This window comes from Lucilia cuprina, chromosome 6, assembly GCF_022045245.1.
Source record: "Lucilia cuprina isolate Lc7/37 chromosome 6, ASM2204524v1, whole genome shotgun sequence".
In the NCBI taxonomy this organism is placed as follows: Eukaryota; Metazoa; Arthropoda; class Insecta; order Diptera; family Calliphoridae; genus Lucilia; species Lucilia cuprina.
This window is the reverse complement of record NC_060954.1, coordinates 30,948,150-31,020,238: the sequence shown is the minus strand read 5'-3', so window position 1 is coordinate 31,020,238 and position 72,089 is coordinate 30,948,150. Positions and strand designations below refer to the sequence as shown.

At 28.5% G+C, this 72,089-nt stretch overlaps 2 protein-coding genes across 5 annotated transcripts in view; both read left to right on the top strand.

Moving 5' to 3' along the window:
* Positions 1-15,414: 15,414 nt before the first annotated feature.
* On the top strand, positions 15,415-56,732 carry LOC111683802 (high affinity cAMP-specific and IBMX-insensitive 3',5'-cyclic phosphodiesterase 8). 4 transcript variants are annotated; one of them, XM_046955600.1, is made up of 17 exons: positions 15,415-15,898; positions 27,781-27,884; positions 41,846-41,902; positions 42,006-42,202; positions 42,412-42,471; positions 44,273-44,327; positions 44,417-44,515; positions 44,985-45,095; positions 45,160-45,332; positions 47,246-47,456; positions 48,499-48,666; positions 48,735-48,842; positions 48,913-49,161; positions 49,227-49,446; positions 49,615-49,775; positions 55,381-55,648; positions 55,718-56,732. In XM_046955600.1, exons 1-17 carry the CDS (start codon positions 15,865-15,867, stop codon positions 55,861-55,863), a joined length of 2,421 nt encoding a protein of 806 aa, XP_046811556.1. In that variant the 5' UTR covers positions 15,415-15,864; the 3' UTR covers positions 55,864-56,732. The 4 variants fall into 4 exon arrangements, with proteins under 4 accessions (XP_046811556.1, XP_046811557.1, XP_046811555.1 ...); XM_046955601.1 differs by lacking the exon at positions 15,415-15,898 and adding an exon at positions 24,851-24,884; XM_046955599.1 differs by lacking the exons at positions 15,415-15,898; positions 27,781-27,884 and adding an exon at positions 37,012-38,882.
* Positions 56,733-63,630: 6,898 nt separating this feature from the next.
* Positions 63,631-72,089, top strand: part of LOC111683799 (sulfotransferase 1 family member D1) — a 19,531-nt gene continuing 11,072 nt past the window's right edge. Inside the window, exons 1-2 of the mRNA XM_023445903.2 lie at positions 63,631-64,019; positions 68,952-69,286. Coding sequence (XP_023301671.2) covers positions 68,952-69,286 — 335 coding nt within the window. The 5' untranslated portion in view covers positions 63,631-64,019. The remainder of the gene's footprint in view (positions 64,020-68,951; positions 69,287-72,089) is intronic.

Sequence of the window (72,089 nt, the reverse complement as noted above, 5' to 3'; positions counted from 1 at the left end):
GGTTTGATCCCATGCTGCCTGTCATTCCGCAACGGGGCTACTATGGCAAGAGATTAGATAGCTCGAGTACTTCAACAAAGTACTTGTACATGGACCGGCACAGCCATGTACAAAAATTGCTACCTGAGTTCTTCATTGAAGAATTCAGGGGCGCGGGTAGACCGCCTCTAGTCTATCCTGTGGGTGAAAAAGACCACCGTGAAATTAGGCCGTCAAGGCAGGTGTTCCCGTTAAACTCTCGACTTCATACCCTGCCACTATAGTGGTATATCATTATATCAGTGTTACCAACTCGTCCAAGAACAGAAGCACCATGAGTGTTCTTCGAGTAAAAATTTCCAAAAACGTGGGCACCATTACTTTATTACACCTTTTATAATTTTGAATAATTTTACAAAAACATTGGACGTTCTGCATTACGAATACTCTTTTTTACTAATGACCAATAATACGAATCGCAAAATCTTTTCATTGTCTACTCTGTAGTACGAATAAAGGTAAACTTTTCTATTCGATCGTTCGAATGACGTTATAGGAATTTTTGCTTACGCATGAATGAAGTTTATGTTATATTTCTACTTTAGTTTTGTAAAGTATTCATTACAAGTATTTTGTGTTTTTAACTGTCACATTTTTCAAATATGATGTGGCAATCCCTTTAATACTAAAATATATAATCAATTTATCCATTTTATATAAATCAAATATTTTCATAAAATATAAATTTAATTTTGCTTTAACTTTTGATAAAGAAAGATTGTTTTAATAATAAAATAAACCTCTATAATTTGGTGACCCCGAAATGCCTACAACACGTTCACCTATACGTGAATCTATTGGAGATTCAAGTTCTGGTAGTTCTCAGGAGAGGTCCGTCTTGGATCAACCACGATTTCTCATATTATTAAAGATGATTCTATATATCAGAAACTACTTCAGGAATTTCCTAATGTAGTGACCATTAACTCATCACTTCTAACAGCTAAAAACACTAAAGCGTTTCATTTTATTGAGACAACAGGAAGACCTGTGACGGCAAAAGTCCGACGATTAGATCCTAAACGCTTGTCAATTGCAAAGAGAGAGTTCCAGTTTATGTTAGATCAAGGAATAATACAACCATCGAAAAGTGAATGGTCAAATCCTCTTCACATGGTACCACATGGCTTCCATGTGGAGATTATCGTTTTCTTAATCAAAAAACGGTACCAGATAAGTATTCGATTCCCTTAATAACAGATTTTAAATATAATTTAAAAGGGTGTAAAATTTTTTTCAAACTGGACCTTGTACGTGCTTATCATCAGATAGGAGTTAATCCTGCTGATGTACCAAAAACGGCGATAATTACGCCCTTTGGACTTCAAGTTTCTTAAGATGCCTTTTGGACTCAGAAATGCAGTTCAAACTTTCCAACGCTATATGGATGAAGTGTGCAGAGGATTAAATGTCGTCTTTGTTTACATAGACGATGTTTTAATCGCTTCAAGAAATGAAGAAGAACATCTTTCACATCTTCGTTTATTACTAGAACGTTTTAGTGAACATGGAATACTAATAAATCCTGGAAAATGTACATTTGGTGTAAAAGAGGTTGACTTCATTGGATTTAAAATATCTGCAGATGATATATCGCCAATGAAATCGAAAGTTCAAGCTATAATCGATTTTAAAAAGCGTAGAACTACGAAGATTCTTAGCAATGCTAAATTTCTATAGACAATTTCTACGAAATGGAGCAGAAATTTAAGCAAGACTCAATGACCAAACAAAAGGTGCTGTTAAAAATGATAAAAGTCTCATTCCATGGTCTTCGGAGTTGGAGAACGACTTTAATATGTGCAAAGCCGAATTAGCAAATGCAGCTATATTGGTACACCCGGATTCGAACGCAGAAATTTGTTTGAAAGTAGACGCTTCAGATGTACTTAGCAATGGGGGCAGTACTCGAACTACTAGAAAGAGGTGTTTGGCGACCTTTGGGATTTTTTTCAAAAAAATTATCGATAACTGAACGTAACTACATCACATACGATCGAGAATTGTTGGCTGCATATAATGCTATTAAATCTTTTAGACACATGTTAGAAGGTCCAAAGTTTGTGTTGTTTACTGATCATAAACCTCTTGTTTTTGCTTTCAGTCAAAAACCTGAAAAAGCTAGTCCCCGTCAACTTCGCCATCTTGATTTTATCGGCCAGTTTACAACCGATATACGGCATATCTCAAGTAAACATAATACAGTGATGGATGCATTATCAAGAGTAGAAGAAATTTCGTTTATTAACTACGAAGAAATCGCTAAAGCGCAAAAATTGGATACAGAACTACAAGAAATTTTGAAAAATTCATCAACTGGCCTAAATTTGAAACTCGTGCAAATACCTAATAGTAGTTTTAAACTATATTGTGACCTTTCAACAAATCGAACAATACCATTCATACCTTTGAAATTTAGAAAGACAATATTCAATAATATGGTTTAGCTCATCCCGGTGCTCGAGCAACAAAACGTTTAGTAACTCATAGATATGTTTGGCCTTCAATAAAGAAAGACTTCATACAGTGGGTAAAATTATGCCAAGATTGTCATTCGTCAAAGATTTCCCGACATACAAAAACTGCAGTTCTTAATTTTCCTGTTGAAACCAACGATTTTCAAGTATTCATTTAGATATTGTCGGCCCATTACAACCATCGGAAGGTTATCGTTACTTATTAACAATGATTGATCGGTTCACAAGATGGGTCGAAGTTGTCCCATTGGAGGGAATAACGGCAGAAAAAGTTGCTAGAGCATTTTTTGAAAACTGGATTTGTCGTTTTGGATGTCCGCAATTTATAAATACAAATAGAGGTAGACAGTTTCATTCAAGATTATTTAATGATGTAGCAAAGATGGTCGGTGCAAAATTGCAACAAACAACATCTTTTCATCCACAAGCAAATGGGATGGTGGAAAGATTTCATCGAACATTAAAAGCAGACCTTATTTCACATAAAAATAAACAATGGACAAAAACATTACCAATCGTTCTCCTTGGTCTACGAACAGTGTTTAAAGAAGACATCAAAGCATCACTTGCGGAACTTGTCTATGGCGAAACACTTTTTTACCAGGAGATTTTTTTAAAAAGTCTGAAAAAGATGAAAATTTTTCAAAATTTTTTTTTTCGAATTTCGAACACACAATGGAAACACTACGACCTAAACCAGCTAGCAATCACTCCAAACAAGCACCATTTATTCATAAAGATCTTGATTCATGTACTCATGTTTGGTTAGAATGTGAAATACGAAAACCATTAGATCCGACATGAAAAATATTTTTAAGTTAAAATTGGAGCACGAACAGACAGTGTTTCAAAAGATCGACTCAAACCTGCCTTTGTTAAAACCTCGATTAATGAAAAACTATAAAATTTTATATCGTTTAATATTAATTAAACTAGGAGGGGAGTAATGTGGCAACCTCTTTAATATTAAAATATATAATCAATTTATCCATTTTATATAAATAAAATATTTTCATAAAATATAAATTTAATTTTGCTTTAACTTTTGATAAAGAAAGATTGTTTTAATAATAAAATAAACCTCTATAATGAACATTTTAAAACTACTTTTAGATTTTCTTATTTTATTTGATTGAAATCTTGATGATGCAATAGAAGAAATTGAATTGGATAATAAACCCAATGAGTATTTTATTAATTGCTGATAATAACTCTTTCAAGAACAATATTGAAGTATTAAATTAGTAATTATTGAAAAGGCTGAAGATATGAGTTCAGAAAGTAATAGGGTAATTCCAAAATAAATCAACCAAAAACCCCCCTTCGATTTTCCTCAAATCAGGAGGATATCATTATATGAAATCCAAAAAGCCAAATGTTACAAGAAATTCAAAATCGACTTTCACAAAACCTGCATAATTTTATACTCCTACAATTAAAACAACGTTTATATAAAGAAAATTCTAAAAGCGAAAATATATAAGAAATACTTGTTTAATTTAGGAACATGTGCTGGAATGAAAAAAGGTATACATAACAAGTCAAGAATTAACAGAAAAAAACAAAATCGTAATATACACCCTACACCTATTACAAAAATAAAATGTGATTTAGTTGTCATAATAAAGCGTCAGATATACTTAAGCCATTTATTGTTGATTAAAATTGTGGGCATTTAAGTCAAATTTTGAAGGGGTTCAGTTGTATTGGGACTAGGTAAAATAATGAATCGATGTTTTCAATAGGTGACATAGAAGATCATGTGCCAAATTTTATTGAATAATCTCCAAAGTTGCACACTGTAGTTTGATTACAATGTATACAAGCCCTATTCGGGGGTTCAGTTGTACGGGAGTTAGGTAAAATTCAGAAAATGATTCTGAGCTGATTGGTATACTTTAAGATGGACCAATATTATTGTGGGTTACAAACAGCACAAACCCAATATACAGTCACCACATATTCTAATGTTTCTAATAGGTAGTAAAATATTGCTGAAAGAAATAATAATAAGACATTAACAAGTTGTATAAGAACAAAAATACATTTTCCAAATATAATTTCAACACTCATAACTGGCTTATTATAACGAAATTCAACACAAACATTAACAAAAATCGCTTTGCCAAATTTAGTGACGATCGGCTCATATTTGAACCTACCCCTCATTTTACATCCTCATTACAAAATAACCCTCTCTTAATAATATGTTACACAATAATAGATCGGAACATAATTGACCGTTTTCCTCACATAAGATCTACTTCAGAAAATGACTCTAACGCTCATAGCTGATCTAATAATATCATTGTTGAAAATACCCCCACAGAAATTCGTCTTAAGGAAATGACTTTAAAGCTCAAAACAGGCTTAGTAATACCAGCATAGTGATAAAATTTGCCATAAACAAGTTTATAAGAACACAAATATCTGTACCAAATTTAATAAGGATGGATTCAAAATTGAATCTACCCCACAACAGGCTAAAATAGAAGTATAGTGATGAAAATGGAACCATTAATCAAAGTTACAGAATCTACCCCACAACAGGCTAAAATAGAAGTATAGTGATGAAAATGGAACCATTAATCAAAGTTACAGAGTTGTGTTTATTGTTTTGTTGGTTTTAATACATTGCTCGTTAATTGAATCGTACAAATTTTTAAATATATAAATATTGTTTTTATAAAATAAAATGTGAGTAATGAACTAAAGAGCCACAGCTCCACATCTAAAGTTTACTATTTTTAACCAAAGTATAAGAAGTAGTCCGACTCTCATATATTAGAAATTACTCTCTTACGTGTATGAGTGCCGTGTGCATAAAAAAATATATAGAAGTGTTACTGAGCGTAAGAAATATTACTCTCCCACATGAACAAGTCCTGTCCCAGCAGTTCGACAAAGAGTCAATGCATACGAAAAAGACAGTAATTTCCACTAATAGTTAACCACCTGGATGATCATAATTCGTATGTTTTGGGTCATTCGTCACGAATGTTCCGTATGTAATCGAGAATGAAGACAGTCGTCACTTTGGTTTCCTCTTTGTAAGCGGGAGCGGAGACATTCGATTCTTTACTGCCCTCAAGTAACCTAGAGATTATACTCTTAAAAGTTGTTTTTTTTTTGTACTGCCGAAAGAAGTTATTTTACTCATCTTTTGGGGAAATGCTTATTACTTTCTACTAATATGCCACCATCTGGTGGACTCAAATTTATATCTTTCGGGCCAATCGCCACATTATTGTCCCATAGTATTCTAGAGAGTAGACACTTGAAATTTTTAAATTTTAGTTCCATTAATATCTTACCACCTGGCTGACTCCAATTCGTATGTTTTTGGTCTTTCGTCGAAAATAAACTCTTTGTAAACGAGAATGAAGACAGTCGTCACTTTAGCGTCCCCTTTGTAAGCGAGAGCGGAGGCAATCGTCTCTTTACTGTCTCTTAGTAGGGTGTAGAGTGACGATTGACTTCCTCGTAGGACAAGCCCATGTTAAAATGGTTGGTCACCTGGGTAGTCAGGTGGCTAGGGGCCACCACAAGTGGTAGGTTAAATGGTCAGTTCGGGACTGTCCCGTCGAACTGCTGGGGTGTGTATTTAATACACTTGTTTATATAAAATAACAAAAATATGGAGGTGCAAAATGCATCCGAAAATATTATACCCTACCACATTGCGAGTAAGTTATAATAAGTTATATTCAAAAGATTGATGTTTGGATAATTGATGAATGTACTGCTCAATATATAAATATATAGTCAAATGTTCCTATATATATGTACATTATGTTGAGTGGAATTTTATAGACTATTATTGTTTATATAGCATGTTCCGCTTACAAAATGGACTAATTTCTTATAAAATCGACGAAGTTGTAACAAACTTTAAGACATAATCAAAATATTCTTCCCATTAATGTGATGTAGGATGTCTTTAGACTGCATTGCTAAATGTTTTGTTTTTGTCAAAAAATATTGAAAACATTGTTTTTATTTTTTTAATATATTAAAATGTCAATATTGGTCCAACCCAGCAAACACATAGATTTTTTTTTATAATTGAGAATAATTTTAAATTAATAACTTTCTTATAATGGTCAATTGAAGTTGAATAAAAATTGCTGATTCAAAACAATATAATATTAAACAAAAATATTAAAACTTTTTTAACGATAGAGTTTATGTTTATTGGGTTATATATTATTGAACTAATACATTTTCACGACTTAGGTTTTTAACAGCAGACTAAAGTTCTTAAGAGAAATTTAAACTTGTCACAACACTTAAAAGTTTACCTTACTTTTTTGGCAAATTTAAAGGATCGTACGTGAAATTACGATTAACCACAACAAATCTGTAATTTTTTAAAATAGTTTTTTTTCACACTTTTTAAATAAAATTTTGTTTATTTTTCTTAAACTGGTAAAATATAATTTTTCTAATTATTCATATTTTATTTTGTTGTTGTTGAACTTTAACGGTCACTCGCAATGACATCCCCATGTTGAATTCAACAGTAAATAACATTGCTAGTGAGTGGTTGTTAGTTGATATCGTCCTTGTCGAACTAGTTCTTCGTACTGCAGGGACTTGTTATACTTTGCTTTTAACAATATGTATTTGAAAATTTAAATTTTCCATTTGACATAGAGTATAAAAAAGTATGTTGAAAATTTATATCACTTTTTTCTAAAATGCTTTATAGTCTACGATATTTTCTCTTAACAAAACTTCAAATAAAGTTTACACCTTTTTTACATTTAGTACTCAAACATGTTCATACGTAGATTATATAATAAAAAATAATAGAAATTTTTATAAATATAAATGATTTTTGAAATCCGATTTGCTCGGAAGGTTTTTGTACCGAAATGCCCCGACTAAAATTTGTTTCGTTATTTAAGCAATACTGGCTACAATATAGTGATAGTTAGGTCCTATTTTGTTTATAACGCTGAGGTATATATGCCAGATGTTTGCAGGTATTTCTACACGTTTTTATAAACAATATATGTATGTACATTAGGCGTATAACTAAAATTGTAACTAACTACAGCAAACGAATTGTGTATTTCATAAACATTAGTAAATTAAAACATAATAATTACACTGTAAGTAAACTTTATTAGGAGATATTGCAACTTGAAGTTTGAGAAGCTATTTGTTATTATACATACATTCCTCAAGAGACTTTTAAATCTACTCCATAAAAAAGAAACCTTCTTAAAAATATCTCTAATGTACATTCAACGTTTTTAAAACATTTTTTATTTTTATTATGATAATACTGGTTTTCTGTCTCTTAATTGCATTACCAAATAATACTCCGTAAAATCAAATATTAGTTACAGTGGAAACAACAGTGTTACCTAAATATTTTTAAACAGTCTCATAATATTAATGTAAACAACAAATTGTCATCCTGGACCGATTTCAAAAACGTATTTTTCAATTTACTGTATAAAAAATACATATAACAATATGCATGTAACTGTATATACATATCGAGGTACTAATAGTCTCTATCTAAAATAACACAAGTTTTCAGGAGGGCAAAATACTGTTTAATTCGCTAGTTCGTGAAGATTTTTAAATTTTTGTCTACAATATATTTTTACAACTATATTTCTAATATTTGCAAAATTATTCACAAATTTATATCAGATAGATTTTTTTTCTACAACATTTTTTTCCAGCCTTCAGATAGAGAGTTTTTTATAGAAATATATTTTTTATTTGATTTAATATCAACAAATATTATATTTTATGCAATTTAATGAAGCAATATAAACCAAATTATTGAAAAAGCAACAGCTTGTGAGGTTTTGGTACAAAATCAATGTTATATGGCTAAACACGGCAATAAAATTAATCAAATTTGTATCATAATGAGCAATATCTCGAAAACTTTTAAACCGATTTAAAATATTTTTGCGGATTTGTGTTCAGCATGTCCAAATTAGTAAAAACAAATTATCCAAAAATAATAGAGTTTGAAGCAATTTTTATATAAGATAGAGAGTTTTGCATTTATAATTTTTCTTTTTTTAAGATAGAGAAATTTAAAAATTGTTATTAAATTGCCAAACAAATTTTTTCTTTTGAAATTTATGTCACTAGTGCGGGATAGTTTTCTGGATATTTTGCCATCAAAATCTTATTTTCATGAAAATAACAGATAGAGACTATTGAATATAGTCCCTCGATATATAATATGGGAGTACAATTAAATTTGCTTGTACCAAATCCGTTGTTCATCCCAATTTTGCGTATACCTTTGTTAAACCCTACACCACTTTAGTGGGTAGGGTTTAACCGATGTTTGTAACTTACCTTAAAGTATACCAATCGGTTTAGAATCGTTTTCTTAGTCGATTTAGATGAAATTTGGCACACACGCTTTTTTTTGAAGGGCGAAGCCTATTGAAAATGAATAAAATCGGTCCATTATTTCAACTAGCCTCCATACAAAAGAGCACCCGAAAAGGGCTTCTGGGCTCATAATTATGTTAAATTTTACTGTATATCGATAAAAAGCGGCACAACTAAGTTTTATATAAGCCTTGATGACCTTGCTAAATTGCATAAAGATCGGGCCTCATTTGACCCTAGCTTCCATACAAAGTCCCCTTCAGAAAATTACTTGAATTTCCTAAATTAACTTATAAACACAAATATCGCGATGAAATTCAGCACAAATAAATATTATATAAATACATTCACAAAACTTTATCGGGCTTGGTCTTGGACGAAGCCTATTGAAAATGGTAAAAATCGGTCCATTATTTCGACTAGGCCCCATACAACCTTACCGCCCAATATGGCTTTTGGGCTTATAATTAATTTAAATGATTTATTATGTTGACAAAACTTAGTTTTATAGAACTCTAAATTACACTACCGATTTTTGTAATGATCGGGCTTCATTTGACCCCCATACAAACTTCCCTTCAGAAAATGACTTAAAGGTCAAAATTCACTTACAGACACTAATGACACTTTTAAATTCTACATAAATAATATTGAAGTAGACTTAACTCCCCCTACCAATATTTATAAGGATAGGGCCATATTTTGCACTATTCCCCTTTGAGCCCTCTTGTAAAAAATCTCTTTTTTTGCCAAAAAAAAAAAAAAAAATATTCCGAAATAAAGTTGAAAAACAAATCAAATGCTTTATTTTTTTAAACAATCTCCATTTTTAACATACATACTAACTGGTGTAGGGTATCATATGGTCGACTACTCCCGACCATACATTCATGCTTGTTTTTTTATTAGAAGTTTTAATAAAAGTGCTACTAATTTCATATTTTATTTAAGTTAATAAGTGGAAAAAGACATTAAAATATTACATTTATTTGTTTGGTAATATGCACGAAATTGTTAGGAAAATTATTCGCGAATAGTATTACAATTTTTTGTAAATTTTAGTAAAAAAAGTGTTAATGTAGTTTTATTAATATATTGAAAAAATTTTGGAATTTTCATGCGAAAACCTTGATTGCGATTATGGAAAGTTTGTCACTTTTTTGCTTAAAAATATGCATAATTGTTTTAAATTTGTATATAAAAATATGTATGAACCAAATTGAATCCATCCAAGAAAATCTATATTTTATGGGCACCTCTAATGTACATGTATATTATAACGGCTGTATTCATAAAAACTTATTTTAGGCTTATTAAGCAATTTTAGACAAAATTCGAGAAAATTATATTCACAAACGTAAAATAGCTTTAAATACTGTTAACAAACCATTGACAAATATAAGAATTTTATTGTAGGCTCGACCTTTCTTTAAGACAACAATAAGCTGATTTTTAACAAATTTATTTGTTTGTATTGATTGTATTTGTTGATAATTTTAACTAATTATGTATTCAAATCCAAAACAATTATTTTAACGTTTAAAAATTTGATTATAATTTGAGAAAAAATTTGAATCTAGGCATTATTGGATTAATAGATGCATATTTGACAATATATATATATATATATATATATATATATTTTTTTTTTTCTTAAAAGTTAATTTTATAAAATTAATTTTATGAAATTAAGAAAACCAAATCAACGAATATTTTGGGTTTTTAACTTAAGGTGTGATTTCACTATTATGTGCATTAAAAAAAAATAAAATAACAATATTTTATTAATACAAATGTAAATCTTTTTGTAAATTTCTTATTTAATTGTGCGTCAACCACTACAAAACTGCAGGGAACAATTTTATGAAATTTGGAATGTTCGTTTTTAAAATTTGGATCAGAAGGCTGAAAAACTGTGTTCTAAAACTACATATGAATGTATATAAGTACTTAGGTGCATATCACATCGAAATTTTTAAATGTATTTACTATAGTTATTGGAAAAAAACAACTTATGTACATCATTGGATGTTATGGACTAAAATGTTTTTTGCTAAAAGTTTAAAATTTCGGAAATACATCGAATGTTCATTATATGTTGATATGGTGAATCTTTGTCCGTCCCTCAATGTTAAACTCTTAGATATATTTTGATGAAATTTGCTACACAATCTCTTGCCCAGGAAATGGGTGCATGGCACAAATATTACCAAGAATCTGTTTACACAAACCAGTTTCGAATTCAGCACTGATTAATCCTTTAAGTTGCTATTAGACGACATGTATTTAACATATGTACTGTCACTTTTTTATCCATATGTAATTCCTAATGTATGTCAAAATTGCTATTTTACATAAGATTTGCTATCACACCAGCCTGTGTTTTTCCATATGACATAAGCTATAAATGTAATTAAAGCTGTCTTTTTAATGTGTAAAAATATATAAAATTATAAATTAGTTTATTAAAAATTCAAAAATACTTACTTTTTCATGTTCTTTATTCATTTTCTTTAATTTATTTTTTTTCGAAAAAAATTATTTTAAAACAAAAAGCTGTTTTGTTTATGTTTGTCACATGATCGAAAAAATTACATATATTTCCACATGTATTTTACATATGCAATGTTTAATATGTATCAGACGATATGTACAACTTTTACAGATATAAATTTTGACAGTACATATGTAAAATACATGTCGTCTAATAGCACCTTTAGAAGCGACTCACTTGGTCTCAGGGTTTCGACTCTTTTAAACATTTTGGCTGATAATTTTGAAGAGAATCCCAAAACTCTATATATTTATTAGCTCTTTTCTAGAACTTTTATTTGATGCATGCAGAAGTGCGAATTTTGATGTAACTTTTACTAACATATTCTTAATGTCTTGTTATTTGTTTCAAAACGAAGTATTGAAGTTTTCTTATAAAAAATATTTTAACAGACAGATTTACTACCGGTTAAACGATAAACGGATATTAAGATTGTGGCCCTGAAAGTATCAAATAAAACTCAGGAGTATCACTGTACTTTTGAATGTCAAATAGTATCAAAAATCGTACCAATTTTGCAATCCTTGATGTGTTGTTATTGGCTACAATTTTCAAATTTTCAAATGTAAAGCCCGGATTAGGTAAGAACCTATAAAATGGGATTTTTTGGTACTTTTTTGTTTTTCAAAAGGTACTTTTTGAATTTTCTAAAATACTGAACTTATAAACATGAAATTAAGTTTGTAGAGTCGAAATAAGGTGATAACCGAAAAAAAAGGAATTTTTGGTACTTTTTTGTTTTTCAAAAGTTACCTTAGAATTTTCTATAATATAGAACATAGAAACATGAAATAAAGTATATAGAGCCCTGATTAGATGAAAACACATAAAGGGGGACTTTTTTGTACTTTTCGTTTTTAAAAAAGTACTTTTTGAATTTTCTATAATATTGAACCTAGAAACATGAAATTAAGTATGTAGAGCCCGGATTAGGTAATAACCCATTAAAGCGAATTTTTTGTACTTTTTTGTTTTCAAAAAGTACTTTTAAATTTTTTTATAATATTGAACCCAAAAACATGAAGTTTAGTATGAAGAACACGGATAAGACGATAACACGTAAAGAGGGACTTTCTGGTACTTTTCGTTTTTCAAAAGGTACTTTTTTATTATTCTACAATATTAAACCTAGAAACATGAAATATGGTATATAGAACACGGATTAGGTAAAAACCCATAAAATGGATTTTTTTGTACGTTTTTGTTTCCAAAACGTACTTTTAAAAATTTCTACAATATTGAACCTAGAAACATGAATTTAAATTATATTACATCAATGTAGAACTAAAATATTTGTGTTAAAAATATGTTTTAATAATAATTTCATATTTTAAAATTGTAACAAAATGGTGTACCAATGTACTTTTGAAGTTCGAGTTGTACCAAAAAAAGTACAATTGTACTGGAGGTGTAACCAACTTATATGTGTGTGTATGTAGTATATTTCTATTAGAGTGGATCAGTCTCTATGGGAAGGATCCGGAATATCACAGATATGACGTCGAATAAAAAAAATTATCTAAGAGTGAAATGTAGATAAAAATTGATATGTGAAATATTACGATCGGATTTAAAATGGCTACTTAATATATACATATACTACAAAATGTTTATGGAAATGTTATTAATACATCTTTAATCGTTGAGGGTGACTGTGCCACCCTAATGTACATTAGATAATTCCGTGTAACTGCCTTTGGAGGAATATGGGAATGCCTCTCAATCGATGCGTATACATGTACTAAAACAATATATATTTTTTTCCGTAACGGATCTCAGCGATGTAAGGAAAATATTTAAAATTTTTTTAAATGTTCCTCGAAAATGACATGAGCTGATTACGAGAAAGATATTACTTTGTAGCATACATATCGATTTAGAATCATTATCTTAGTCGATTTAGCTATGTCCGTCCATGTAAACCTTGTAATCAGAGTATAATTCAACTACTAATTATTCGATTTTAACTAAGACTGTGATTTTATCTTTATTATCAGTTTGTGCTTTCTAAATATTACGTCTCTGTCCCACTGTTTGAATTATAATTTTTTCTAATTCTTTTCTTATTCAAATTTTATACTGTGGCAACACTGCATTTGAATCTCTCTGATTTCTAGTTTTGTTACTGTGTTAAATGATTATTGTTGTATTATTTTTTGAGACTCGATCTGTTTTGACAGTTGTGCTCTTAGTTCAGTTATTTTACGTTGCCTAACCCATTCGGTTCAGACATTCGGTTAGATTATTAATATTATTACATTTATGCGTATGAAAGTAATAATAAACGTGAAACTTGCAAAACAAAACAAACCGTGTATTCTACTCTACGATCAATCTAAATCAAATTAAAAAAAAAACAAAAATTATATCAGTACACATAATAGGCCTGCGTGTGTGTGAGTGTATATCTATGTACATTGTACATAATAAAAAATAATAATAAAAATTATAAATGATTAAATCAGATGTGCTAAAAGAAAAGTAAAGCAATGTTAACAACTTACTATGTAGTAAAATTTACCCACGATACAGATACTACATACGCATACATATACAACAAACATCTAGATGAAGAGAAATGTACCATTTTATTAATGATCATTTAATGGGCAACGATATACATATGTACATTAATATTGCCTTTTTTCTACGACAGTGTCCTAACTAAAAAGTTACGAATTTTTTAATTGAGCTTTACGAACTTCCCACCATTCTTAAGAATTTTACATAATTTTGAATAATTAATTTACCTACAGATACATAAATTATATTTATGTTTTTGCATATAACAAATTGATGTTTTTTAGTTAGGATACTCTTGAAATAAATGAAACATATGCGTATATGTACATACGAATATACCAAAAATCAGCATATAGGTACATACATAGTTATAAGATCAGGATTACAATTATAATAACAATATACATGCATATATTTAATCTAAATATAGACACAGACTTACATTTATTCATATGTATGGGTATATGCATTAATTAATCAAAGTAAGAAATTAATTAATTAAATAATTTTTTAATTGTAAAGAAAACATACATGTATACAAATTTAGGAGAAAATTGACAAAAAATACGTGCGTTTAATTTTACAAATCGTAACAAGTTTGTTTAATTAATCGTTTGTTTAATCGTGTTATTGGAATGTGTTTAGAAAACCTCTATCTATCGGTTAATGTTGTTGGATCACAAATCTCCTAAACAAAAATAAAACTGTCAAATACTTACAAAGTCATTCGTATAGAGACGTAAATATGTATGTGCATCTGTACATATCCAAACATACACACATCTGATAAAGTAACGTTTAAATGCATGCGAATGACGACTACGAATTGCCATTCTTAGAGACATTAAATACCCGCCAAAAAATACTGTTTTACGTATTTGAGTACATATGTACGTAGTATGCATGTACATATATACATACATATGTATGAACTAGTCGTTTGTCTCGTACCCTGAAAGTAGAAGCTATGTTTCTTTTGATTGATAAACAATATCGGTTCATACATACATAGGTCTTAAATTATGTAGGAGACTTAGAATTTCTAAATTATGCAATAATAAGTTAAAAGTTTTAGTAATTAGACTATTTCAAGGAGTTTTTCAATTTTCAATCATAACATAAACAGAATTAGCATTTCATACTTCTTATTCATTTGGTAATTTAAATATTTCTTAGTATTTGATTAAAAAACGCTAAATGAAAAAAAAATATTATTTTCACACCAATTGCAATTTTACTGTTAAAAAATTAACAATTTATTATTATTGCAACAAATCAATCGACCAAAATTAGTCGGTTAATCGTTTGAGTACTCTAGTTACAAAGACATTTAATTTATCTTGAATTTTTTTTTTTTTTTTGAATTGGGTCCAATAACAACGCGATCATGGCTAACAAGTAGAAACGCATTAAAATGTTAAATCGTGGAAAAGTGTAAAATAACAAAAACAACAACATTTAATAAAAATACTATTATTAACCGCCCATCAAAGTCAATTACAATAGTGTAGTGCATTTCATTTAAATCAATGAAGAAAAAATCAAATAAAGTTGAAAATTCAAAATAAAATTCGAAAACAAATTCAAGCAAAACATCATAATTACATATATCTGCCTAATATAAAATGATAATATAAAAGTGCGTAAATGAAATTTGCAAATAAATTACTAAAAATAATCTAGTTTCAAATGGCATTAATACATAAAACAGAGTTACCAACTTAATAAGTTTAAAAATATAACAAAAATATATATTAAAATATAACAAAAATATATATTAAATAAAATAAAAACTATTAAATATTTGCTATGCAAGCAAAGTGAAAGAAAGATTGAGTTCAGACCTTTAATCAATTTAGTTTACCATCACTTCATTTCCATCAACACCACATAATGCTGGCAGCGGAGGGACCCGTTAAAATATCAAGTAAATAATCATCACATATTATTTATTTACTTTTGTTATTAAAATTCCAATACCATCTTTTTATATGGCAACTCTAATTTCACACCTAATCTATAATGTTTATAATATTCGAAAGTACATGCAAGAACATTTTTTTAATACATTTAGTTTGTACATTAGACCAGCTCTTGAAAAAGTATATTTTTTAATTCACCACTATTACCATTAGTGGTGATAAAAGGTATATAAGTTTGTCCTTAGCAAATATGCATATTCATCTGGGACCCAACAAAGTACATATATACATATATTCCTTATGATATTCGGAGTCTGTTTAGGTATGTCCGTCTATCCATCTGCCTCCCCGTCTGTGTAAAACATCATTAAAAATTATAAATAAAAATTTCAAAAAACTCCGAAAAAACAAAATTTTCGAAACATGTTTATGTATTTCTCACAAAAACTATACATTATAATAGTATAAATAACACCACACATTTATTTCTATATGAAAACTTGATTTCTGTTAGAAATTAGCGGAATCGGTCCACAATTATACATATTCCCGTTACAATGTTAATATCTTTAACAACATTTTACAAATTAAAGTTTATGTCAATAGAATACGTCAATAGAATAGAATTTGAATCTTTTAAAGCTCCTATATAAAATTGCTTAAACGTACATTTCTCATTATCGAATGATGATGAATATGTCAATGATGAATATGTCAATAGAATAGAATTTGAATCTTTTAAAGCTCCTATATAAAATTGCTTAAACGTACATTTCTCATTATCGAATGATGATATCCATACAAAATTTGCACAAATATTACTTTTATATACAGCATTCCAAAATTGGTCGTAGCTCCCATACAAGGTCCCTTTCCGAAAAACACATTAGCTGTATTATTATTAGTAAATTATTTTATAAAATTTCCTTAAATTGTTCGCACACATTAAAATTATTAAATATCTCTGAAGCATATTTAATGCGCTATAAAATGCTAAAGAAAATAGCATTTGGGAGAATTCATGTGAAAACGGACATCAGTCGGATTTACCATCTTCGATTTTAAGGAAATACCACACATGTAATATATATAATAAATTCCACATATTATTGAGTTTTCGAATGAAAGCTCATTTCAATGTAAAACAAGTAGGGTTCTATAAATCGACTTTCGAATAATCCAACAATCGACTTTTTGTCGAAAAAAGTCGAAAAGTCGAAGTCGATTATTTTGTCCAAAAAAAGTCGATAACTCTATTATCGTCTGTGAAAAAAGTCGACTTTGTTAATAAAAGTCGAAAAATTGTAAAAAGTCGAAAAAAGTCGAAAAGTCGGAAAAAGTCGAGAAAAGTCGAAAATAGTCGAAAAGTCGACTTTTAACTAAATGCAAAAAGTTGAAAAGTCGACTTTTAACTAAATGCAAAAAGTCGAAAAGTCGACTTTTAACTACATGCAAAAAGTCAAAAAGTCGACTTTTAACTAAATACAAAAAGTTGAAAAGTCGACTTTTCGTTTCAACTATAGAACCCTAAAAACAACTATGAATGTATAGTCGGGCATAGCCGACCATTTGATACCCTACACAAGTATGTTAAAAACAAGTAAGAGTGCTATATTCGGCTGTGCCGAATCTTATATACCCTTCACCATAGTGTATTTTAAACATAATTGATCTTACAGTCTAGTTAATAAAAACATTAAAAAAATTTGAGTCGATTTAAGCCGAATGTTTCGGCGGCGACTCAAGCAACTAAATATAGTTCGGCGGCGGCTATGCTCCGACTCGAAACCGGTCGACTTCGACCACTGATTCATTGCTGGAAAACATTGTTTTTGTTTATCGTAAAAAAATTGTTTTAAAAAGCACTTGAAAAAAATTTGTGTTAGTTTTAAATTTCAAACTTACATTATTCGCACAAAAATTATTGTACAATAACTCACAATCTACTCTCATATAATTGAAAACGTTTTAAATACTTTTTTCTATTCATTAAAAAATATATTTGCAAAACAAAAGGGAAAATTATTTTATTTTAACAAAAAATGCAAATCATATTTTTTTACTGTGTATTTTTTTGGATTCCAAACATACAAAAAAATACACAGCTGAATAAAACCAAATACATCTACACACACACGTTTACATCTTTTTCTATATACAGTGTTTTTGTTGCTTTTTTAACAATTTTTTGATGAAATTTTCAGAGGTTGTCTCGGATTTTTGCTCATATCTCCGATATTTACCGACCGATTTTGCTGATTTTAAATAGCGATCTTCTCGAAAGCATGTCTAATAGAATTTTTGAAGATTCGGATCTCGCCGATATCTGGGGTCCTCTAAAAACTGATTTCAACAGACACACAGACGGACATGTCTTAATCGACTCCGCTATCTATAAGGATCAAGAATATATATACTTTATAGGGTCGGAAAATTATATTATAGAAATTACAAACGGAATGACAAACTTATATATACCCTTCTCACGAAGGTGAAGGGTATAATAAGGATTATTTAAAAAAAAAAAGCATTTGATTTTTTTAACTTTATTCCGGAATATTTTTACCAGAGACAGTAATTGTTATTATTTTTATTAAAAAAATTTTAAATTACAATTTGTAAAAATTTCTGAGAATTTTTTCAAACAAAAATCAATAATAAAAAACACAAATAATTTTTAAACCATAAGGCACAAATAAAAATCAGACAATGATTTTTATTTTTTAAAATTAATTATTAAACTCATTATGCGATATTTACCTTTAAAAGACGGTAAAAATGATCGGGTTTAAACATAGATTAATAGAAAATTGGTAAAATTTCTTTCTTTGATCGGGTTTAAACATAGATTAATAGAAAATTGGTAAAATTTCTTTACCACTGATATAATTGACCAAATTTGCTGAAATTAGATTCGAAAATTGGAAAATTAAAACTTTTTAGGTGATTTTTATTCTTTGTTTAGAAAAATAAAAATCATTGATTGATTTCTATTTTTTGTTTGAATAAATAAAATTTACTAAGTGAGTATTATTAAAGAAATCATAAATAATTTTTTTTTTTTTTTGAAATAATAAATAGAATTGAAAATAATAAATAGAATAAAAATCAAAAATAATTTTTATTTTAAATTTTTAATATAAAAATTAAAAAAAAAACATTTCTCTGACGATTCTTTCATACTGATTTTTTTAAGCAAAAATTTCATAGATAATAATTATTTTCTGTCTCTGAATTTTACTTATTTTTGACAAAAAAAGAGATTTTTTACAAGAGGGCTCAAAGGGGAGTAGGGTAAATAAACCAAAAATGTTCAACATTTTCTCAAGTTTAGCTTATTTCTTATTGACATATTATTATTTGAAGAAAAATTTACTGGTTTTGTTTTAATTACAGAGATATGAAACTTATGCTCTTGAGAATTTGATAATTCTGAAACCCAAAATATTAAACAATAGTAAGTTTTAACATTTTCTACTAAATTCAAATCGGTTTTTGTTGTTCATAGGCCGAAATATGGAAGGCATTTTAGGAAATTGTAATTTTTCTTTGAAAAAATTCTAAAACTGATAAAATAATCTCTATATTACACGGATTCGCTAAAAGTACCATTTTTGTTTCATTTGATGCCAACTTATAACATTTCACAGTTTCGAAGTTAAAAATTCAAAAGTATAAAATTTTCATGAATTTTAAGGTCATTACAGAATTTTTTGACAGGATAAGATATATAAACAATTCCCAATATGCAAAAACCTTTGAAATGATGTAAATATGTATTTGAAAACATTTATACATAGCCTTTGAGAACAAATTTGAAAATTTTTGTTTTGGTGCCTTCTCAAACAAAAAAGACAGATAGAAATCAAGCATATTTTTTAAATGTAATTCAAATTTTAAACAGAAAATTTTTTCAAACGTATTTCAAACCCTAATTATAATGCTAACTAAAAACTGTATACATATATTTATTTACATCACCTAAAAATAAGACATACATACATTCATTTTATCAGATTTTTCAATTATATCTCAACTATTTCTCCTATATTTAACGTGTTTTCGTTCCCTTGCTGTAGAAAAATGTTCCTTTTTCATTTTTCTAAAATAATTTATTTTTTTATGAAAATTTTCTAAGTTCAGTTAAAACAGAACTTTAAAAAATTAATAAATATCAGACATTAAATTTTGTTAAACATATCTTCTAATTATCATCTTTACTTCAAAGGCTACACTTTTTAATTTGAAAACAATTTAAAAAATACGTTATTTGGTTAAAAAAATTAAAAAAAAAATGTTCATAGGTTTGAATCAATGACTATTTTGTTAATAGTTGTGTCACACTATTATAGTTTGAAAAATATAAATTTTTAGAATTAGACACCATTGCCAGAAGTTAAAATGTTAATGGAGTTTCAGGATTATAATAAGTTACTTGACTTATATCCTACACTACGTGGTAAATTACTCCAGTATCATCGCCGTATTAAAATAACATGTTAAAACGCCAATGTATAAATAGTGAAAAGTTGTTTTATTATTTTATTTATATTTATGTCATTATTTTTTGCCATTTATGTAATTTTTGCTGGGTACTTAATTATTTTTCAAAAATTAGGTGAATTTTTAAACTCTAGCATAATTTTTCCTCTTAATTGATTTTGTTTCGGCAACAGATACTTACACATAGAACGTAAAATGTATAGAAAATTGTAAATATATTTGTACATAGGATTATTTTTATTTTATATACATTTATTCATATGTATGTGTACATACCAGTAAAGTTAATCACCAATAAAAAAATCATCTTCCTGAAAGATGTCATTCAATTAGATGCTGGGATGTACAAACATTCATGTATGTATGTATAAAGTAGATGTACAATAAATAACGAATTAAGTAAAGTGACGTCAATACATTTCCTCACATTCATTTATCTCTTTAGGTAGATATGCCATTTATTCGGATAATTTTCATTCTTGTGATATACAAAATTTTTATGATAATCCTATTAATCAATAAGGGCTATCTCATTTATATATATTTAAAAGCGCTTTATGAAGTTAATTAGATATGAATGTTCTTGTACAAGTTATTTTCTCAATTTGTACGGACATTTCAAAAAATTCTAAAGCGACCGTTCTGAAAAAATTGATATAAAACAATTTTAGTTGTTGTTAGCTTAAAACAAACCATAGAACACATCCTCTGCCTCTGTCCTGCCTGGTAAATATCAGGACTGAGTTCTTAGGCAGTCCAACATTGCATGAACTTGCGGCTCTATCTACTATAGACGTTTAATACTATATTAATACCACGGTCATGTAATGATTTTGGCTTATAAGAAACTTACTTTAATGGGGGCTATACTAAAAAATGGACTGATATTGCCCAATTTCAATACAAACCTAAGATATAAGGAATATTTGTGTACAATTTTAACCCTCTAGCTCTTTCCGATCGGACTCCATTGTGCTTTCAACAGACAGACGGGCGTTGTTTAGTAACTCGACTCTCAGTACACACTTGATTTTCATTCAGTAACCACAAAATCTGAAGTTTATATTTTTGTATAAATGGTTAATTTAACTTATTAGGAATGTATTAAGGAAAATAATAGGTTTGTGACCTCTGCTTTACAGCTTAATTTATAATTGAGGTACAAAAAATACCCCTTAAAAATTAAATTAAAAAAACAGAATCAGAGTTGTAAGCTGTGTATTTTTTGCGTTAACACTAGTAGTATAATAAGGCGAAAACGGAAATATACCTGTATCTCGATAAAAAGCGGCAAAAATAAGTTTTATACAAGCAAAGTTCCCCTCAGAATTTTTTATTAATTACTAAATATTATTCAAATAAAAATCTATTCAGAAAATTTTATTGGGGTTGGTCCATATTTGCCCCTTTCAAAAAATAAGTTTTCCGTCTATAAAATGCTTAAATATATTAGAAACAAGGTTATATTGAAGATAAATACTTTATTATGAAAAATAAATAACTTTATATGCATATTCTTAACTGGTGAATAGCATTATATGGTCGGCCATGCCCGACTATATCTTCTTAATTTTACCCTACACCACTTTAGTGGGGAGGGTATATTGGATTTGTGCTGATATTTGTAACGCACAATAATATTGGTCCTATACCCACCTTAAAGTATACCAATCAACTCAGAATGGTTTCATAGTCGATTTAGTTATGTCCGTCCGTCTGTCCGTCCATGTAAACCTTTTAATCAAACTACAGGTTGCAATTTTGAAGATAATTTAATGAAATTTGCTACATGATTTTCTATGGTACTAGAAACGAATCCTATTGAAAATGGTTTATTATTTCACATAGCCCCCATACAAATGAACCCCCGAATAGGGCTTTTAAGTTCATAGTTATGTTTAACATACATGTATCTTGACAAAAAGCTGCAAAACCAAGATCCATATTAGCCTTGTTGAGCCTCATGAACTTTATAATTATAGGGCCTCGTTAGGCCCTAGTTCCTATAAATGTCAACAATTTTTTCTCAACAATAAATGGCTTAAGTATATCTGTTGCAAGGTACAATTCAGCTTAAATGCTTTATTATGAAAACTAAATCACATTTTATTTTTGTAACAGGTGTAGGATATTATATGCCAAATTTTCCATCTGTATTTTCTCTCATGTGTGATGGTTTCATTTCATATTGCGATTCCATCCATTCTGTTCAACACAAAATTTTGACACATCATATTATTGTGGTATAATGAAACCTGACTTTATTCATACGTTACACTGTATGTATGTATGATTGAAATTGTTGTGAAGATACTATGAAAATGAAAACAACAAAACGCAAAACTAAGTAAATAAATAAAGAACAATTGAAATGATATTGGTTGGATGGTATCTTATCTCTACATGATGTTAATTTGTTGGTAACCATTCTGAAAAATATCTACACACATACTCTACACATGGATAACAATTTTTAGATACAATTTGAATGTACGTTAGTTAGGGAAGTCCCAAAAATAGTTATGTATAGTTGTTAACAATATGCATGTCTTCACAACATTGTGAAGTTTTCTTTGTAAATATTATTTTAAATTGTGTTTATATTTTTGCTTTGCAAAATTATTTTTGAACAAAAATTAAATTATATAGTTTTATTTTTTATCTTTTGAAATGTTTTAATTATTAATATACTAGCTAATACCCGGTGTGCTTCGCTACCCCAACAAAAACAAATACATAATAACCAAAAAAATGTTTATTTAGTTACTAAATTATAAAATTTTTTCTAAAGGTTTATTATAATTTCTTTTGATGATAATATATTTCATTTAAATTCTAAAATTCGTTTGTTCTTAAAAAATAATTCGTATTCTTATGCCTTGGGATATACAATTTTTATTGTTTTACCCTATAGTATAAATAAAAAAACAACTTAAAAATTTTGAAAATTCTAACCACAATAGTTTTCCAGATTAACAATATGTTCCATATGAGAGATGACAAGGAAATTATTGCAAGTTCGCCAATTTCCATTTAACAGTTTTCAATATATACGAAATTTTTATTTATCTCATATATGTGGTGCCAAGCCCCCCATTAAGAGTCCGCCCGTTATTTTCTAACCGCCTTATGCAAAAACGATTATTAAGTTAACAATGGTTGTTAAAACCTGTTTTTATATGGAAAAAGTGTGCAGTAAACCACTGTTAACTTTAATAATCGTTTTTGCATAAGGCCCTAAATGTTCACATAAATGTCAAAGTTATTCATTCCAATATAAACGAATTTTTGTATAAAAATTATATGGGAGGTGCAACGCGTGGCTCCCCGCCCACTTGAAATTCCAAAAAAGTATCCTATGGCCAATTCCAGATATAAAGGAATACGCTGTGAAAATTTCAAAAAAAATCGGTTTAGCCGTTTAGTAGTCTATATCGTTCAAAAATACAAACAAGCACACATTCATTTTTATATATATGTAGATTCCTGATAATATAAATATCCTTTCTGCTTCGATCTTTCATATTTAAGTTGGTTATATCAGCAATTGATTTAAACTTGACAGCTGACATGAGCAAACAATAATAAATTTATTGGTCTTAAAACTGTGTATAAAAATATTTTTTAAAAGTTGTAGGACACAACATTCTTTCCATTTTGGAGCTACCCTAATGTACATATGTATTTTAGATCCGTGCGAGAAAATTCAGCTGCCAACAGATAGGAGTATATACATACATACATACATACATACATACATACATACATACATACATACATACATACATACAGATGCTGCTAAATATAATTATAAAATGCTAATGTTGCACTTTTAATAAAATTATAATAACAGTCGTAATTTTACAGTCCCCAAGTAATCTTGAAAGTGGGCGTTTAAAAAAGAGACTTGCAAAAATGTATATTGTCACGCATTTCTTTGAACTTCATTGTAGGACAAGCGTATGTAAAAAAATCTACTCATCGTGTAGCCAGTGGCTAAGGAAACCCCAAAGTTAGTTAGGTATTTAGGACACATCCTATAATTATATAAGCACAAAAAAAGGAATATACATACATAATAAGAAATGTTTGTACCTGTGGTATCAATTCAATTAATGAAATATCAATGTTTGCTGGGTAATTGCACACGCACAAATTACATCTGTTAGGTTCAGTTGTTAAATGAATAAGCTATATATGTTCTATTGTTTTTCATTCAGTTAAACTTTGACTAACCAGTCATTTATGAGTTTTTGGTATTGAACACAAACTGAGATGTGGTGGTTATTTTAGTTGTCATTTTTTTGTGAAGAGAACAGTTGGTTGTTGCGGCTGTTTATATGATTTTAGTTGAGATATAGTCTGTACTAAAGTATAGTATGTAGAATAAACGAAAACAAAGTTATTTTTCTTTTTACGGTGAATTAATTAAAAAAGAAAAAACAATCCAGTGAATTACACGATAATCAATGTATTGGAAGAAGTGTAGTAAGTATAAATAAAGCATAGTTTACAAATAAATACCATTTTAAAAATCCTGTAATTTAGTAACTTTAAAATGTAATCAATACACTATAAATTTTAAAATTATAAAAACGATTTTGAAAAAGTGTATGGTTATAACCTCCAACATCAGATCATTGTTTTTAATGTTACAACACATTCTCTCATTAAGTGTGATCACAGGTAAAATTTTTTTTCAAAATTACCTCGAATTTAAAAAAAAAATTATTTTTTGTAATAATTTTAGCTTTATGTGTTAATATCCCTTAAAAAATTACACTTTGAAATATAGGTCGTAGAACGATAAAGTATATATGTTTTTTTCTTGTCCCTACTTAAATTCTAAGAGGATCTTGTCTTGTCCATTGGTATAACTGCATTTTCTTACATCTGTTGAAATCACGATAGGTAACAAATGAATGCAGCTTATTAGCTGAATTAAAATCTCCTTACCAGGAAATGTATGTAGTGTAAGTAAAAGTCAGCGAAGTAACATGCCAATACAAAGAAAAAATTTCAATTATTTAGCCAATTTTTTAATATATAGTATTTAGTACCTAGGAGCGGGATTGATTATATGAAATAGGCATCACTAAATTTGTAACACATGAAAATATAGGTACACCGTAAAGTACACTAATTTACTATATACTAAAGTATACTAATTTAATTTTCTGAGGTTTGTATCTCAAGTATAAACTTAAATGATACTATTGTAATGATCGAGCCTCATTTGAACTTAGCCTCCATACAAAGTTCCCTTCAGATTATTAATAGAACATACATAATAAATCTATAAACAATAGCTTTTAAAATTTGTGAGATCCATACCTAGATCCCATATAAAGTCCCTTTCAGAATTTATATACATAAATGCTTTAGCATAAAAAATTATTCATTATATATTTAGGATTTCCAAACTCAACATATTTTTAAAGAATACTGCATTTATTAGTAGCCAAATTAAAAAATCTATTCCTTTTTTGTCAATAAGTACTACTTATCTTATCTACCTACATACAAATGATAAACAAGAGAAAAAAATCGATAAATTATGTATAGAAACCATTGGCAATCCAACATTCAAATCAGTATACCAGTAGATAAATTAAGTATATGTGTACTAGGGCGATAGTCTCAATCGGTTAAGAATCCGGTATTTTTATTTTTTACTACTGTTGACTATGTACGTATGTATGTATGTATGTATGTATGTATGTATGTGTGTGTGTGTATGTATGTATTTACATATTAATCCCAATAGGAACTTAATATAAATTTTACAAGATTTTGAATTAGTTCAAATATTAGCATCTCTGAAATCAACTAAAAGTTTAAGTAAATGGGTTATTATATTTAAGGAAAAAAGTCGTAAAACAAGTATATAAATACAACAATTACACAATTACACAGTAATACATAAAACAAAAAAAAATTGCCAATATATTGGCTTTAAGTAAAACATGTTTTTCGAAATTGAAAGAACTTATTTTATTTCTCCGAGGAGAGTCGTTAGGGTAACTACATGTGTAAGGTCTATCATACTGTCATCGCAATCAAAATCTGTATTCTCTAAAAAAAAATACTGTTTAGTGACTGTTCAAATTTTTAACATTTTTTCTACACAACCACTCAATTGAGTTGAAGTTACAAAAATAACATTATATATATTTTTTGAAATAATATTTAGTTCTAGAAAAATATTGATTTAACTAAAAAATATAGTGCACTACGGAACGGACGGAAATAGCTGAATAAACTCAGAATTTCATAATTATAGAGATATATGCATGTATGTTCATTAGAGTGATTCACGCTTATATGAAAGAAAAAAATATTGCCCGACAGCCTTCCCCCTCTTTAGAATTGTCCTTGGGTTGTAAAACTACGTCATGCAAAAAAATTAGGATAACGTTAACAAGTGCCGCAAAGGATCCGAATTTCCCAAGTGCATTTACAAAGGGGAAAATGCCGATATTTTAGTAATGAATTATGAAATATTTGTAAAGAAACAATTCTAAAAGGGGGAGGGTAAAATCCGCCACTTTTTTGCAGCACTCTAATATTCATATATACATTGTTGGGTCTCAGACTAATATTTCTTAGTGTTACACACGGAATGGCCACTCACTGATGGCGGTAGAAGGTATTAGTTGAAAAATATATAACCCAACAAACACAAACTCTATCGTTTAAAAAGTTTTGTTTTTTTTTTATTTTAAATTTCAATATTTGTTTAAATAATAGTTAGTCATTTTTATTAAATTTCAGTTGACCAATGCAAGAAAAATCATCATTTAAAATTATTCTAAATTTGACACTTCACACTTGAAAATAATATTAAAAAACTAAAACAATTAAAAATTTTGATTTTTTTTCTGAAAATATTTTTAATAATTTTGTGACAAAAACCCAACTTTTAACATTGTTTAATACTACAGCAGGGACTATTGGGCCAAAGGAACTGTGTAAATGCTTGAATTAACGTTTAATATAAATGATTATTGTTAATTTCAAAGCAGCCCAAATGCAGTTTAAATACACGCTACATCACACTATTGGGAACGGCAACTCTTGCGTCAATGCAATGATGTTATCCGTCTATAAAATAAGTCTATTTAATAAGAAGAGGCTCAGTACAAAATTTGACTCCAAAAAATGTATATATACAAAAATGTTACTATAAATTGTTATATTGAGCAGTACATTTATCAGTTAAGCAAATACTAATTTCTTTAATAAAAATTCTAAATTAAAAACTACTATATAACTTATTGCAACTTACTCGCAATGTGGTAGGGTATGATGTATTCGGATACATTTTGTACTTTCTCATTTTTTTCTTTATGTGTATTAAAATCTTACTTTCATTTCATTCTAGGCACGGGCACATCCGGAACAAGTTCATCTGGTGGTGGTAGACCTGGTCACAGGAAATCATCACTTGCATTAACACCGGAGGATGAATCTGTAGACCAACATCAGGTAAATATAAAACCAAGTAAGAGTGTTATGCGTCTATGGTGCACTTTACTTAATATGTTTTTATGATGCCAAAAAATTTAATAAAATGTTTTTTAATATAAACATTAAAATGTTCGATTTAACGATTAGTATAAATTATAGGGACTTCACAATATATTTTTTTGTTTTAAATTTAAATGTTTTTAAAATATGCATTTTTTGATAACCAAAAGTGACGTTTTCTGTTATTTTGTATGGCAACACTGCAAAGTTTAATCTTGTACTCAAAAATATCAAAGGGGATTAACATCAGAATCAATTTATTTTCAGATTAACTAATATGATTATTAATTGGTATTTGATTGCCAACTCAAAAACCGCTCATAGAGTCCGACTTATAATAAAGAGTTATATTTTCGACTGTGCCGAATATTATATACCTCTCACCATGTTGTGCTAATACTTAAGAAATTATGCATTTTTTTCTCTATTTTAATTAAAGAACTACATAGTAAGCCAATTTACCTAATAAAAATATTTTTGATTTGGAAGCAATAAATGTAACCACCGCATCTCTAAGTGCTTCCTCTATTGCATGTGAAAGTTATTACCTTACAAAAATTATTTTGATGGGCATATATTCAGCAATTATTGTTAGTGGTTTAGAAATTTGCATCTAAAAAGCTCTAAAATCACTTAATTTGTATCAATCTTAATTGTAATTAATATTTAGTGTTAAAAAATAACATTAATTCAGTGAAATAGGCAAATTCAACCGTCTGAAATATGCACATTTTGGATTCCTTATGTATAATTAGTAACAATTTCTCTCCGTCTAAATCTGCTTTCGAGGAAGCACCATTTTTTATTATATGTTCCATTAAAGTTATTATTGAACTGCCTTATACTTATGAATGAATTTGTAGATACGTCCGTGAATGTATATACTATCTTTGGTAGAATTTAAATTTAAATTATTCCCACAGTACCTTTCTACCTGTAATACAAGTGTATAAAAAGTATATTCAACAACTTTCTATGTGTATTAACCCTTTCACGAACAAAACTAAACCGCTTTTTGTGTATATTACTTCAACACACACTTTATTGATATTGATTAATTTTTGATATAAAAAATTAGAAAAATGTTTTCGAAGGATATCGCGGGATATTATCCTTTTTAGCATGTAGTGACTTAAAATTCTAAAAAATAACTTATTTTTCTTTAGAAATAATCGTTAACTGTAGCTGTGAACTCAAAATTATGCTTTATATCTAGTGTTTATAAAAAAACCGACTTTTGAAGAAACCGGTTTGTCGGTTAACTGAAAAATGGCCATTCCTAGAAAACCGGTTTGTCGGTTATCCGAGAACAAAAAACCGGTTAACCGAAATGTGCGGAAATCTATTAAATATACTTATATTTAGTTGGATGAGAATATTTTGCGAAATATTATGAATGGCTGAATAAGATATTTGCACTTTTTAGTCTAGCTATGTACAGTAATATATCATAAGAGAGCAATCTTATACAGATCTGAAGCTGCAATTGATTAGTTAGGTACATGGAAGTAGTCAGAGGAGAGATAAATTGACCTTGCAATACATATATGATACTATTAATGTATGTACTAAATATGAGAAAAATAATAACAATATTTGTAAACAAATATTTTCTGCAATCTTTTCCGAAATTGGTCTCAAACTTCCGTTTTTCAGAGCTTATCGCGGAAAAATAATTATAATTTTTGTTGCAGTATTTCTGGTCCGTAAACTGACTTAGTGTATTTTAACGGGCTTATTAACTCCAAAGTAATTTAAAAATTTCTTAAATAACCTATATTATTTTGTATAACCTAAAAATTACGACAATTTTAACACATATTTCAAAAAAAAAAAAAACAAAAATAATATGCATCTCGAACCCACACAAATTTTAAAATCATTTAAAAGCCAATTTTTTACTTGCTTCCTGAAATTGTAAATCTTTATTTGATATCAGGGTCCGTAACAGTTTTATGTTATGTCAAAAAATTTAATTTATAACAGTTATTTTGTGACTTTAAAAATTGAAAATTTAAAAAGTTATTATTCAACCTAAAAATTAAAATTCAAATAAAACTCATTTTCAAATAAAACTCATTTCCGAAAAAATTAAAAAAGCTTGTATTCATTCATAACAGAAAAATTACCATTTGCCGTTTTTGATTCAGATGTTTTCAGCGTCAGTACAAATCAACTATTTAATGGACTTGGTCAGATATGCTCAATAAAATAAGAGACTGAAAAAATATATAAATACTTTTTTTTAATTTTTTGACTGGGAAAACAAAACTAAGAGCGTTTTTTTTAATCACCATACATTCTGAAAAAGCACTTCAATACGATTACATTGGTATATAATAGTATAGGTCTACGTTGACTCCAATATAGAGATTTTTTTTGGGTTAAAAATTTCAGAATAACTGTTATTTGCAGTCCCTGTTTAATATAAATAAAATATTTTTAACATATCTTAACTTTTGTTTAATACGAACGGAAAAAATATTTAAAATTTTGTATACAAAATTTTTAAAAATGTGATTTTTTGTAAAAAATCTCGGTTAACCGGAAATCAATGTTGTCTAAAAACCGGTTCATAAAAATAAAATAAAAAATTACAGCGCATTTGACTTTTTTATATTTTAATTAAACTTCATATCCAGATTTTGTATAAAAGTAGATTAAATTGTAATTAACACAAAGTAACATTGGTTACAATTCCGAGTACTCTGAAAATTTTCTGTGGGGAAGTTTGTTTATTTTACTATTTTTACACATTTTTCATCTATTGGTGAATAGCAAAGTAAAACAAGTAAGAAATAATAGTTGGTCGAGGCCGACCATATAATACCCTACAACTGTTACGAAAAGTAAAATGTGATTAAGTTTTCATAATAAAAAATTTAAGTTGAATTGTACCTTAGCTCAGATATACCTAAGCAAATTATTGTTGAATAATACTGTGGGTATTTAAGTCAAATTTGAAGGGGGCTTTTATAAGGGCTAGGGTCGAATGAGGCGTTATAATTATAGTGTTCATGAGGATCGTCAAGGCTAGTATAGAACTTGGTTTTGCAGCTTTTTGACGACATACGATAACTCGGTTAATCATAATTATGAACTTAAAAGACCTATTCGGCGGGTCCAGTTGTATGAGGGCTAGGTGAAATAATGCACCATTTTCAATAGAAGAACATGTGACAAATTGCATTGCAAACATTAGCAGAAACCTAATATTCCTCCCCACTAAGTGGTGTAGGGTGTAACAAATAAATTTCTTTTGAAATTATTATGGTTTTGTTCTATGAATACAAAGCGTTGCCATATTGAAATTAGCTAAATCCAACTACTTTTTGGATTTAGTAAATCCGAAATAAAATTAATTCAGTTATTAAAAAAAGCCCCTATTGTAGAAATGATTTATGTTATCTCAAAGAAATCAATCAAAATAAAAATATAGGTCCTTGTATACATTGCCAAAAAGAAGTAGCTAATGTTTCGAACAATTTCCTCATTTTGACAATACGTTACGTGTTGTTCTTGGTCTGTATTGTTTTAGTAAACAATAGGGTTGTCATTCGAATAAAAATTATTCGATTATCGAGGAAAATTTCTTGTTTTTCTTCGAACGAATAAAAAATTTCCAATTTTTCGAATCGAATATTCGAATAAAATTTCAATGTTACTTTTTACCCATAATTTAACTAAATCTGAAGAAATGTCGTTATTAAAACAAATCTTTTACTACTTTTTGCAATTTATAAAAATTTATATTTTGTTTTAGAAGTGTTTATGGGTTTTTCAATGCGTGCAATAAACAGAGAGTTCGTAAAAAACCTGCTTATGTAGAATTTAGTTGCTACACAGGCATTTTCAAGCGAGTTATGTACGTTAAAGTCATTTTCTGATGAAAAATTTATGTTTGATGTAGGATGGATTATTGACCGATCCTCACAATATTTTACAAAAACATTATGGTTCCTTATAAATGTCTACATTTCGAATTTCTGAAGGGAACCTTATAAGGGTGCTATGTTAAATCGTAGGTAGATATTGCCCATTTTCAATACCAAACAAAAAAATATTTGCCGGATGGGCGGCTAGATTGTTTTAGAATCTAATATTTCGATGTGTTACAACGGAATGAAAATACAATACACACCCCACCTTTTTTAATGGTGCGTATTAAACATTTTAAGCAGCTGATGAAATGCACACATATTTCTTTACTTAAGTTAAACATCGTACACTCATGTTATTATAAAAGCCGCAGCTTCCACTTTGAAATCTACTGAGAAATTAAAAATTGGTTCAGATTGAACTAAGTTACTGAACGCAATCCAGTTTTTTACCCGTATCTCAAGATTTTGAAGTTGTTTGGCAAGTTTTATTTATGTTTTATTAAATTATTCGAATAAATACTTTAATTCGTTATTCATTCCAATAATTTTTAAAATTAAGTCGACTACTCGAATATAAAAAATATTGTAATTTTTTATTCGAATAACTTTAAACACGAATAATTGACAACCCTAATAAACAAGCAAACTAAATAAAGGACAACATTTACCATATGAAACTGTATGAGATTGTCTCGAATATTGTTCATATTTCTGTTATTTGTGGACCGATTTTGCTGAATTAAATATGTCCAGAAGATATCCAGGAACAGACGGGCATAGCTTAATCGACTGATATCTATACAAATCCAGAATAATGAGCAAAATCAAAAGAACCACTAAACGTATAGTGGTTGAATGGGATAAAAATTATACATGATATATACGAAAAACTTAATTACTTTGATTGAAGCGCGCAAATGTTATAGCAGATTAAAATAAAAAAATTTAAAAATCTTTAAAAATACAGGTTAAGCTATTTTCAAACAAAAATAGCGCTCATTCGTAAACATTTATTTATAAGGGCCATCAGTGCATGTTTAAATAGTTATCGCAAATATCACATTTCAGAAAATACAGTGATATTTCAAAAATGTATTTTTTTTTTTTCTATATCAAAGATATTTTTGTATATCAAAGATATTTTTGCTGAGTTTTATCCTGATCACTAAGGATTCTAGCAATTTCGTTTATACCGATGGTATTACAAAATAACCCAATATAAAAAAAATACTAAAATCCGATTTCTAAATAATAAACACGTTAAGTTACCTTATCCATAAATAAATTTTCATTTGCATTTCTGTCTCATTCGATTTAAAATTCTAATTAAGTTTCATTACGTATATGTTACTTTGGATATGAATGGGTTAATTTATTTATAACTTAATTTTTTTAGAACATTTCAAAATAGTTCTTTCTGATAAGTTGTCTTATCATTGTCAATCAAAGGTAGAGAAAAGTTCTTACACTCAATAGTTTGAGAACACATATGAGTAAAAGAAAATCGCATATTTAAAGAGAAATTTATAGTCCCGCATATCTGACCCTATAATACTATACCAATAATTTTCATATTTGAAGATATGGTTCATATATTTTGAACATTACAATTACGGATATTTTTGATTTAAGGAGAACATAAAAAATGTCTGGCTACGGATAGTGTGACAAAATTGTTGTCAAACAGTGTTTAAAAAATTAGATTACCTCAGTTTAAAAAATATATAATCGATAATTATTTGGATTTAGGGTCAATATTTTTACATGTTACAAACTATATAATAGGAGTACAATATCAGAGTTGGCATTTTTTATAATTTAAAAATGTATGTTTTCAAAATAACCGAAGTTCAGGTATATATCTTTGTTTCGTTATTTAGTAAGTCATGTCATTCAGTACGTAATTGGGGGTTGAATGATGAATAAGAGCGTGAACGGGGTATTATAATATATATTTCCCATTACCCATTCGCTTGAATTAGTTTTCAGTTATATGGAAATGTCTTAATTCCCTATAAAATGTTCTACCTAGAACCGATCATACAATCTCCGGATAAAGACTTGAATTTTCTATCCCTGATGTATAGAGAAATCCTTACCAAAAAAATAATTCTAACCCATTCTTAAAAACATGCTCTAATGTATTTATTTTTTGTTATCAATGCAAATATGATTTCCACAATAAAAATTGAACTTCGATCCGAATGAATGGGTCAATACTCAAAATTTTAAATTATTAATAAATAACAAGGATATTTGGGAGGCTATGTGTATGTGAAAACATTGTCTGATTTCAAATTATATCAATATGAATTCATTTGCTGTAATAACTTGAGGAAATTCTGAACGTGATTCTAAGCCGACATATATACATATGTATGTTTGTGGTTTACAAAACTATGGTAAAGTAGAGTACGACATAGTTTCATGGGCAGGACTAATTAAGATAAATGATAAGTAGTATCTGTACACCTGTATTTGTACACTAATAGTAGAATATATTGGACTACAACGTTTAAAATATCATTTATTTGGAAACGTATTATTAAAAACATAACCACCAAAGCAATTAGGGAACTATGGCTATGTATCAAATTGATCGCCAAAACTATCGATCGAATTATATGCACCTTGTAAAATTATTAATTTCAATAATTGTTCTCCATCATTTCCTTATTTAAATATTTTTTCATTAATATTTGCGTGGGTGCTCAACGAATTTAAATTCATATTATTTACATTAACCGACTCATTCCATACGAAAAGCAAAAACGTGTTTTTATTAAAATTTACCTTGAATTGTTTTGGGATGATATTTCCAAAAAATTAAAATTGTTAATATAAATGCAATTTACGCCCAACTTTGCAATTTTTATACGCGGCTTCAAAAAGCTTTTCAAATGATTCCACAAAATTAACAAAAAAAAACTAATAAGGGTCTTTTTGTAACTCCATCGATAGACTGTAAATATTTTTTGGAGCGATTATAAATGAGATCAAAAATCTTTTAATTATAAGAAAATTTTTAAATAAACATATATAAGTCGTGTCCACTTGGGGCTCTATAGTATTTTCAACAGACAGAGGGACGTCTTCAATCCAAAAACATTCGTACTTTCTATATATACAATAAACTCAAACCTATTCTACACGTGGAAGCGAAAAACTTCAAACAATTATATATATATATATATATATATATATAATATATATATATAATATATATATATATATATATATATATATATATATATATATATTATATATATATTATATATATAATATATATATATATATATATATATATATATATATATATATATATAATATATATATATATATATATATATATATATATATATATATATATGTCATACTTTTTGTCCTAACTGTATTTAAAAATGAGCGCACACCCAATCATTCGTTTGCTTCTACAATCACTATTTAACAAATAATTGGCAATACAATTAAATCATTTTTATTGAGAACCCACTGAAAATACAATAAATTGTTTTTAAGAATTTCATTCTTTCATTATTATTTATTTGTTGCTTTTTCATTTTTTTGTTTTACTCTTAAAGAGTTTTCATTATTACTTAGTACAATTCTTTGGCCGAAGCGTTCAGTTTTTTGTCGAGTGAGTGAAGTAAAAGTCACAAAAACCCGTATATCGTATATAAAAAAATATAATTATGTTAAACTTTAGTAAATTGTCGTTACAATAATAATTATTACAATCGGCTTAAAAAGTCTATTTAACTATTGTGGAGTACAAAATAAATGTTTGAAAATTATTTTAACAACTAACGAAGAAAAACATGAAAACGTTTCAATCAATAATTGTCATTAATATTTGAGAGAAAATAAATTAAAATCTAATGTTTAAATATTATATAATTTAAGTGAAACAATAAAAATATTAAAAAAATAGATAATTATTTGCAAATTGAAAACAACTAACTGAATTTTGACGTCAACATCTCCCAAAAACAAATACATATGTATATATATGTGTGTGATGAAAAAAATAATCTTAATGAAATTATATATATTTTATTATACATTCTCATATATTGGCAAATATATATAGGAATTTATGCGTGTGTATGTGTGATATTAACAATAATCTTTTGTATATATTTGAATTTCTGATTTTCATGCAGAAATATGAGAATAAATGCGTTTTTTTTATTGCAATTACGTTACAATTAGACAGACATTCAAGTTTACAAAAACATGACATCTAAGGGGAACCTTTTTTAATTCATTTTTATTTGGTGAATTTCTGCGATAACTTTTAACACAACAAACTAAATGTAATATCAAAATGAAATTGCTATATGTATGTATAAAATTGTACGAAGAAGATTTGAAGGCCTATCTATATATACATACTTCCGATAAATTAATGCATATAACTATGCAAAGTATGATACTATTTAGCACAAATTTGCTTTATGTGAACAAAATCATACCGCACATTATAGCAAAGCCCAGTTCACACGATAATACTTTACGTCCTAAAGTCTAATTAAAAAGTAAAATGACAAAAAATAAATCGTATGATCCATATTTCTATCATGTAAATAGATATTAAAAAAGCAGCTGTTTCACTTTTTTATACACATACATACATATATAGGTGTTAACAAATACATCTCTAAGCGACTTCCTTGGTTTTTGAAACATTTCAGAAAATTGCATCTCATTATTACATTATATTCATTTTGTTATTGTAACAAAAACAAAATACACGTAAAATATTAATCAAAAAAACTGGAAGCAGGTCCTAAGACTCAATATCTATAGATTTTTATTTGATTTGATTTGACTGACATTGACACATCTTATTCTTCAATGAAAAACAAAATCAAAAACGGTAATCCGTGTCTCTCTAGAAATTAATAAAATATAATTTTAATGCCATGCATTTGGACAATGAAAATTACAGAATTTATACATAGGATGTTTTTCCATATGTTAATGAACCATTCTAAAGAACACACACACTTATTTAAAAAAACATATTTTTGTTATTTTAAATCAAATTTAAAATAAATGTGTTTGACTATGTTACAAAATAATGCAAACCATTTTTTGAATATTTATTCGAATAAAATAAAAGTTCTGTTATCTTATCTTTTTACTGTGATATGCGTAGTAATTATTACAAAAAGTGTATGTTTTTGTGAAAGATCAAATAGTTGAAAACAAAAATAAATAAAAAAATATGTAATAGATTTTATGAATTATAGCAAAAGAGTAAGAGAGAGAAAAATTTATTTAAGAGAACGGGAAAAGTAGTTCAGCAAATATGAATAAAAGTGTTAACATTTAAAACATATAAATTAAAATAAAACCAAATTAAAAATAATAAATAAAAATAAGAAGGGAATGTATCAATCTATCAATGTGCCAATAAATTAAATCGCATACGTACATCTTTGCATAGTACAGTACATATTGCTACAAATAAATTAAAAACAAAACAAAAAAAAGAACTCGTAAATCTGAAATTTTATTTATATCGGAAAGTGTTAAAACGATGCGCAATTGTTTTACAAAAATCACAAATGTATTTCGTAAAAAACCAATACAACAAAATCAACCTGAAAACAGTCGTTTAAATGGAGAGGAATTTTTGCAATCGCCCCTTCATTACGAGGGCGCCGGTAAAGGTGAATACAAAACAACAACAACATTAAAAACGGCAAACACAACGACAACAACAGCATGTATTATAGTAAACGAATGTTCGGATACGAACGATTTTGATAAGCGGCCGGGCAATAATAGCAGCAATGATTACTACCACGATGGTGATAGTGATAATAATGATAACGGCGATAAACGAAAAAACGTAATTGAACATCGAAAGATAAGCGGTATTGTGGCAACAGATAAACAGAAGGCTGTTAAAACTACAAGCCAAAAGACGCCAAGTCTAGGAAGAAATGCTACTGCTAACAATCACACCGATGATAAGCCACTCATTTTTCCCCAAAACAGCCAAAATAATTTGAAAAATAATATAGATACAGACTTTACCAATCCTTTAGAGCAAACGAACCTTCAAGACTTACACCCGACCACAATTAAAAACAATGATGCGGAAACTAATAAACTTTTACAGCAAATTAAAACCACAACGACCCACACAAAATTAACATCAGCCACTAATGACCACCAAAGAATAGAATCAATCACGCAAATAACTGGGACAGCCAGAGAACACAACAATAATACTTCACACACAAGTGAGGAGCACAAAACGCACACTTATATTCATGAATACAAATCATTTGTCGAAGACAATAGAAGGAGTTTTATCAACAGTCCATTGCCTCTTTCTCTACCCCGAGACATTGAATTGTTCGCTAGTGAAGAGATACTCAAGCGCCCCACAACGGCTGCAAGTCATAGCAACAACAACAATAACAAACACTCAATTGAAAAGGACTTGAAATCCATCCCATCCTCTATCGCTGAAGCAGCCAATTCATCAATTGTGGTAAACAATGAGGTTGTTGAAGCCAAGACTCCAGAGGAAATTGAATACGACGCCAAAGTGGCTGCAGAATTTGAAGATGTTATGACGCCACTGCCAACAGATACTCAAACAAAACACCTGCACCCATTAGCCTACGGACGAAACGTTCAACCGGTTATAGTCGAAGTAATACGCAATTTAGATGCCAATACGTTGCGCATTAACAATTTGACACTTGACGACAAAGTCGAGTTGTTGCAGCGTTATGAATGTAAACATCAGCATCGTAGACACAGCCGTGGAAATAACCATAACCGCTTAATGCCAACAGAAGTAAACATTCAAAATGTTAAGCAAAGGCAGCAACTACAGCAACCAAATGATGACGTTTCATCTGACTCTGATATCGCTGATGTTGTATTACGTCGTAAATGTCAAAATACAAATAGAAATGATCATTCTAAATCTGGATTATATGAGCGACGTCAACCAAAAGGGCCAAAACTTAAATTAATTTTGGAAAACAACATCACCACTGAAATAATTCCAAACAAGTTATCAAAGAAAAGTGATCATGAAATTGAGGTATGTTTAAGTAGTCATCTACGTAAAAAGTATGCTAATATCGCTATATTAGCAATATTCTTTAAAATGTTGTAATTTTATATCTTAAGATATTGGTCTCTATACATATGTATGTGCAGTGTCTTCCAAAACATATTGGACAAATTAAATGTTTCATATTTATGGAATAAAATAAATTATTTTCTCCAGAGAAAAATGACATAGATAAAAAGAAGTTGAAATGTAAATTTTATAATGACACCGCTTTATATTTATATTTATAATTTTAAAGTCAAAATTTTGAAAAAATAAAATGGAAGTAGAAAATACATACGATAAAGCATATTGGAATTTTAACATACCTAGATAATTGGATAAAAATCCTTTACTTTTAATCTCCTCAGTATGTGTTTTCGGTATCAAAACAATAAGAATATCTCATATATTTGATATATTGATATTGGTGAACACTTACAAAATATTTTCTGTGGGCTTTCGCCTTTTGATTTATCTTCTGTTTTAGGATTTCTTATAAGATTCTAATCGGTTATGGGTGAAACTTTGAGGACCTTTCCATGACTGTTAACTATCTCTACTGAATCCATTTTTGCAATATACTATGCACAATCAGAAATTTCTCTCGAACAAATTGCGGTATAATTCTCTCAGAAGATCTGTCGTAAGTAGTCTTATTTGTTATATTATACATTTTATTATATATGATCCCTTTGTCCCGAAAAGCAAACTTACACCCTAACATGCCCAGCTTCAATTTTACCAATATCATGTGAAAGGTACAACCCTATAGAAGCAACAGAGAATCTTGAGTGGAATCTTGGAAGTTGTTCATATTATTTTGATATCGAAAACCAATATATTTCTACAAACAATTTATTTTATTCTATAAACATGTAACAATAAGTTTTGTCCAATATGTTTTGGCCGAAAGGTTCAATATAATAGAAAATTCAAAAAGTACTTTTTGAAAAACGAAAAAGTACTGAAAAGTTCCCTTTTAATTGTTCTCACCTAATTCCGAATCTACATACTTTAATTTCAAAAAGTACCTCTTGCAGAACGAAAAAGTACCAAAAATCTCCATTGATGTGTTCTGGTCTAATCCGGGCTATACATACTTAATTTCATTTTTTTTTCTTAAAAAACGAAAAAGTACCAAAAACTTTTTTTATGGCTTCTAACTTAAGACACATTCTTAATTTCATGTTTCTCGATCTGCTACTCTTGCTCTGCCGTTCTCGATCTGCCTTGTTTTATAAACAAGAATACAATAACAAAATTTATTGTATGATTATGTATTTTGTTTCTTTTTTTTGCAATTTCTTTGATGATTTTGATTTTTAGAGGTTGTCTCGGATTTTTTCTCATATCTCCGTTATTTATGGACCGATTTTGCTGATTTTTATTAGCGTATGTCTAACGGAATTATTGAAGATTCGGATCTCGCCGATATCTGGGGTCCTCTAAAAACTGATTTCAACAAATATGCAGACAGACGGACATGGCTTAATCGACTCCGCTATCTATAAGGATCCTTTATAGGGTTGGAAAATTATATTATACAAATTAAAAACGGAATGACAAACTTATATAAAAATATCTGAGGCATGTTGAAATTAAATGCAGTATTATGAAAACTAAATTACATTCTATTTTTATATCTATATCGGCCTTATCCGACTATAATTTTAACTTGGTTTTCTTTTGGAAAAATAATGATCTAAAGTTGGTGTTTATTTTTGGATGAGGTTAAAATAAAACACCCATACTACACTAGTCTATTTTAAACACAATTTTATATACATAGTGTACAATATCTGAGCATATCTGCAGTGGCAACATTTCAAATAGCACGTTTAATATTGAACGAACGTACTGCATTTTATTATACCCTACACCACTATAGTGTGGAGGGTATTATACGTTTGTGCTGATGTTTGTAACATACACATACACATATACGTCCGTCCGTCTGTCCGGCTGGCTGTCCATGTAAACCTTGTGCGCAAGGTACAGGCCGCAATTTTCAAGATAATTTGATGAAATTTGGACCAAGCATGTTTTTTGGCACATGGACGAAGCCTATTGAAAATGGTTGAAATCGGTCCATTATTTCACCTAGCCCCCTGCAACCGTACCTCCCGATTTGAACTTTTTATGCCATAATTACGTCAAATATTCTGCTATCTCTTGGTACAAATAAGTTTTATATAAGTATAAATGACACTGCAGATTTTCGTAAGGATCGGCCTATATTTGACCCTAGCCCCCATACAAACCCCCCTTCAAAAATGACTTAAACGTCTAAAATTGACTTGTAACCATTTGTATCGCAATGAAACTCATCGAAACTAACTGTTATTTAGAAATATATCCTTTTCCCAAATTTACCGAGGATCGGCCCATATTTGACCTATATTCAACATTAAAGTTTCTTTACATAAAATAAAAATTTTAAAAATATACTCATGGTGTAGCGTATTATATGGTCGGCCAAGCCCGACTATACTTTCCTACTTGTTTTAAAAATAAATTCTTCAAGTAAAGCATAATATTATTTATTATTTATCATGTCGTTGTTAAATTATTGCAACAAAATTTTTGGATTTAACTTAATAAACATTTTTAAAATTTGATTGTTTTCAATACAACACTCTTCTACAAAAGACAAATTAAATAGCACATATATTAGGTCCTTAGAGATTTTGCATCGGGTCAGTAATCTGAATTTTACCTCAAATCTAATCACAGACGAAATAAATGCAAATAAACTTATTTTTAGGGATTTTCAGAATTTTCCTACTGTCAGAACGCGGTAGCGGAAATCTGCCATCTCATTCAGGAACTCCAGAGACTCAAGATGCCCATAGAGAAAACTTATATTAAAAAAATGTTTAAATACATATGTATATTATTATTATTTTATAAAAATATAATATAATTTACTGCTTTGTTTGTTTTTGCAGCGCAATGTTTTTGAAATAAAATACCCCACAGTGTTACCACCGAATCCTAATCTCAAGGTAAGTTTTTCCTTAATTTAATTGTTTCCATCCAAAGTCAATAACTTTTCGAAATATTTTCGCATTCTAATCATTCCATTTAATTGCACATTGTGCGAAATAGGCTCTTTTGATCTTTCCTAAAAGCGATAATATTTGCGAGGTGATGCAGCAAGCATGCAACCGTCAACATTTGGAAGTTACATTAGTGAAGTCAAAAGAAAGCGCCATGGAAAGTCTTTGCAGTGCCACAGAATGTTATCACATTATTATAGTTGATGCACGCTCTGCAAAACATTTAGATGCTGAACACATTGCCAGGTAAACAAATTAATTTTATTTTATCTGCTCAGATGGAAAATAATTAACTGGCACTGATGTATATATCTAATTTATAAAATCAGTCAACTGTGAGTTTAATTATTTATCTATCTTTAATATTTATACATACATATGTAGTACATACATATCTATGTATGTATGTATTAAGTTGGGTCACAGCTTCATTTCTTTACGATGTTTTTTTTTAGATCTATTCGTCACATGAGTGGCCATCATTTTACGACAATAATAGCTGTGGTTAAAAAGAGGTATGTAAGAAACAAAATTTCCATCCATTCTATTGTTAGACAATATTAATCAAACAAAATGTATGACTTATGAAGAAATTACATATATGAAAACTGTAAAACCCGTCCTTAATAATTACTTTTCTCTATTTCACTGTTTCATTCGGATTCGGATGATCTGTGTAATTCTTTAAAACACAGGACTCCCAGAGCCTTTTAATTATATTAAAGTTCTTATCATGAGAAGGATTTACCATTCCGTTGATAATTTTCACAATATAATTTATATGTATATTCTGGATCCTTATAAATAACAGTGTCGATATAAACTTGTCCGTTTGTTGAAATCAATTTTAAGAAAATACAAAATCCGTATATTTTAATTAATATAACAGTTAGAGTTCTCACTTTAGTGTCAATTAGATTATCTAGGATAAAAAGTGGGCGGACTAGAATTAGGGGAGTGACACCTCCTATATAAATAAAATACAAAAATTTGAAAATTTTTAAGGAAAAAGAGCGTACTTTTATCTGGGGGGCTTGGAGCATCCATATGAATAAAATGGAAAAAATTCGTATATGTAAGAAAATATTAGAGCTAGAATATTTAAATTTTACTTAAAGAACTCCGACATTCAACTGAACATTTAGAGTATAACGAGAGGACTTGGCAAATTATATAACTAGATTCTTCAAATATTGCACAAAAATTCTTTTATATTCATTTGAACATTCTGGGGGAAAAGGGCGGACTCTAATCTGGGAGCTTAAAGCCCTCTCATGAATATATTTAAGAAACTGTTAGAATCTACAAATTTTAAATGAAGATCTTTTACATTCATGTAAACATTTGATAATATCGAGCACTACATACATGAATTAAATACACAATTTCGTATATCTTGAAAACTGTTATATTATTCAAAAATTTAAAGATAGATAGCTATGTAGTATATTGTAGTTTGAATCTTCAAAATCATAAAGAGGGTTTTTTATATTTCTTTTAGGGTAGCAAATGACACTGGGAATTAGCTATATCCACAGTCCATTCATAAATAATAGAAAAATTAGCAAAAATCCGAGACAGCTTCTGAAAATTTCATAAAAAATATGAGAATTCTAGTTTTGACAGAAAAAATAACAACCACATAAAGTTTTGAGTATTTTGTTGGTTTTTGTTTTATTTGGCGTTAGTTGTTGTTTTATGTATTCTTAATGCTTAACTAACGGTAGGAAAAATATAAAATAACTTTTAATTTTTTTAAAGTTCTCTCTTGTGAAGGGTATTAAAGATTCGACAAAGAAAGACAATTTTAAGCTAATTCCGCGAAAAATGATTTAAAAAATTTTTGTATTGTATTTATGGTCTACAAAATGATTTTAAGTGCGAGGCATAGTATTTTCGCTTTTTTCGAAATTGTTGTCAGAACTGTCGTAATTTTTTTCTTATACAGTAACATATTTAAAAAATTGTTTGGCAAAACGACAATAAATTTGTTTGCAGACCAAAAATACTGTAACAAAATTTTTATTATTTCATTTACGATAAAATAATAAAAATTACGCATTTTTTAAAACCCATTTCGAAAAGATTGCAAAAAAATGTTTGAACATATTGTACAGAGATAAAGATTTGTAATCGCTGGCAAGGAACTAAGGTCCTTTAAAAAAAATATTTTTCTCGTGTTCAATACATTGATACGCATCGATTGAGAGGTATTTCTATAAAAAAGGTGGTGCACGAAACATCCTAATGTACACTGTAAAAAGATAAATGCGTTTTGTTTATACCAATTAATCAATTGTTTCAATATCTTTATAGCATTTCGGAAAGAGATGATGTACTGAATGCATTATTAGACGCTGGCGTTAATAGAGTAAGTAACATAATACTAATATAATAACCGAGATATAATAAAAACTTGATATATATATATATATATTTTCCCAACTCTAATTTATTTAGTGCATGGCTGAAAGCACAAATTTATCAATGTGCACAATGGAATTAAAACAGACTCTCCACTCTATAGTTCGACCACATAATGTTATATCAACTCAACAGGTAAGAAGTACTATTGAAAACATATGTAATTAATTGATTTGTACTTATGTACACAAACATTTCCTTTTTGCAAAACATCCGAACATGGATGTTTTGGTCAGATTTATATGAGCATGTAAACTACATCAATTTCGAACAACTACACCTATGTCACTATCGTACCTGTAGTTCGCTCCTTTTCATGAAATGTGATTTATCACAGTATTATTGTCCGATATTCATAAAATCGGTTCCCCGGACATAATTAACCGAGCCAACGGGGACTACGTGAAAACAAAAGTTTTAGTTTTTACGATTATAACAAAAAATCTACCACACAACGAAAATAATAGAAATATTTATTTAAAATTTGATAAATCTACATATATGAAAGACTTTACTATGATGCATTTTTTGTACACCACGATTTAAAATCCCCGAATTATGGATCATGCCAGTAGTGTAGTAAATGACATATTTTATTTTACAGACACTTTATACGGCATTGCATAGGCTGAAGGAAGTTCTCATAATTACAGATGATCTCTTAAGAATTCAGTACGCCAATAGATCTGCGGAAAGATTGCTCAATATGCGATTGGTAAGATTATAATTTTGAAATAAATTTTCATAACAATGATTAATTTCAATTTGATACTTAATAGGATGAAATTATAAACAAACCTCTTGCCGAAATTTTTGTATCGGACGTTTCCTCAATTAATCACAATACTGGCAAAGGCATACGAGAATTCGATGGTATACTAACAGTTAAGAGAAAAAATCAAGATGGCATACCAATGCATGTACGGGTAGTACCAGTAGCTTGTATTGGCAGGTACGTTAATAATTTTAAAATATTGTCAAATATGTATAAACTTTTACAAAAAACGCAGACAGTATAATTTCAGCGAAATAACTGAACACTTTCTATTTATTATAGTTTATTTTAAAGTAAAATTAATAACGAGACTTTAATAACTGTTTTTTGTTGAAATTTATGATCACATATAATTATTATCGGAAGTTAGTCCTTTCTTACAATGATAAAATAAAAAACAATTTTTTCAAGAGAGATTAGATTGGACCAATTATGGACCTGGTGGTTAGACATTTGCGCTAAGAATAGTTCTACGAACCAGAACTTCTTTAAAAATTCGAAAAAAATGCAACAATTGTTTAAAAAATATTGTACAGAGAATAATACTTCATTTACATAGTTAATTTTTAACTTATTTCTTAAAAAACAATGAGTTTAATCAAATCCGTTGTTCTTCTAAATGCGAACGAATATTTTTTCTTACTTTATATTGAAAACTATTACAATTTTCGAATTTATTTGTTGTTAGTTAGTTTATATGTACGCCAAAACCGATTATTTAATGTACATATATGAGTCAATGTTGTGCGCTCCTTAACCCAGGTGGGAATCGAACCTACAACCTTCAGTCTAAAAGACTAGAACACTAATCTACCGGAGGCAACAATATAAAACTAGAAATACTTAATCTTTTGCATTAAACGAAAATGTTTTATAATTAAACATGTCTAATTGAGGAAAAGGGTCGTACCTAAAGTCTTTTTTTTCGAAAACAGATGCTGTGTTTCAAAAAACATGAATGTGTGAAAATATTATAAGATTTTTAATATAAAAAAAATCATCTCATACGTACATCATATCCGTGAGTACCTGGCTTGTTGCCCAATCTCACGGTGGTACTTTTTCCACCACTGGGTGAGTAAAAAGTAAACAACTCACCACTGCCCCTTTGTGTATCTTACACGCAGGTTGTAATTTTTGTACATAAATTGAGCCGCTCCATGTACAAGCACTATGCTCGAGTACTTCTCTAATCTCTGACCATTGCTGTCCCGTTGCTTAACTTCCGAGATGTAAAACATCACTTCCGTTTACAACCACGCAGACCACGTTGATTTGGCAACAGCAACTAGAGACGTAACCGGTAGACCGAAGTACGAATCCATCAAATAAGCCGAGCCTTTCTTCTTACTCACAGGGACACACAGTGGTAATTCTGATATGAACAAAGCATACTCTGAACATATTTGGAAAAGGACAACCCAGCACACAATTCATTTATCCGACACATTCATAAGAGAAAAAACATACGAAACATTCATTATAAGTAGAAAGGTCGGGTGAGGCCCGCCGTACCCCACATTCACCCCGTTAAGTCGCACAGTCACTCCTTTGTGGGGCATCTGTTCTTTCGGGAAAAACACTCTTCCCGAGAATTTAGGTTTTAACCACAGCCACTACGTGGATCCCGAAGGAACCTTAACCAACTGACCAGCCAGGACATAGTCCAATGTGGTGTTCTGGTTCGACCTCTTCTCAATCTATGCAAGGACTGTAATACCAATTTTTAGTCCCGGCCGACTAAGGTGTTGGTAACACCTTTGTGGAGGTTCCACCAAGGTATCATGCCCCCGGGGCAGGAAGAAGATGAATATTGAACATAATATGGGATATTTATTTCTCGGAACTGAGGGCCTCAGACATCCCCTGGATTTAAATATTATATATTTAGACAGCACCCATAAGAAAAAAATAAAAAAAATGTTTCATAAATAAAGAAATTTTTTCGAAAAAATTTATAATAATATGCTAATTTAAATTATGTTTAGTTAATTTTATTTATTTTTAAAAAGGAACAATCTATTCCGCAAAATATTCACAATTTATTTCTATACTCTTATCTTAAATATATATGTTTATTTCTATGTCAGAACTCCTACACATTTTGTTTTCAATTTCGATGTACCTGGTGGGCAGACGGATTTCATTGCAACCCTACCACAACCCAAAGAAGCACCTCGTGGTTCACTCCACTCTATACGACGAGGAAGTTTCGATGTTCGATCAATTGCCTCAGATGGTCTAAGGCGTACAAGTTTAGCTAAGCTAACTTCATTACCTTTAGAGGCACCTATAACAAAGGTAAGATTTATAATTACGATTCTTTCTTAAAAAATATTTTTGCATTAGACCATTTTATTATACATTTTTATTCTAAATTCAACTTTTGTTTGATTTCTGGCTTAATTTCCATTAATCCAAAGGATTAATTAACAGCGGATACACTAGTGGTCAAAACAATTTAATAATTTGTATACATAAATATTAGAGTTCACCATACAATACATATTTTTTGGTTTCATAAAATTTATTTGAGCAAAATTTTATTACGATTGCTATATAATTAACAAATTTATAGATATTTAGACTGTTTTCCGGGAATCCAATTGTATGGAATCTAGGTGAAGTCATGAGCCGACATTGCACATTTTCAATATCAAACAAAATCAAAATTAAACTTTTTGTGACATGTTAATATTAAAAAAGAAAACAGAGCAACACTCATCCGAGTTTATATAAGGAATTTTGAACGATTTTCGAAATAATTATCAAAATTCCCAGCATTCTGTTCCCAAATCAGTAACTTGTCGTATTGTTAATAGTGGCAATATCCATATTGTTCATTTCATTACTACCAGAAATTGCAACCGAAATATTATTAAATAATTAAATTATTTTCATAAACAATCTCGTTTTTAGTTACAAATGTTTTGACCACCACTATGTATGTATGCATCTTAAATAGTAAAATAAATAAATGGGCGCAGGCCATTTTGCAAACAAAACAAAAGACACACGCCATTTTTTAATTTGTTTGTTATGTGTTTTTATATGTACATATGTATGTTTATTGTAGTTATACATATGTATGTATTTCTATTTAGTTTTATTTTATGTATTTAAATTTACTAATTTTTCTTTTTTTATTTATTTATTGCATTGCGTTCGTTAACTGTTAACCCTTCTGCATCATACTGATCTGCGTTATATACATTTTGTTATTTCGTCCATTCGTTCGATTTGTCGTTTTTTTTTGAAACCTGAAAATTACGTTTCTTTATGAATTACACTTTTCAAATCAAAAATGCAACAAATGATAAATTAAAAATGATCTTCTCTGAAGATAATAAATTTACTCTCGCAAGTACAGGAGAATTGTTCAGCAGATGAGGCGCGACTTATTGATAAGGTTTTGGAGTTTTTAAAACGTGAAGGATTATACAGCCCACAAATGAAAGAAATCCGACCAGATGACCCGATTGCAACTGATCTAATTGGCGCCCTTCTAACTGTAAGTATTCGCTTAATAAAATGCTTTGCGTCAATATTAATAGCCATCGCTTTGCAAACGCTTTATAGGGGCCAAACGTTTATTCATCTCGACGCAGCTCGAATGACTCAATCGTAAAGTCTGGTCGTACCTGCAATAGTACAAACACTCCTGGAATAATGCCAGCAAAAATGAAGGTTAGTGCAGAGTTGTTGGGTACTCATTAAAAACCGTAACAAATTTCTTTCTCATATTAAAAAAAATTAGGCAACCCCTCTCATTATGGAAATACTGGAAGAATCTCTAAATTGGGAATTTAATATATTTAAACTGGAAGAAGTCACCGAAAGGCATCCACTTTTGTATTTGGGCATGGAAATATTCAGGCGTTTCGATGTTTTCTGCACTCTTGGAGTGGATGAAACCGTATGTAAAAATTGGCTAGCTCTAATGGAAAGTCAATATCATGCCGATAACTCCTATCATAACAGCACTCATGCAGCGGACGTTATGCAGGTAAATTTCGCCTTTAATTTTGTCTCTAGGCTCGTGCACTACAACCTAATGTCTCATTGATATAGGCAACTGGTGTTTTTATATCACAACTTGCAGCCAAAGACTTAGTTATGGATCGTTTGGAAGAGGCTACAGCATTAATTGCAGCCGTTGCCCACGATGTTGACCATCCTGGACGTTCTTCAGCTTTTCTCTGCAATTCAAATAGTCCATTGGCTATAATGTATAACGATTTAACCGTACTCGAATCGCATCATGCATCAACTACTTTTAGACTGGCTTTAGGTATTTATACATACATACATACATACATACATACATACATACATACATACATACATACATACATACATACATACATACATACATACATACATACATACATACATACATACATACATACATACATACATACATACATACATGTTATAAATCTTTTTTTCTTTATCACAGCGGATGACAACGTCAATATTTTTAAGAATTTAGACAAAGATACTTATAAATTGGCACGAAGTACTATTATCGATATGATTTTGGCCACTGAAATGACACGCCATTTTGAACATTTGGCAAAATTTGTTAGTGTGTTTGGCGCTGAAGTTGAGCCCCGAGATGTAAGTAATCCATTTAATTTATTATTATTTTTTTACTTATAAAATATAACCCCATTTTGGTCGTTAAACATTTATTTCAATATATTTTTCGCCTTAGAAAATACAATGGCAAATAATAAAATTTTTAAATTTAGAAACATACATATTATGCTTCGTTTCTATTATATAAGTTCCTGTAATTTTAGAAAATATAACAAGCAAATAAACAATATTTCGACATGTTTTAATGAAAATTTCCAAATATTGGTAAATTTGGCCTTTGACCTCAAAATTTTCGATTTAGGATTTATTATGTAGGAGGTAATATTCCGTAATTATTTTGTTTAAAATGTATAACAGCAAAAAATTAGGACATATTTTCTAAAATATTACAAAAATAGTTTTTTTTTTGTAAAATTCGCAGAATTCGAATCGCAGATACAGCTTAACTTGACCTAATTGGTTTCACTGTTTTTTCACTGTTTTTTCACCTAATCTATGTAAAATTTTGAGTTCAAGAAGTTATTACTCAGTGACCGGGAATGATAATCGAAAAGAACTTTATATATATTTTTTATTAAGGTGTATAAAATCCTATAAATGTTGATATGAGAATAAAATTATTATAATCAGCATAATTTTACTTTACTAACCTTCATTTGCACTACATTCAGTTATATATATATATATATATATATATATATATTATATATTTAATATATATATTAAATATATATATATATATATTATATATATATATATATATATATATATATTATATTATATATATATATATAATTATATATATATATATATATATATATATATATATATATATATATATATAATATATATTATATATATATATATATATATATATATATATATATATATATATATATATATAATGTGAAAATTGCGACCTGTACCTTGCGCACAAGGTTTACATTGACATAGCTTAATCAACTCAGAAAACGATTCTAGCCGATTGGTATACTTTAAGGTGGGTCTAAGATGAATATTTTTTTATGTTACAAACATCAGCACAAATCCAATATACCCTCCCCACTAAAGTGGTGTAGGGTATAATTATTGCAGTGTACTAAAAATATTTTATTTAGCTGGACAAATTAAATTTTAGCTTGAAACTGGACAAGCATCAAAAAAAGTTGGACAATCCAGCCAAGTCCAGCCAGGCTGGCAACCCTAATAGATATACATATATATTTTAAACTAACTTTTGGAAAATGTATAGGAAACATTCACTTTAAAAATAAACAAGTATGAATGTATAGTCGGGCGTAGCCGACCATATGATACCCTACACCAGTCAGTATGTATGTTAAAAATGGTGATTATTTAAAAAAATAAAGCATTTATTTTGTTTTTTTTTTAACTTTATTTCGGAATATTTTTACTTTTTTTGGCAAAAAAAAAGAGATTTTTTTAAGAGGGCTCAAAGGGGAGTAGGGTAAAATATGGCCCTATCCTTAAAAATGTTGGTAGGGAGAGTTAAGTCGTCTTCAATATTATTTATGTAGAATTTAAAAGTGTTATCAGTGTTTGTAAGTGAATTTTGATCTTTAAGTCATTTTCTGAAGGGGAGTTTGTATGGGGGATAGGGTCAAATGAAGCCCAATCATTACAAAAATCGGTAGTGTCATTTAAAGTTAACATAATAGATCATTTAAATTTTAATCGAGCTCAAATTTAGGTTATCTCAATATCTGGAAAGGGAAATCATTTTGTGGAATTAAGACGAACAAGATTCCAACATCGACAACATCTTTGTATCTGAGGCTAAAACCACTAATTTTGAGCGAAATTTTTCTTTTTCTACAGCAGAATCGAAATTTATAGAAAAAATCAATAACCAAAGTATAACAAGTAGTCTGACTCTTTGACAGCAGTACCTAACTCTAAGCATGTGTTCGTGAAAAAGTACCTAACTCTAAATATGTGTTAGTAACAAAAATGTATTTGTATTGGTGCATTCTAAACACACAGAGTTTTATAAAAAATTACAATTTTAAATTTGTTTGAATTTTCAATACCAAAAATTGAAACTCTGTAAAACAAGATTCAACAACAACAAAAATGAAATGTCAATAAATTAATAAAAAAAAATTTTCCAGATCATAAAAATTAAACAAAATTTTAAATGAAAAGTGCATTAAAACTATTTAAAAAAATTGCAGTTTTTTCGTGGATAACTGCAATTTCGCGTTCGATCCTTAAAAATGGCCAAAAAAGTAAGTTAAACATTTGAGTGTTTTGACAAGTTTTAATTTCTCACAAGAGAGTCGATTTTACACGGCACTCGTAGGTGTAAGAGAGTAGTTTCCTATATGTGAGAGTTGGACTACTTGTTATACTTTGTCAATAACAATGAGCTTAATTTTAGACTTTTATTTAGAAAAATGGTGCAAAAACAAAAATTCTTTATTTACCCTTTCGATGTGATGATGGCTTAAGGCGGGTATTTGAGTTGGCAATCAAATGTCAATTAATAATCAGATTAGTAAATCTAAAAATAAATTGATTCTGATGTTAATCCCCTTTGATGTTTTTGAGTACAAGATTAAACATCGCAGTGTTGCGATCGGTCCATATAGCGTTGAAATTCGGTTTAAGTAAGTTTCTTACGAACCAATTTTTTTTACGATAGGTCCATAATTAACCCGACGCCCCATATAAGGTCCCCTTCGGAAAATCCCTATAATGCTCATTACTGACTTGAAAATAACAATATAGCAAAGAATTTCGATACACATGCGAGCAAATAGGTCTCTGTCACATTTTATATTTATCGGCTCATAATTGACCCTACCCCCTTATAAAGTCTCCTTCAAAAAATGACCTTAATGCTCATTATTAGCCTAAAAATTCGAGTATAGCGATGAAATTCGGTACAAGTAAGTTTCTTATGAACCAAACACTCTTTACCATTTTTTAGGATCGACACATAAATAACCCTACCTCCCATATAATGTCCCCTCTGAAAATGACTATAACTGGTTTAAAAATTGGAATATAATGACGACATTTTACACACATAAGTTTTATGCTAATTTTCCTTCCCGCCCATAAAAGGTTCCCTTGAGAAAAATTCGCTACCGAAATTTATGCAAAATGTGTTAGTAATTCGCCTTACCATATATGTAAGCCCACTATAAGTTATAAGGATAGGTCAATAATTGACTATACCCCTCATATAAGACCCTTTTTAGAAAATTTGATGAATAAAATTCAGAAAATTTAATGAATAAAATTCAGAAAATTACTATTACAGCGATGAAAATTGACTTAAGAAATTTAAGAACCTTCTGAATTTAATGAGGACTGACCTATAACAGTATCCTTCAGAAAAGAGTTTTGGTTATTAAAATACTCGTTTCCTTATTTAAAATACGAGTACTGCGATGAAATTTGACATCAATAAGTCCTATACATAATGTACAAAGATACACAACTTCATGAGTATCGGTTAATAATTGACGCATATGAAGGTCCTCTACACGGTGTTAAAATTTACCAAAAATATTTTGTTTTAAAAAATTAAAATTTTCATATTACAATAGAGCTCAGTCCATAATTGTCTTAAGCCATATTCCAAATATCATCCTTATGTTTATAGGGGAGCATTCCTTTAACGGTATATGGTAGACGTTTTGATGGTGGGTATATGAGATTCGGCACAAACGAATATAACACTCTCACTTGTTATAATTAATAATAACTGCGAACATACTTCAAAATATAATTTTAAATTATTGAAAAACAAATTTTAATTATTTATATAATTACTGATTCTTTATCGCTCAGTACAAACCGTTAAAACTAGAATCATGATATCCAACTCTCTATCTGCGACTAAAACATTGGTTTCTGGCTAAATTTTGTTAGCCCAAAAATATTCTTCAGTTCTGGGGGCAAATTTTGGCATGACAGAAATTATCGGAAACTCAATTGAATTTTTAATTAATTTTTTAGCAATTTAATTATTAGGAAAATTTAAAATATATTTTTGTTCTTAATTTATGTAGGAGGTGTCACACCCACTATTACTGGTATGGTATGTTTTCTTTAAATTGTATATATGTATTTTATTGTTGCTCATGGGAATTCTACGAAATATATTTTTTTCTTTTTAATTCATATGTAAAGTGTCCCAAAGTGTTCATATCTATTTCAATGTTACCAGATCTAAATTTGAGGATTGATGGTGATGACCCATATAAAATGAATTTCATATTTGATTCATAGAGGAGGTACTACGCCGCCTATTGCTAGTCGATCCAATATTGAAATATGAAATAATGACACCAAAATGTCAATGTCCCTAAAATGTCAATTATCGCACAGCCCAAACGGCTCAACCTAGAATTATAAAATATTGACATTGGATGTGTTTTTGATTGTGTAGATCCACTAAGGATGTATTTTTAAAATTTGTACATTTAGGGCTAGTTTTTCTGATAAAGATAATATTCATTCTTTGGTTAAACCTGGTTTAATATATGTTTCGCGTTTTTCAGTTATCAATAAAGTTACATATTATCTTAGTTTAACTGAGTGTAATTGTTATAAGTGAGAAAACACAATAAACAAAAACAATAAAACAATGATTTCGGAAGAACAAAAACTTAATATTTTATGTAAATTGCAATTTTCTGATTTGATTTGTTTTATTTATTATTGTTTTAAATGTTTATTTAACATTTTTCCAAAATTTTATATCTTACAAAAGTATTGTTTGCAAAAAACAGCTGTTCATTGTTTATGTTTTGAGTGAAAAGTTGGCAATACTAACAAAGTTAACTGAGCTTAAATCAAAAACTGAAAAACACAATCCAGTTGTAATTCAGGTCTGAGTTGGGGAACAACTCTCGCGTCATCGTTTTTATTTCTTAAGGACGGTCAGGCTTGTGCTTGTTGCTGGGCTTTCGACAGAATTACTTCTCACCCCGCACTAATTTAATGCACTACTTCGTATAACTGTTCTAAGTTGTGCGTTGTCTTCATTAAACGCGTACTTTCGTTTTACCTAAGAGTGAGGTTATGTTTTTTTATTGGTGGAGACCATAGAATACTCACGATATAACCAGGTAGAGACCATTTAAACTCAAATATAAACTGGTGGAGACCATTAAAACTCTGGAACTTTTTTCTGGTGGAGACCATTAATACTTTTGATGAAATCAAGTCCGGATGCTCCAACTTCCTATATGAAGGTATAGGTCGGTTGGTGGGGTTTTCTCTGGACAAACGTGTGATAACCTGGCAATATGAGTGCTTGATGCACCGTCTTCCTAATTAAAACCCCCCCCAAAAAAAAGAAAAACACAATCATCGGTTAAAGTCCGCCTAAATTTGTTCCGTGTTTAATCTAACAGGAAGTTAAGCCTAGTTTAACTGAGGAGTAAGAAACCCGCCCTTAGTGGTAAAAAAGGCGGAAAGGGGTAAAATAGGGTTTCTTAATTATTTTACACAATATTAGTGATGCAAAAAAAAGTTGTCAATACACCTGTATAGATATAATTGTCATATACTAATTATGTAATGTTAATAGATCCCATAATTTTTAGTGTTGATAACATTATATGTAAAAAAATAATTTTTATAGATCGTACAAACCGAAGAAGAAAGTTCCATACTAATGCGGCGTATGCTTATTAAAGTAGCCGATGTTAGCAATCCAGCTAGGCCAATGATTTGCTGTATAGAATGGGCACGACGTATAGCCGAAGAATACTTTACGCAGACAGACGAAGAGAAAGCAAAAGATTTACCAATCGTCATGCCAATGTTTGATCGTGCCACCTGCAGTATACCAAAAAGTCAAATTGGTTTCATCGAATACATCATACAGGACATGATGCATGCATGGGACAGTAAGTATCATATTCGTTAATCAATTAAATGAAATAAATTTTAATAAATCGAGTTTTTCTTAACTTAAGGTTTCATCGATATGCCTGAATTAATAACGTACATGCAAATCAACTATTCACAATGGAAGAAATTTGAAGAACAGGGTATTCACACGCTCGCCGAAGTTAAGGCAAAGCAAATGTCTCTTATGAATAAAAAGTCTGCTCTGAAATAGCACATGGCCTTTAAGAGACTCTTCTCGGGACTTCTAAAGCCTCAACCGCTGCAACTACAATGTGCATTTTCGATTGGTGAAAATGAAATAGAAGAGTATGTTCAAAAATAAATCGCCTCAGACTCATTCAGATGTATCAAACATATGAGTAAAAGCTATATTTCTCTAATAAAAACAATCTACAGCTAAACGGAATCACCTACAAAAGATGTCGCAAAGGTCACACCTGCTCAAAAACAAAAAAATAAATAATTTAAGGCATTAGTTTATTATATGTTTAAATCTTGAAAAAAAGTTTTCTTTACATTTTAACGATGACTTGTGCTACTGATTTTTCTCACTAACGTCCACTATTACCAATCTATATATCATCTTGTGTCATATCATTTTTAAATTGGATGTTGTGTTATTTCTTTTTCATATACTTAGTCGTATTCATCACATCTCTTAAGAAATTAACTCCAATAATGTTTTTCTATGTTTATCAAGTTAATGTTCACTATTCTTATCATTGACAAATATTACAACTTATAAAAGAAAATAATTAAAAAAATATATATAAATTTATAAAAGTTTGCATATCTTTTAAATGTATGTATGTACATAGCAAATCAATATTAAATTTGTATCCATGAAATTTTAACATTATATATATCTATAATAATAGAACGAAATATAAATGTTTTATTTCACTTTTGGGCTGGACTCAACTTTAAACTTCACAAATGTTAACTTACACACACCTTTTATATTCATGTATGTATGTCTGTCTGTATGTATGTAAGCCTTAATATATAAATATGTTTAATATTAATACATAGTTGTTATAAAAATAAAAAAATTGAATGAAATTTAGTCAAATATTACTATTATATTTATATATGTATGTATTTATGTATCTGTTAAACAACAACAAAAAGAAAAAATAATTGTTATTATTTTAAAAATTACAACAACAAATAGTTAAAATTCTGTTAAATTTAAACGCACACACATACATAGTTGTATGTACATTAGATGTACCCTATTGAACACTATTTTTAGGAGTATGTACTTCTAACGTACATACATACTTATACAATTGTTTATGTATCTATTTTGCTATATTTTCAATGTACAATGTAAATGTTATTATACATTTATGACAATCTCTTAAGAAAACTAAAAAAAATATATGAAATTATAACATATTTTTAAAAAACAAAAACCAAAAACTAACTATTCTTATACAAATTGTTAAATAAATTAAAAACTTTTCTAAAAACAAGATTTTAATAAGGAACAAACTTTTACAATAAAAACAAAAGAAATAAAAACTATAACCATTTTTCTTATAATTGTAATAATAGTCGTTTTTACAACTTACTTCATGAATTAAAATACTTTTAACCAAAATATGACTGAATAAACTAGTAAGAAATGCATATAAAACCCAACATCAGTTATGAGTGTATTTTAAACAATCTTCTCTTAGGTTAGCTAAGAACAGAATTTGATGGAGAAGGTAATGTGTATGTATGTATATATGTACATTAGGATGCAAAGTTATTTTAAGACTATAATACTGATAATTAATACTTGTCAAAAAATCATGTAGTATAATACAATTTCGTAGGTTAATTAAAATTTGATTACGACAAAAAATAATTCTGATTCTTATGACAAATCGGATAACGTATTTTTAAGTTTTTGAAAAATTTCAAAAATTTCTGATTTTTCATATGTATCAAAGTTGTACTGAAAAAAAAACGTTAGAAACAATTTTGTACTGAAAAAATAAACAAAAAAAAAAAGATATAAAAAATCAAGAATATCATTGAATCCATATGGTAGTATATAGGCGAAACTAATTGTCAAGGACCTAAGTCCCCTGTCAAAAACCTAACTGGTAAGAATGTATTAGTAGAAGCACACAAATAGACACAGTTGTTCAAAAGGTACTTAAAAAAATTTTTTTTTCGATGTTATTTTTTTGTGTGTTATTAATGAAATTTATATTCTAGTGAATGAAGTATTAGTTAATTATTTTTTGGAAACGATATTTTATCTTAAAACATGTTAAAAACATTTTTTCGTCATTTTTTCTGCACTAATGCAAAATGAACAAAAGTATGTAAAATACTTTTTTTCAGTTTTAATTAAAATGAAATGTCAAAAAATAAAAAAATATATATATTTTTTTCGTTTGCTAAATATAAATTATTTTCGGAGTTTTAAATAAATGAAAAGTGTTGCAAAAAATAATAAACATTAAGTTTAAGTGATAAGAAAAAGTAATAAGTGCTAATATCCTCGCAATTTTGCGAAGAAAATTTGAAGTTTATTGAGTGCGTTTAGTTCTCAAAAGTTTATTTTATTCTCTCAGAGCTCATTGAAAAAGAGCAATTTGAAAATTGCTTCAGTTTCGCCCATGGTAAAAATAAAGAAGGTAGTGTCATTCTCTCTATATTTTTTAAAATTCTATATCTGACATGCTTAAGGATTTTGACGTTTTCAAAAAAATAGTAGTACCATATTAATTTAAAATTTTCCCATATATTTGAAGTTTAAGAAAAAATTTAATACATAATTTTCATTCATTTGTTGAAAAACATAAAAACGTTTACTTTGAAATTGGAATTAAAGGAAAGATCTTAATTTTCAAATATTAAAAAAGCTAATTTGTGAACATTATTTTAAGAATAACCAAGAATGAGTCCCCAACTGCGAAAATATCTAATATTTTTGCAAAAATTTAAGCAAACATATTTTTAAAGTCCCTACATTACCCAACAAACGACAACATTGGCTAGATATATGTAAAATTTCCGAAGAAGGTTTGCCAAAAGAGCTCCGACCATTGCCTTAAAAGTAATATTTCAGTTAATGCAAAACGTGTAAGATTGGATAAAAATGCTGTGCCAATGACCACAAGGTAACTTTAAAATACTAATTGATCTGCAAACATAGAGTTTTAAGGTATGTATATACATATCTCCGATCACAATCGAATTTTTTTGGAAATAAATCTGAAATTTCTAAACTGCTAGTCCAAATAGTCCAAAATAACGTAATAGTACATTATTATTTAAATTGTAAATTTTAAATTACACATTTTTTGTAAAAAATTTCTCGAAAATCAAAATCATTTTTAAGAATGTGACAACGCTTTATATAATGCTCACAAAAAACTAAACTTCAAAAATCCTTATTTGATAAAAAAAATTTTGATTGACACTACCTTCTTTATTTTTATCATGGTTTCGCCTATATGTACTACTAATGAGACCTCGCGCCGAAAATCGACTGATAATTTGGGTAAAAAATAAGATCTTGCGAAAACCATATCAAAACTGCAATTTTTAAATAGTTTTAACACACTTTTTAAATGAACAAAGTAAAAAGAGAAAAATAACGCAAAAAAAACTCTTTGAATTTTAATAAATTCTGCATAACATCGAAATTAGCTTATAGTTAGTCTAACCACAATGTAAAAAACAAAATATGCATTGCAAAAACAATAAAATAGTCACAACCACGTTTGAAATATTGGGGAAATCTGCATAACATTGCAACTGGTTAATAATTAGTCTAAAAAATATTAATGGAATGTGTAATCAAGTAAAAAATATACCACAACAATTAATAAACGCATAATTTTTTAGGATATCCTGCATAACATTGTAGTTATCTTTTAATAAGTTCAAAAAAAAATAGCTAGAAGTGAATTATTTTCTTAGTCTACTACCAAACTGCAGGCAGCATATTTTTTCACTAACACATGTTTAGAGTTAGGTACTACTGTCATAGAGTCGGACTACTTTTTATACTTTTGTTTGTAATTTAACCAAGGACATAAGAGTTACAAGTTTTATGATATATTTCTTAAATAGTAAATATTTGCAGTTAAACATTTATTTTTTCTTATCCATAACTAATACATAACAATTATTTTTCAATAAATGTTTTATTCTTCTTTTTATAGGACATATTGATATGAAATATGTAAGTCAGTTAGGTCATAACAGTACTTGTATGTTTTACTTTACGTTCTAACAAACCTTTTTTAATGTACATCGCTTTAAAATACCAATATAGCAATAAAATTCGTTTTATAAGTTGGAACCTATTTACTAAATTTGGGACTAGGATCATTATTTGATCCTAGTCCAAATGATTTAAAAGAACTAACATTTATCTACTAATTTCCATAAAATTAAGTCCATTATTGACCATTCTTTCTTTATCAATTAAAATAGTTTTAAATAATAAAAAAATGTCATTTGCTGCTAGAAAATTTATATTGACAAGGAAAAAAATATTTCTTAACTATAATTGTTTCAAAACAATAAAAAAATATAAATTGAATAATAACAGTTACGAACAACATTTATTTTTTTTGTTGCCTAAAACAGTTATTGTGTAACTTTTAATTATATTTCTTAAAAAAGTCAATTTTTTATTTCTAAAATTTTGATAACAGTTTAGAAATTAAACAGATGAGAAATTTTATTACTTTTATTCAAACAAACTAAGCAAATTTTCATTATTTTTTTAATTTACTCACACAAAATTCGTGTAAATAGTACATTTTGACAGCATATTATTTTCTTAATCAAATGTATGCTTATTTGTATCATTTCAGTTTTATCTGTGATACATTGATTTAAGCAAACCTGAATGTTGAAAAAGTCTACTCCAGGACGAGAAAGAAGGAAATTATTCATTTATATCAGCATTTCCTACAAAGAAATAATTTATACACTTTTGGTACTTTTTCGTTCTTTAAATACTGTTCAGTTTCTTTAAACTGTGCTTTTGTGTCTGATCTTTAAATTTGTAAGTATTAACACACCCAACCCTGCCTTCAAATTTGAGTTTAATTTTGGATACATGAACTAAATAGTCACTATAAAGGCTCAATTTTTTTTTTTATCAATGCTTAGTTAAAAAAATTACAAAAACAAAATACATTACCTTTTAATTTTAATCACAATTTTGTTAAATTTTAGTGAGTTTTTATATACCAAAAGAAAATTAAATGATAATAAGTAGATAGAATAAAAATTTCAAAATGGTTTATTCTTTTTGAAGAATATACAATGATGTCTGGTTTCGGTAATAATGAACTATTGTTGGGACTGAAGTGGTTATTACGTGGCAGTGCTCGCATGTATATCCAGTCTTCAGGATAACTCGACTAATACTTCTTTGCTATATGGTGCATCAACAATTGCTAAGTTAATCGAATGTTTAGATCGATATGAACAACGTAGGATACGTAAAGCTGAAACTGTTACAAAGTCCAAGTCAAGTAATAAACCAGATGTTAGGTGTTTAAATGCGCACAGTTTGGGCATTTCCAAAGCTCTTGTCCCAAACCACCAAGGCCTCCAGGTTCCTGTTTTACATGTCATAAAATGGGTCATTATAATAAAGACTGCCCAGATCGTAAAAAACCCAATATAGTTATATCAGTTTTTCAAGAGTCACTTGAAATGTATAAAAGCTGATATCTAAAAGAATACATACCAGACAACGTTCCCCGAAAATGTTTTACCCTAGTATTATAAAAATGGACTAAGGTTCTAATAAGTTGAATTAGCTACAGAACAATGATCCCATTCATATATTTTGGAACTTTTAAATATAGGTTCTTGTAATAAAATATATTATTTTTAGATACGCCAAGGGGTCTTTTAATTCCCAATATCGAATTTTTGTTTTATCTCTGGAAAAAAGAAAAAGTGCAAATATTGCCAAAAATCGCCATTTTAATGATATTACATAAAAACATGGTACTATCCCCCAAAATTGTGGCCAAAAATATATCCCTTCGGTTGATAGTAATCCCTTAAACAATTTTAAGCAAAAAAACCATTTGATTCCAATTTTATGTTTCGTATAATATGATGAAATGTAAAATACAGGAAAAATTCGAATACTTTAGTGAGGTAATTTTATAGACTTCTTTTAAAAAATAGCTTAATTAATTTAAGTAAATGTAAATTTTTGAAATTTTAAAAAGTGTGATATGAAACCTAAGGACTGTCTAGATAATATAACAGATTTATTTATTTATTTATTTTGCACGCAAAAAATTATTAAATTTGGTTTCTTTTCATAGTATACCTAAATTCGAATACTTATGAGAGACACTGTACGTAGATTCGGAATTAGGTGAAAACCCATAAAAGGTAACTTTTTGGTGCTTTTTCGTTTTTCAAAAGGTACTTTTTAAGTTTTCTATAATAATTAACTTATAAACATGAAATTAAGTATGTAGAGTCCGGATTAGACGAAAACACATCAAAGGGGATATTTTGGTACTTTTTCGTTCTACAAAAGGTACTTTTTGAATTTTTTTATAATATAGAATCTAGAAACATAAAATTAAGTATGTATAGCCCGGATTAGATCAGAACACATAAAAGGAAATTTTTTGGTACTTTTTCGTTCTACAAAAGGTACTTTTTGAATTTTCTATAATATCGAACCTAGAAACATGAAATTAAGTTTGTAGAGTCCGGATTAGGTGAAAACACATAAAAGGGGACTTTTAAGTACTTTTTCGTTCTACAAAAGGTACTTTTTGAAATTTCTATAATATTGAACATAGAAACGTGAAATTAAGTATGTAGAGTCTGGATTAAGTGAGAACCCATAAAACTCATCATGGTGAATGGTATATAAGATTCGGCTCTTACTTGTTTTTTTTTTTTGTACCCTTTTGTGAATGTTTGCAAGCAAATTCATAAAGTACACGGAGTAAAGCAACATATCCTCAAAATTCATTCTATAGTTTGGGTATTAACGTTCAAATGTTTGAATAAAAGAAATTCCCAACACATTATCTATTTTTATTCGTTTGAGATCATACATACAAGCTAGCTATGCTTTTGAATTGTCAATAAGAGCATACATGCTTGATATGAGCATTGAATAGACCTGGTTCACACTGGGAAACTTTTGTTGAGAAACTTTTGATTTTGTTTGAGAGAGAAACAGATGATTGATATTTCTTTCTTTTTCTCTCACACACAAAAATCTAAAGTTTCCTAGTGTGAACCAGTCATATTTCGTTGCGAATACGTACATGAATGTACTCAGCATGCAACTTGTTTCGACATTCAAAAATTATGAATAAATAGTTGTATTACTAGTTTCATTCATACCCATTGTCAATCTCTGATATATACTTTCCCTGGCAACAATTTCTATCCGAATTATAACCATAACGTTGCAGCTTAAAGTTTAAAACAATCTAATTTGATATAATCTGAGTGAATGAAATGTGACCCCGTTCGGAAGAAGCTGTTCCGCCTGTTTAATACTTACTTGGTGAGTTGATTTCGTTTCAGTTTAAAGTCACTTTTTTATAACATAAAAGTGCGTAAAAGTAGTAAATTTCCAGTTATGCCATAACAATAGAGAAACTTTAAATTATTATACCCTACACCACTTTAGTGGGGACATTAACAATGAATATTTTAAGAAATTTATGCACCATATTTTGTGAGGTGCATGTAATACTTTAATTAGAATCGAGCGAATACAACATTTTTACTTGTTTAAAAAAAAAAAACAGAAAAATTGATATGTAAAAAATTCTTAAAAATAGTAGTAATTAATTTATATACAATTAAATAGCTTATTGTTAATCTATAGTAAGATCTCGTCATATACATACATACATACATACATACATACATACATACATACATACATACATACATACATATGTATGTATGAGCATTCTAATATAATATAATAATATAAAAATGTGTTTTATTCAAAAACTTTCAAACTTTATTTGTATAAACTATGAAAATTTATACTCATTTTAAGGCCTTTTGCATGGCCTCTTCATTCTATATTTATACCGTATAGAGCGCTATATTAAGTTGACTGAGATACACACACACAGACAAACGTGAACATAACTCTCAAAAACACTCATTTAGATGTTCCCTATTGATTTAAACCTAAAATCAGTGCGTACTAAATAAATTCGGCAAGATAGCGTTTAATGGGATCGACAAAGATTATTCAGTGGACAGCAGTCAAAGTGTTAAGAGTTAAATAAAGTTTTTTTTCTTTTTTGTATTTGAATTCGTTTGATTATACCTACTCATATTTTTCATTGAACTATTAATATAAATCTTTACAATAGAAATGTAAGTTTAATATTAATAAAAAATGTAATAAAATTCTAAATTCATTATTCATTCATTATTGCAATTTCAAATGTCACGATAACGAATATATAATTATACATTGGTATATACATACTTATATTTAATTTCCTTTCAAAATATATTTTTTTTTTTTGAAAGGAAAGATCAAATAGTGTCTAAAATAGTGGTTATTTAATTATTATTTTTAAAATACGTATATTAACATTTTGGGTAATAAATAATGATATGAAATAATACATTTGAAAATATACCTATAACAAAATGGAAAATCAAAAAGTTTGTATTTTTTATAACAAATATATTAAATTATTATATATTTGACGAACTTAATAAATTGCAAATAATTTAACTTAACGCAGAAAACCCCATTTAGAATTCGTTTTTATAATGTATTTTGAAATAAATACATTATATTTTAACAACTGTAATTAAACATTTATTACTAACGTTATATACCTACATGTACGTACATTCATATATTAAAAACTATGCAGATTTGTCTTCAAACATTTTATAAAATTTCTATCTCTAACTTGAACTGTTTTTACTGTTCAATCATTTTAAATGTTTAAGCCAATTACAAAACAATAAATGAGGGAACTCATAATGAAAAAAGCTTAAGGGCCATTCAGACGATAACACTTTACGTACGACAAGTCTAATGAAAAAGTAAAATGAAATTCCATCCGTACAACAAAAAAGAGAATAAAAGTCGTATGATTTATATTTTTTGTGTTTACACGGTATAAAACAATAAAAAAGTAAGATTGAAACAGTTGTTTCACTTTTTTATATGTGTTTACATAAAAATACATCCCTGATCTAATGCGACCTGCTTGTTTTTTGAATCATTTCAAAAAATGAAGAAAGCCATACGACTGTCAAATTTTCCATCTGTATTCTCTCTCAATGTGTGATGGTTTCATTACATATTGCGTTTAGACGATCCCATCCGTTCTATTCTACACAAAATCTTGATCATATTACTTGTGTGATCGGGTAAAGCCTGCTTTAACATGAAAACAGCTTTAAAAAAACATTCAAGAGAAAGCTGTCCCTTATATTTATACATCAATAAAAATTGGTGTACAAACGTTAACCAATGCAGATTTGACCCACTAAAACAGAAAACAAGAAATTCAAAATGTTAATAATAAAAAATATACATACATATGTATGTATGTATGTATGTATATTAGACCGACTCACTCTGTATGGAAAGCAAATAAGTGTTGTTATATACATACATTGTATATAACAACAGAAATAAATAAAGAAACAAAACAAATCGAATTGTGAATGAAGAAAGTTGCTTTTCTTATTATCAATTATTACATAATTTTTATTTATATACATTGTCGGAAAAAATAATAGGAACACCAAAACATAAAGCTTAATAAACTAAATCAGGATGCACTAAGTAAGGTGAAATCATCAAGGCAGCTGATTTTTATTTGTTTATTGTAAAAGTGCTTGGGTTTTGTCAAAAATAATTCATTTATTTTTATAACATAAAAATTAAATTTGTGTTTTCAAACGAAAAAATTCAAATCAAAAATTATGAATGAAAATGCTGATAAAAGGGTTCCAAATGAAGAATATCAGATGAAACACCAATAAGACGTTGTCTGCTACGAATACAATTTAAATGCAACGGTTTTATATGTAATATTGTGAAATACACAACAAATTTTCTTTCCAATATTTATTATTTTTCAATTTTAGAAATTTCATTTTGACAAAACCCTACTCTAAACAAACAAACAAATATTGTGTTTGTTGCGGTTGTTACCTAAACGCTCTCACCTTACTTATTACATCATCAACTAAATAATAATTTCACCGTGACAGTTTTCATACTTCATATTGTCGGGCATATCCGACCATATGATACCATACACCAGTGAGTATGTCAACAATGTGTATTATTTTTTCAAATAATAATCGACTCATAACAATATATACACTATAGTGGTGTAGGATCTAAATATGTAGGAAATAATTTGTATATCTATAGATTAGCGTACCCTGGGTGCTTCGCTACCCAATCAAAATATATATAAAAAAAAGTACCAAAATGTCTGCCATATAGAATATTATTTATTAAGCACTGTGTATGTTTAGTTTCTATATGCGAGAATTATAATTTGAACAACAAAAAATAGAACATAGAACAAAAAAGTCCTAAAAAATCCCTTTAAATGTCCCTCCGTAAATTTTTTCTTTAATTTTAAAAAACTTCGCGTTTTTCTACAGCTTTTATTTATTTTTATCATTAAACTCATTTTAATTTAGTCAAATTAATAAATTCGCATTAAATAAAGAATATAAAATGTCAAGATCAGCTGACATGTTCGGGCGCGGCTTGTGACGCTTATAAAAGTAGATCTACTTTATGCATTTTACGAGTCAAGGAATTCTACACTTTTGTGATTGTAACTTTCATCATACAAATAAATTGATTCTACTTTTTTAACAGGCACATAGAATGCGAGAAAGCCTCCAACTTTATGGATTCTCATAACGTGACTGTGTTGATATATTCAATATTAAAGAAAAGTACTATGTTTCTGATGAGCAAAAAGTACCAAACATTTCCCTCTTATAAATTAATTATTCAATCAGAGCAGTGCAGATTAAATATAGTGTCAACATAAATATTTTTAAAATTCAAAAAATACAATAGGAATAATGAAAAGTTCTAGAAATATACTTTTTCGGAAATTAATATTCCGTGTTCAAATCTATATTTCACATATGTATATAACTCATACGATTCAAAATAACATTCATTTTTTCCCTAAAAATTGTGCTTATAAAAAGTACCAATTTATCCGAATTTTATCCTAAGTACTCGAATTCCCAAAAATATACCTTTTTTTTGTGTGAGTAAATAAATTATTTTTCAAATTTTATAAAAATAGGTTTAATGAGTTTGAATAAAATTAAATTTCACGTTTTCCCCTTTTTGGTACTTTTTTACCCAAAGAAATAGCAAATATTTTGTTTAAATAAATATTGCAGTCCATACAATAGGTATATCTAATAAGAATACGCTAAAAAAAGTATCAAAACAACAGTTTTCTCCCTTTTACAACGTAAAAGAACCGAATTTTAAAAAAGTACGAAACAGGTATATCATAAATACAAACATTTTATTATGTTTATTAGTTAAAAAGTTATAAAGGACCCAAAAAGGTACCAAAATCACCTTTGTTACACATTCGTTTTTCGAAAAAGTACCAAACATTCATGTACTTTTTTTAAAGTAGAAATAGTTGCAATTAAATTTTTTCTTCTATCACTAATATTGTGTATGATAATCAAGAAATGCTGTTTTACGGGGTTTTCCCCCTTTTTTGCCACAAATATCCCAAAATCCCTTCTTAGTGGACCTACATATCCAAAAAGACATCTACTTTCAAAATTTCATGATTCTAGGATTTGCCGTTTGGACTGTGCGATAATGAATAAGTCAGTTAGAAACGCTATTCTTCAAATATTAAATTGACTTTATTTTATGTATGATTATTACAGTTAACAACAAAATGTTAACATTATAGACTTCATGTTTCGAACTCTAAACTTCCCTTCAGAAAAATACATATGAATGAACAATATCCTGGTGAAAATTCCTCACTAAAGAACAAATGTAGAGGTGTTTGTCTAGAAAATGACTTAATTGAAAAATTTTTCCTTCGAATTTCTCATACAATAATAATAACATGCCTCTTTGATTCGAGCAGAGAAAAGAGAAGAGAACTTTGAACTTTTGTATACTTTAATGAAAACTATCCTTCTTTACAATTTAGAATTGTTATCAAATAAAAAATAAAAATTCTTTCGCAAAAAGTATTTTTAACGTAGCAGGATAATAAAATAGAAATATTCTTAATGGTTTTTATCTATTCGTATCTTATAAAAGAAAGTGACACTCCGTTTCACATTATCAAATTTCATATCTTTATTCATAATCTTTTAGTAAATAACGCTTTGACATTGTCTGATGCAGAAGATTTGTTAATTTATTATCTGGGATAATTCGAACAAATTATAAAATTTTAACAAATAGAGATATTAAAAACAAATATTTAGGTGAAGGATTAGAAATTAAATTAAAAATTATTTTTGATACTCATTTAGTTAATTTTGTTTGTTAATTTAATCGCCGAGTGGAGGCGGTTTAAACTTGAGCAAGAAATGAAAAAGTGTAAACAACCAACTGATGAAAACAAATTAATACATTTTTTTATGAAAAAACATTAAAATGTTTGATTTATTGATTAGTATAAATTATGGAGACTTAAAAATAATTTTTTTTTTGTTTTAAATTTAAGTTTTCAATAATTTTCATATTACATTTATTATCATCGGATTTAATTTATTTTTAACTAATCTGATTTTTAATTGGCTTTATAAAAACATTTTAATTTAATCCATTCTATATTCCTTCCCATATATAATATTTGAAACTAATTATATTATAATTTTTATTTTCAATGATAATAAATACACTTTTATAAGGATAATTTTTATATATTTTTATTCTAAGAAAATAAAACGAAATATAATTATTGGAATTGTCTCCAAATATTTAATAAACATTCATATTTGAAAATAGTGTGTGTCTCAAATTTTAAAGTCCATTAAAAAGGACAAATGATCGCGCATAATAATGTGCTTTCGTATGTATATATAAGGAATTGTATACATAATTGGCGTTCAAATTAATATTTAAAATAAGAATATAGAAAGTGGAATAACAATTATAATTGATTTTTTTAAGTATAAATTTGTAATCGAGTTTTTGGGGATATAAAAGGCATCGTATACAAATTGACTATGAAAATCTCCAATTTTAATAATATATTTTTTTTTTGTTCTTTTGCAATGTTCACAAATACTTTTTAGATGCCGAATTGTAGTTTTCAAGCAGAAAGCATTCCTTTTAAGGAAATCGATAAGCTGGCTATATCGGGTGGATACTCAGCATTTTATCCTGCGTCTGAACCATCTGTGCCGGTAGTTGGGGACTGGAGGAGACGTTATTGTTCGTTAGCGGACACATTTAAGCCAGTTCTAGATCGGGTCTATAATTTCGAAGTTCGTGAAGACGATGTTTTTATAGTGACCAGTACAAAGTGTGGCACAACATGGGCCCAAGAGATGACATGGCTTATAATGAATGATTTCGATTTCGAAAAGGCCAAAAGTGTAGATTTAACATTACGATCGCCATTTTTAGAGTAAGTATGTCATCAAATTTTTTTGTATATATTCCATTATACTGAATAACTACACAAAACTATTTAAGAAACTGATGAACTTAGAATATCATATTAGATATCTTTACATTTAAACCTTGTGCAATAGTTAGCAATTTTAATTTAATTATTATGTTGAATTTACAAAAGTAGACACAGCTAAGTTCTTAACCCAGTTCAAACGTGATTTAACTCAACTCATGTATGTACATATGTATGTATGTATGTATGTATGTATGTATGTATGTATGTATGTATGTATGTATGTATGTATGTATGTATGTATGTATGTATGTATGTATGTCTGCAGTTTTAGTATTAGTACTAGTGGAATTTAAACAATTATCGCTTCAGTTCCTGCAGGGTAAGCATTGTTTTTAAATGCGAACATTGTACACGGGGTCAGAGAGCGTTTCCAAAATAAATATTGTAATAACATCAGAGACATATTTATCAAGTTATATAAATATTATTGCAATGGAAAGGAAATGCACTAAGCTCGAAGCAACTAATGATATGCAAAAATTATCTACATCCAAAATGTTAGAAATTTAATTCTCTGTAGAAATAATATAGTACGACAAAAAAATATTTTTGTAACCTTTGACCGCCAACAAATCTCTAAGTGTACACGATATTTATTGTGATCTTTTATTCTCTATTAAAAATGTTAATTAGTAGCTACGTGCTAATTTTTATTTAGCTATCTAAAATTCCGCAACAAAACCCTTGTTATCATGGGCTATGACCTGTATCCCAAATTTGGCCATTTAGTAATAAATTTTGATTTATTGTAAAGGAATCGCAATGTGCAAAGAGTAAGCATTTTGGAAAGATATAAAACTCAAAAATTGCTTGAAAACTTTAAAAGTTGTAGACCGTTTCAAATCTTTAATTTCAGTTTTTTTAAACATTGTTAAACAAATTTCATAATTTTTAGATCTCATGGAGATTTATGGACAATAGATAAGAATATTTAACTGTAAAAAAATAGATCCATATATCTTACAGTTAAGCTGTACTTACGATTTGAACTCGGCGGATTTCGGGAAAGTGAAAAAGATAGATTAATCCATAAAGGTATTTAAAAAAAATATTAACAATAAAACTCAAAAATTCGAAAAACACTATATATTTGAATAATGCCAGAGACTGAAAATAACGGGTCCACTTTGTTTTTAAAAGGTTAATTGCTGTGATCACCATTTATAATAGTGTTTTTGCAATTTATCACTGAGAGAAACCTTTATGTTGGATTTTTTCGATAAGCGGTCGAGAGAAACCGAAAAGAAAAACAAAATAACACGATACAATTGATTATACCCTACACCACTTTAGTAGGGAGGGTATATTGGGTTTGTGCTGATGTTTGTTATGCACAATAATATTGGTCCTATACCCACATTAAAGTATACCAATCGGCTCAGAATCATTTTCTGAGTCCATGTAAACCTTTTAAAGATAATTCTATTGTCCCAGGGACGAAGCTTATTGAAAATGGTTAAGATCGGTCCATTATTTCTCCAAGCCCCCATACAACTGAACCCCCCTTGTAAAACCTGTTATCAAACAGGTCGCAATTTTAGAGATAATTCAATGAAATTTGGCACATGATCTTTTATGGTACCGTAAACGGTATTGAAAATGGTTAACATCGGTCTCTTATTTCACCTAGCCCCCATACAACTGAACGCCACGAATAGGGCTTTTAAACTTTGTAACCAAACTACAGGTCACAACTTTGGAGATAATTTAGTGGAATTTGGCAGATGATCTTTTATGGCACCGTAGACGAAGCCCATTAAAAATGGTTAACATCGGTCCATTATTTCACCTAGCCCCCATACAAATGAACCCCACGAATAGGTCTTTTAAACTTTGTAATCAAACTACAGGTCGCAATTTTGGAAATAATTCAATAAAATTAGGCATATAATCTTTTATGGCACCATAGACAAAGCCTGTTGAAAATAGTTTACATCGCTCCATTATTTCACCTAGCCTCCATACTACTGAACCCGCCGAATAGGGCTTTTAAGTTCATAATTATGTTTAATATACTCATATCTCGACATAAAGCTGCAAAAACCAAGTTCTTTACAAGACTCTTTACAGTCCTCATATGACCATAGCCCCTATGAAAAGCCCCCATCAAAATTTCTCTTAAATGTCCACAATTTTATTCAACAATAAACGGCTTAAGTATGTACTTATATCTGAGCAAGGTACAATTCAACTTAAATGCTTTATTATGGCAACTAAATCACATTATATTTTTGTAAAAGGTGTAGGGTATTATATGGTCGGCCTCTCCCGTCTTGTTTTTATTTTGTAAAGATTTTTAAAAGATCTGCTTATGATTTTTATTTTCAAAAGCAAAACAATAATTCGCAAATGTAAGTGAGTGATTTATTTTAAAATAAATCATAATTTAATCATTTTGGATATTTAGCCCAGTTATTTTCAGTCTCTCAATAATGCTGTATATAATTAGAGGAATAGAAGAAATAAAACAAAAAGTTCTATATTAAGAATAAAAAATTATAAATGGACCCCTTTTTTACTATGGAGTTAACTTGAGGTGAACAATTTTAAAATAAAAATATTGTTTTTGATACTGATAATTTATCCTTTTCTTTTTACGGTTGATTTTCAATCCAAAAGTCTAAAAATACAAACTTTATGTTGTGAAAAAGGGTTAATTCATAAGCTTTTATACCTTAAATATATAATTTTTTGTATTATTTCTGTTGTTCCTCTAGTTAGAGCATTATTCAAATGTATA

Coding starts and splice junctions, on each gene's coding strand:
- LOC111683802 (XM_046955599.1), top strand. CDS start 37,353: ATGCGCAATTGTTTTACAAAAATCACAAATGTATTTCGTAAAAAACCA. Junction 44,516..44,984: donor ATGTTATATCAACTCAACAG/GTAAGAAGTACT, acceptor TTTATTTTACAG/ACACTTTATACGGCATTGCA. Junction 55,649..55,717: donor CATGATGCATGCATGGGACA/GTAAGTATCATA, acceptor TCTTAACTTAAG/GTTTCATCGATATGCCTGAA.